The sequence below is a fragment of the Amblyomma maculatum genome, chromosome 9 (assembly GCF_055883805.1).
Source record: "Amblyomma maculatum isolate TAMU_Amacu chromosome 9, ASM5588380v1, whole genome shotgun sequence".
In the NCBI taxonomy this organism is placed as follows: domain Eukaryota; kingdom Metazoa; phylum Arthropoda; class Arachnida; order Ixodida; family Ixodidae; genus Amblyomma; species Amblyomma maculatum.
In genome coordinates this window covers 31,656,552-31,728,640 of record NC_139352.1, presented here as the reverse complement: position 1 = coordinate 31,728,640, position 72,089 = coordinate 31,656,552, and the positions used below count along the sequence as shown (strand labels likewise).

The 72,089-nt window shown below is 46.4% G+C and overlaps 1 protein-coding gene across 1 annotated transcript; it reads left to right on the top strand.

The window, feature by feature from the left end:
- The first annotated feature begins 29,178 nt into the window (after window positions 1–29,178).
- LOC146178771 (lysosomal alpha-mannosidase-like) lies at window positions 29,179–70,449 on the top strand. Its single transcript, XM_084580023.1, has 12 exons — window positions 29,179–29,232; window positions 30,211–30,342; window positions 37,384–37,509; window positions 39,515–39,706; window positions 41,657–41,869; window positions 55,083–55,201; window positions 59,167–59,286; window positions 60,401–60,473; window positions 60,922–61,008; window positions 63,290–63,508; window positions 65,140–65,277; window positions 70,210–70,449. The coding sequence occupies exons 1-12, from the start codon at window positions 29,179–29,181 to the stop codon at window positions 70,447–70,449; spliced, it is 1,713 nt and encodes a 570-aa protein (XP_084436149.1).
- Window positions 70,450–72,089: the final 1,640 nt, after the last annotated feature.

Below are 72,089 nucleotides of genomic sequence, written 5' to 3'. Positions count from 1 at the left end.
GTCTGCGACAAGTTAATGTCATTAACATCCCCTTCGATCTCGGTAAACATATACTCGTAATAAGGTCAAGGTAATTCTGAACCAGAGAGGTATTCAAAGTTGCGCGCTCGGGTAGTGGACCTTAGCCTGTAAAGGAAAAAAGTACCGACCTCGCATGGTTGACGCACTCTACGCGAGGATGCGATTAGAAAACGGTGCAAGCAACAACGAATGCCCCCGAGTTTGGTGGAATGGTATATGGTTTCTGGGGTTTTAAAATTTCGACCATCTGGATTTTTTTAACGTGCACTGACATCGTACAGCATACATTCTCCTCGCTTTTCGCCTTCACCGAAAAGCTGCCACTGTGGCCGCGATTCCATCCCGCGTCCTTGAGTTCAGCGATACAGTACTCTACCCGCTGATCACGAAGCCACCGCGCACTCAGAGCTGTAATCACAAAGCCATCGCGACTAAAGGGCGCACGCGAGTCTTGATTTGACGAGTGATAGACTATTAGAGCAAAGTACACAGGAGACATGAAGTGATTTGGAACCGTTTATGCAATAATAACAGCTTCAGATAGGGAAGAGTATGCATTCGATCGGCCATTACTAACCGCCCACGGAGCATTCTGCTGTCTCCGCTACAAAGAAAATGCCACGTCAATTCGATAAAGTGTTGCAGCTTTTAATGTCACCACTGCAGTTGAGCTTAAGCTGCTTGGAATATTTCTGCGTCAGGTGAAGGAGGCTATTTTAAAGCTAAAAATTTGTAAGCCACATTAGGCGAAAACCCCGTCGTCGGCATCTGGACTCGATGGTACGCCGAACAGTTCAGGCGTTCACAGAAACAGGTGTGAGAGATACTGCGCCTTCCCTTTCCTGTGAACCAATTATTAACGCTAAAGTAATTCTAAGTTCATGCTTTGATGGAGTGAATTAGGGCGCGGAAGAGGTGACACGTATTCTGGCTGGACAATTGTCGCGCCGCCATGTTGCATCGATCCACTCAGTTAGTCGGCGAGTCGCGCCGCACTCTGCCGTTCGTTTGGTGAGATTAGCGATGCGAATTGTGAGCTTCCTATTCTATTTTCCCGGCGCCATCAGCAAACGAGGCTGAGCCGGGCCTCCCAGGGGTGAAGATGTGGTTTTCCATCTCGGAGGTCGCCTTTGTGAGTTATATTTGAGTTTCTGTGGAGCAGGGGGGAATAAATGTCTGGGACCAGGTTTGGTATTTTTACTCCTGAACGCAAGTCAGGTTGGAATTCGGTCCAGTCGGATAATTTTGGCTCTGAAAGATCTTGCCAATGGCTGGGTACGAATGGTTGTATTGAGTATGCAGTGGTCGCTACCAGAGATTTCCTGGGATGGTTTCCTCGGTATTTGCAACTGGCAAATACACAAAGGGCTTGTCACTCCTTGATTTTGCATATGCGATGCAATTCGTGTTTTATACATCGAACTTCGGAAGCATAAATGACTACATTCTGCATTCTGACCCAAGCTCTGTAACAGCCATTTTAAAGGCTAGTGCAGCATACGCAAATAAATAATAATAAAATAAATTCGTGAACAGATCAATTACTAATTAGAAACTATTACGACTACTATTTCCAAAGACGCGGGATTGCATCCCGGCCTCAGCGGCAGCTTTTCGTCGGAAGCGAAACGCAAGGCGCCCGTGTGCTGTGCGATGTCAGTGCACGTTAAAGAACCCCAGGTGGTCGAAATTTCCGGAGTCCTCCACTACGGCGTCTCTCATAGCCTGAGTTGCTTTGGGACGTTAACCCCCACAAACCAAACCAAATCAAATCAAATATTTTGTAAACTCGCTTTCCTTATATGACATTGGCAAGACAATAATAATAATTGGTTTACAGCACAGGACAGGCGCAGTATCTGTCACATTTGTTATGAGGCTGCATAAAGCTTTATTCACAATAAGTATGGAGGAGTAGGGGGAAGTCAGCCAGTGTGCCGATGGCCGTGGAGACTTTAGGCGGCACTAAACCATTCGATGACCTTGAACTGAATGTTAGTCATCGCTTCACCTTAGCTTGTCCCTAGCTTCTTTAGAGGGCTGGGGAAAGAGTTTTGAGGGAGGCTTACAAGCTTTGCACGCCCAAATCATATGAGCGAAGTTGTCTTTATCCCATCCAAAAGTGGCAGGAAGGATCCATACCCTTAATTATGAATTTTGATATGTAGTTTGGGTTGGGGAGGGCCCCGTTTTGTAGCTGGCTCCATATGACTTGCTGCTGTCTGGTCAGTGTTTTACGGGGTGGGGGGGGGGGGGGGGGGTACTTCTTATGGCTTTGCAATGTGCAGTAAATTCGTGTTATGATACGACTAGCTCACTGAAGGATTCCGGGTGCTGATTTTACGCTACCGCTCCTCCGGCTAATTATCGAGCGTATTGGTGGGCAGCCTCTTTTCCCGAATTCTCCGCATGAGCTGGGGTCCATATTAGTTCGATCTCTTTCAACAGAAGAGTTTCTTTTATTTCAGTGAGTATTTGTGAGGCGGGATTGGAGACTCTACCTCTAGCAAAGTTACTGATCGCCAACTTGGAGTCGCCTACTATATGGTCATTATATTAGTGAAGGCGGTGGCCGCGGCGATGGCGGCCTCCTCCGCTAGTGGTGGTCTGGATGTGGAGACCGGCTCCGCCATACCCAATCTCGCTGAGAATGCTGGGATGTGTGACTCCACATATCGAATATTATTAGGGTCTTTTGCATTTTCTGCGACGTCGACGTTGATGACGTCCTGTAGCCGGCTCAGGGTCTTGTGTAGGCCCTTGGCCCGTGCTCTTCTTCGCTCTTGATGTGCGAAGGAGTTCATGTTCCGAGCAAGAGGTTTGATGATGATCCTCTTTAGAATATCACGTGGGGTAGTTTGAGGGAAGTCTTGTAGGGGTTCGTCTTCAATACCTAGTCTCTCAAGCATTCTCCGACCGGTGGGCGTGCTCGACAGGCGCCTTATTTGGGCGGATCGTTGGGCTTCTTTGAGTTCCTCATAGGTGTTGTGGAGCCCGAGTTCTGAGTAGCTCGTCGGTGGGAGTCGAGCGAACCAGGCCCATGGTCGTTTTGTAAGCCGTTCTAATGAGGGTGTCTACTCTCTCTACCTCATCTCTTCGGAGGTTTAAGTGCGGGAAGGGGTATGTGATCCCTCTTATGATGAAGGCGTCTAAGAGTTTGAAGCGGTCGTGTTCTTTCATGCCTCGTTTTCTGTTATTAATTCTTTGTATTAAAATGGCTGTTTATGAACCGTCAATCTGAGTTTGTTGACTATTAGCGCGTTTCCAGAGCTTGTTTGCAGCCTGAGACCCAGGATCATGCTTCAACTGTCACATGACATTATTAACAGATTTACAAAAGATAAATACGCAGGCCATCCTGGCTATCGACCTAAAGAAAGCATTTGACAATGTATCCCATTATGCTACACTACAACACGCATTGTTATGTAGACACCTGACCCATGTCGTAAGGGAAAAGAGCAAGGCGAGAGTGAAAGCAGAAAGAGAAAACAGGGTGCATAGTGGAGGGCTCCGCAGTAATCAACTGAAGTGTGTACTGTGCGGGAAAGGATTTTAACTGGGACGCAGAAGATGCCAGGATGTGTACCGAATGCCCTACGCCGTCACAAAGAGACACTGGGACCAGTTACATGCTCAGCAGTCTCAAACACCAACCCAGCAGGAAAGCCCGCTGGGAACTGTATGCCGCAGTCGCTCCAAGAGCAAGACTAGAACGAAATTTTGTCATCAATCTTGCTCCTTCCCAAGACTGGAGGAACGCGGCCACTTGAAGTCGGGCCCGTGCGTTTTCATTTCCTACTTCCTACAGCCACAACAACAACAACGTTTGCTTCTCCAAGGCTCCTCGAATCTTATAAATGCAAGCAGTGGCCAGCGTCGTCATGATACGATCAGCCTGAGTTCCGAAGGCACCGCGGACTTCGGTGGAGCCCCAGCCTTAGATTCTGACTACCGCTTCTTTCCGCGAACTCCATGCTTGACCTGGACGCCGCGAACTTTAGGCGTGCACGAAGGTTCCGGTGACGATATGGCAGAAGCTGTCTCGATAGCAAAAGCCTCACACGATGATCCGGGGCTACCCTAGCGTCAGCCGTGGTCGCGCAAGCAATCTCAGGCAGGGATGGACGCGCCGTACGCTTGTCAAACGCCAGGTCACCACTGATGGACGTTTCTTCCGTCAGTATACGAGGAATCGAATTCGGCATCGTTTCTGATGTAGTGCCCTCAGCAGAGTCTATTTCTACTTCCTCCTGGCCTTTAGCCGTCTCAGCTGGCGCGGCAAATGGGGCTGGCACTGTAGGCTTCATGGGCGTAAGGTGAGAAAACGCACTTCCTATTGAGTCCGAGTAGGAACGGCGCACCGGGAACGTCACCGTCGGGTGGTCATCGCTGCAGTGTCGGCAGGGCAAAGCGCAGCCTTCGCTTTAGTGACCGTGAAAACAACAGCGTCCACAAAAAGGCGCTGAGCACATCGCCGGCAAACATGATGCATACCATTGCAATACAGCCGCCCATTGGCTATAGCACCAAAGTTATCCAAGGTCTAGACTTAGCCAAGGCATTCGCTAATGTAGCACATGGAGCTATACTTAACAACCTCCACGTAATAAACCTCGGTTCGAGGACCATCAATTGCGTAAGGAATTTTCTCACAGGCCGAACAGCCGAACTAAATTTTGGAACCCTCAAATCTGACACTTTATTTTTTTATACCTCAAAAGCCCCATTTAAGGGATATTACATGATGGAGTGGTTGACGAGTACATGAATCATTCGATGGATGATCTGAAGTTGATGGGTCGGAATGAAGTACGACGGAGTTTGGCAAGTCATACCAGTCCGGTGGAGTGCGAACAAAAAAGATGACAGAAAAAGATCACCTGACAGCCGTGGCACCCCACAGGTGTCTGTGCTGTCCCCTGTCTTCTTTACCTTGTCCCTCTTATCACTCACGGAAGGGCTCAACCGTATACCCAATCTATCCCATACGTTATACGCCGCGGACATAATGCTGTGAGTAACATCAGGAAATGACGCAGAAATAGAAGAATTAAACCCTACAACTAGCAGTGGATATTGTTACCGAATGTGTAGAGAGGGCGGGTCTATCCTGCTCCCCGAAAAAATTAAGAACTTCTGCCCATGCGTGGTAAACCAGGACAGGGGGTCATACCCAAATCCGAGTGCACGTTAAGGGCCAACTTACACCGGAGGTGTCCGTCATACGGGTTCATGGAATTTACTTCCAGAACAACGGCCAAAACACAGGTCCCTCAATCGGCTCAAGGCTATTGTCTCTCAGACAGTGCGCCTCATACGTCGAATCGCTAAACGGTATTCTGGTATGAAGGAAACTATTCTCGTCGGCTTATTCCAGGCTTTTGTCCTTAGTAGAATTACCTATACGATACCATACCTCAAACTTAATGTGATGATTGCCTGATCAGACGGGCGCTCAAGTCCCCACTTGGTCTCCCAATAAATACCTCCACGGAGCGCTTAAGTGCCCTCGGAGTCCACAACTGTTAGCGACTAGTAGAGGCCCACCTCACCTCTCAATATGAACGGCTAACCCACACTCCGACAAGACGCTTTATCCTTGACGCTCTCTCAATCTGTTACCCCGCAACAATACAGGAAAAGGTGTCACTTCTAATCAGCCTGCAAACTCACTTGAATATCCTACCTCTCCCGAAGAAAATGCACCCTGAATTTCATTCAGGCAGGCGAGTAGAAAGAGCCAAAGCCCTACACAAGCAACAAAAGTCCTAACAAGACGTGGTCTATGTCGATGCAGCCGAACACACGGACCGTAATGCATTCACGATTGTGACGGTAAATTATCAGGGCTAACAATTTATAGCCGGTTCGGTGATTACCAACGCCCCGGAGGAAGCGGAGGAGGCTGCGATCGTCGTCGTAATACACTCAACCTCAGCCCTTCGTATAGTTACCGACTCGAAAACAGCAATAATAAATTATAGCAAAGGCAGGATATCCCCTATTGCACTCAAATTACTACTTGTCTCTCATACGACTCACCGTTCAATACATCTAATCTGGACACCAGCACATATTCCTCCTTTCCTGGTAATGAGGCTGCCCATAATTTTCCCGAAGACTCGTCAGCCGGGCGACGGACCCCTCATGAGGTCGGCGAGAGACCGTATGGTTTCCTATCAAGAAATTACATTTCCGTCAAACACTTACCCTATATTCTCCTGGGCACAAATCATCTATAAAGGTACAGGAGGTCACCTGACGAAAATTACAGACGCATTCTTTTCCAAATCCAGTCACCTATGCCCATGCATACCCTGCATTATACACCCCTTACTGTAACTCATGCCACCAGAGGGCCAACTTACACCACATACTATGGACATGCCCACAAGACCCCCCTCCGTGGGATCTGCAGCCCTCCACCTGTGAGCAGTGGGAGGCCGATATGCTCAGCTTCAACCCGCTAATACAACTGCCGACCATCGAGCATGCAGCCCAAGTCGCCAGAGCTCAAGAGCTCCTGCCAATCTAGCGCGGACGCACCTGCCTGCCTGACTTCATCAAACAATAAATGTTTACCCTCCACCTCCTCCTTTGTAGTCGAACGTTACGCGATTACCAGCGACATGTAGGTAGTTGGGGACTGGTGGCTTGGCAGACATCTCTATCTGCATATATCGCTTTGAAGTCAGAACACTTTTACGGGAGCCCATCTGGCCTGCAGTGACGGACAGAACTTGCTATGTTGGCTGAGGACCTAGACGAACGTCTCGTTGGCAACTTAAGACGGCAGGAAAAGGTAGGCCACGGTGGTAACTTGAGGCCCAACCGGGAAAATCGGTATAACTCGCTGGCGATGACAAGGCAGCCGGCGTCAACAATTAGAGACATGGAAGCCGTGCTCTTCACTGTCACTTGAAAAGACTGGGCGCCCATGTGCTGGACGCAGTAAACTTCAGATAAACCTACAATTGAGGCCGCCGCATTGACAACGGTCTCTGGGCTGGTCCCCGCAGCGACGACTATCGAAGACCAGAGAGGGGACAGTACCGGATATCAACAACGCTGCCTCAAAGTCGGATTGTTACCTGTCAAGTGCCCTATGCCATGCTACGAAACGCGATATGATATGAAAAGAGAGCACGCAGTCTCGAACAGTTGAGGTTACCACCAGCTTGATGTAGTCGCCTAGGAAGCTGTTATTGTGTTTCTTCAAACACTTCTTCTAATGTTGTTTTCTGCACTGACACAAGACTTACAAAGTTTTGGAAGAAATTGAAAAACGTTACGTGATTTAAGCATTGATTAATGGATGGAGCGAAATCTGTATGGGAATTATAACGTCTGTAAGGCCGCCTTCTCAATTTGCAGTTTCGCGGTTCGGAGCGAAGACTCTAATATGCTCGGTAAAGAAAACGTCGCGGATGCCTCAGTTTGCACTTTAAGTTACCCTCAAGAATACTGCGCCTCTTTACCGATAAATTAACATACAATCGAAGCCAAATCTTTGCTGCGCTAGGAGAGCCTCTTTTCTCGTATTACTCTTCACGTTATCTTGACGGATACTGCGCCTCTTTTCTCATAAATCGATATACAGCTCAGAAATCTTCACTGCGCTAGGAGAGCCGGTATTCACATGGCAATAAATTTGGGCTTCAAGAGACCTTCACATAATGAAGTGTGTGTGCCCACGATTCCGTGCAGTCCACTCAAAATATACCTAGCCTTCATTTCCCCAAACTCTAACTTAAAAGAAGAGGCATGACCCGCTGGGTTGGTGCCGTGGTTAATAATAATAATAATAATAATAATAATAATAATAATAATAATAATAATAATAATAATAATAATAATAATAATAATACTAATAATTATTATTATTATTATTATTATTATTATTATTATTATTATTATTATTATTATTATTATTATTATTATTATTATTATTATTATTATTATTATTATTATCATTATTATTATTATTATTATTATTAATAATAATAATGGGTTCAGAGGAAGGTCAACTCGCAGTATCTGTCACACTTGTTGCTGTGGACACCTGAACCGCACCGTAAGAGAAGGGAGGAAGGTGGGAATGAAAGTGGAAGGAGAAAGAGGAGCCGTAGGGGAGGGCTGCGGAGTAATTTCGACCACCTGAGGATCATTAACGTGCGCTGACATCGCACACCGCACGGACACCTCTGTTTCGCCTCCGCGGTCGGGATCAAACCGGGGACTCCGGCACAGTAGTCGGGCGTATTACAACTGCACCACCACGGTGGGGTGTGACCACCGGCGGTGCGTTCTCATGGAGGCGAAATAGAGAGGCGTCCTGTATATCAAGTGGACGCCTCCAGCCCTCATCCTGGGGGATGGTATACGGCCGCAGTCGTCCACCAGTCTAAGGCAGTAAACGGGCTGTTGTTCTCGTGGTTGCTGTTCGCGCCCGAGGCATAACACATGCGTAGGAGGTCACCATTGCGCTGGCTGCATTTCATCCCACTTCCAAAGCAATAATTTGATTCTCGAGGGGCCTGTCGGAACCTTGAACAAGGCTGAGTACCGTACCTAGCCTACCGCCTTCTACAAAGCTGGATATATACCGGAGACCCTGTTCACCGGAATATTGTTTGGGCTCCTGCACACATAGGGTTCACAAACCCCCACCTTTACGGTCAAAAGAGGCGTAGGATCCCCTTTATGGTTACCCGTCGTCCCCTTACAAGGTTTGAGAACACATTATAGGCTGGTCGACCCGTGAAGTACATGTGTCGGTGTGTGATTGAGGGATAAGTTCAAATAGGGCGCTTTCTTTTACAACGATTGAATGTTTCTAAATAGTAGTCAAAAATACACTGCATAAAATTGAGTAATATAAAAAATGCGCCACGACAAGATATTGATAAAATACTACTTAAACAACAAGAGGAAAAACCCCACAATGAAAAAAACACTGCGACAAAAAAATATAGAGATAACATAGCAAGTATTCTAGATACAACAAGTATGGGCAAACGTGACATAGAAACACTGCGAAAAATATTACTCAGTCAGGTAAAGGTTAACAAAAGCGAAAATAATGTTCAATTGAACATTAGTCTGTGGCGAAACGGAATTCTCACGGCTTTCTTGCTAGTTGAGGCGTCGAAGGCTGAGTTGATCGGTAGCGGCGGCCGTATAGGTGAGGCAAGCGATGCGTCGATCGCGGGCCCGAGGAAACACAATACGCTTTCCCGGAGCTGCCGCGAGAGTGGCCGGAAATTTGAATCTTCCCAGAGCGCACCTGCGCGTTCTGCGGTCATTCAAGGCACCTGGACATTCAAGGCGCGCTCTCGCTGAATGAAACGTGCATAAAAATGCACTCATGTCACCAAATAAAAATTGATAATGCGGGCAGTTTTTCCACAATGTTTTCACAGGTTTTTCCACAATGGCCTAAAAAAGGTCCGCAAACACTTCCTTGGGCCTTAGCTTTTCTTCAGTTACTCGCTCGATTCCCACCTGCAAGCAGGTCAGGGCACTTGACGCCTGCTGCAGGGCACCAGGCACATATTGCCTCATTTCAGTCAGGATTGGTGCTGGTTGAACATGGCCGGATCCCACAAGATTAGCGAGACAGTCAGTTCAGCTGGAAAATTTTTGATTTTTTTTACAACATATCCAGCAAGGTAATATAGGACAGAATCTCTTGCGACAGGCCGATTTTAGTTGTGCTGGAATTCATTATGAGATGCATGCTTCTTCAGGTGAATCTTTTAGAGAACGTCAGCCAGCCTTTCTTACCGGCGCTACTTCTCAGAAAAAGCTGCCAACTTGCCTGTGTTAAGGCTTTCCTCAACAGAGACAGACACGGGTTCTGCATCATCAGAGCAGTTCCCCTTTGTTGTCATCTTTAGTGGTGTGTACAATCTAAGAAGCCTGAATATTTGACTAAAATGTGTAATTCTTGGGTGGTCGTCATCACCACCAAAGCTCCTCACGACTCCAGAGAAACGCTGAAAAGAGAGTTTAGATTTTTAAAATTTGATGCAAACAGTTTAGGCTACATCAGAAGAATTCAGTAATCTCACTCACCTCCACAGGGTCTTGATTCAGTTTTGCTGTGAGAACGTACACAGCTTCCTTATGCAGAAGAGCAATGATGTCCAGAACAGAAGGTCACACGAAGCGACTCGGGTGTTTGCTGTGATGCGAACAGTTTCGTCTTCTCTCTCATGCTGTTTCTCTCCGTTGTGTTTAGAACGTCAAGCAAGTCTTTAATGATCTGCAAAAGAAGCAAAACATTGGGTAACGCTTATACTGACTCTAATGGCAATCTATTCTAAGGAATTTATATTCCTGTGTCTTGCATATGAGACATTTTGGCAGCAAAAAGACAAAAACATGCAGGAAGATAGCTTCAGAGTCTCCGTGTACCTTTAGTTTTTCTAAAATAGCCATAAAAAAAGTTCTCATTTTTATCTTTGGAGAGTTTCTGCGAATGCCTTCAACAGGACACTTAGCATTCAGGGCATCAAATAGCTCGTTCATCATAAGGATGAACTTCTCAGTGCCCTCCGTCCCTTCAAACCCCGATTCACGTTGTTCTCTGTCCGAATTGTTATCTGTTGTAGGCCGTCATTGCACCCGCCACCGTTTTGGTGGTGGACGACGGCTGTTGTTGCGGCGCGCGTCTTTCTCTCCCTCTTCTTATTCTTTCTTCTCTATTTTTTCTCTCCGCACGAGACAGCGGAGGTGGCTCAGCTACAGAGCCAGTAGCAGGCCCGTGCATTTTCTTTTCCTTCTTCCTACAGCCACAACAACAACTGTAGAACTTTAGCCCAATGATAACACTCCTGCTGAAGAGCTGAAATAAAATTCAACACAGAATTGTACTAAAGCATTTGATGAGTAAATATAATGGAAGATTCTCCTGTAAATTACAGAATTCAAAAAAAGTGCTTAGAGGCAAGACCAGCATACCTGTGTTGCATATCGCACATTCATCTTCTCCAATTTTCCTGGGTTGACATTTGAAAGCTTAGGGACAACTTTCAATTGCATCCTTTTTTCAGTTTCATAAAGCTGCTGATATTGTTTATAATTGATGCAGTCAGAGCCCACCTGGACACAAATAGGGGAAACAACATGAAAAATGCACTGCAAAATAAATATGCAGTTTACAGATTATAGTGATATTACCTTCGCATATGTAAATGACACAAGATGGTTCCTCAAGCACTTCATGATATGCGGTACATCACAAAGAAAGTGAAGAAAACGTCGTCTTCGCGGCTAGGATGGGGAATTTTGTGAACTGGACTATTCAGCTTGCCTAAAACTCCAACATGGATCCACATTGATCTATTGTTCCCGACACCATCACTGATCACAGCTACAATTAATGCACTGTGACGTTCGAGCTGTAGAACACTTTCTATATAACCAGCTTAGCAAGTACAAAGCCAGGAGCTGCATCTCTTGTGGCAAAACTAGCCACTGGCTGCACCCATTTATAAAACAGAGGGGTGAACATAATACCTAAAGTATAGTCGGCAAATATGACTCTGCTTAGCACTGCTGAAGTCGCAAAGTCGACAAACCCATCAAACTTCTAGGTTGACTTGTTTACGTGAGTCTTTTAGTTTACTTTCATCAAGTACAAATGTTCTACACCTCGGCACAGCAGGCTTGTACTTGAAGAAGGTGCGAATCATTTCAAGAGCAACTGCATTGCAGCCGTACTCACAAGGTACGCCTGAAACTATCTGATTGAGCCGGCTGTGGTGGGAAGTGCGAGCAGCTTCATGCTGCACAAAAGTCATACGCTTTGGGGCTTGCAATGCGAAGTAGCAGGCAGTTCATCACCCACCTCCTTGTGTATCGCATCTCTTGTGGGCCTTTTGCTTGCACTTGCTTTAGAGATGTTTCGAAGGCCAGCTGCTGTGGATTGGTGGCAGCGATCCAAGTGTTTCTTTCTACTGCACTGAATCTTTCGCTGACAACAGCCTTTTTAACTTCTTGGCATTGTCTACAAAAGCAATTCTTGCCGCTGCTGCTGCTGCTGCCCTCATTGCCTTCTCGTTGAGATTTTTCAAGTTATTTTGTCTTCGCGCTTGTCGGTTCTTCTTTCTCGATGCATATCCTTGCATGCATTTTTCTGGGTACGGCAGAACGCGCAAGTTGCCTGAAATGAGAGGACTTTGCACTTAAGAGATGTGCAGCAGCTGCTTCCATGTGCACCTTGTCCTAGGCAAACATGAAGTCTATCAAGGATGGTAATCAGTTTTTGCAAGTATTCAGCAGTGGTGATGCTGATACGCTTGTACGCCTTTGCTGCGCGCCCGCGGGCACTTGCTGTAGCCAGCTTTTCGTCATCTACGCAAACGCACTTTTCTATTTGCGGAGCCCTGTTATCTAAGCTGACTGTGAAAAATTCAATGAGAACACCATTGCCGTCTCCGAGGGTAATCCTCCGCCATGAAGATGGCAGCTCAAAACGCTCCATATCATTCAATGTGAGCTCTTCAATAGCAGCAGAACGTGTTTTTGGATCGAGCTCATTCCCTACCTTGTTCAAGCCACCGTCCTTATCTCCGGACCCGCCGGAGTGGCGCAGTGGTTACGGCGCTCGACTGCTGTTGCCAAGGGGCCCGGATCGAATCCCGGCCTCGGCGGCTGCTTTTCGATGGAGGCGAAAAGCAAGGCGTCCGTGCGCTGCACGATGTCAGTGCACGTTAAAGAACTCCAGGTGGTCGAAATTTCCGGAGTCCTGCACTACGGCGTCTCTCATAGCCTGAGTTGCTTTGGGACGTTAAAACCCCACAAACCAAACCAAACCAAACCAAACCTTATCTCCGAGGCCACGCGCAACCCACTGAGAAGTCCTCCGAGTGATTTCTCTTCTTTTCTGTTTCTTCTGAGGGGGCTTGGACAGGTATAAAGGAAGGTTTGGGAACATCGTCGAGACAGCACTTTCAATGAAGCTCCACTTGCCCCGCGGCGTTTCAACGACATTCCCATTGATCACATGTACATAGTTTTTGAGGATGTCTTGGTCTTAGAAATCGATGTCACAAACTTTAGACTTGGCAGAGAGTGCTTTGTCGACGCGTGGGATGGCCCTGTTCCGTGTGGAGCGAAGCGTCTCGTCGCTGGGAGCAAAGAACAAATTCCGGGCTGACTTGTTCGTATTAGTTGCATAGCCTCTGGTGCAGCCAGTCATGAAGCACGTCGGCATCGTTCTTTTGCCGTCCGCTGAATGAACAACGCGGCTCGGCTACGACGGTCGCAGAAAGTACCGAGACAGCAGTAAAACACGCATCCGCACACAACGCCAAGCCAGCCAAAACAACGTGACGTCGCACAAACCGCGCGCTAGCTTGCGTAGGAACAGAAGCCAAGTTCATAATTAGCGACAGCAAAACTGCCATTCAAAATTTTGGGAAGGGGAGGATATCGCCGGAGGCGGCCAAAATCCTCACCCAAAGAACAACAAATAGGAAAATTCAGTTGATTTGGACACCCGCTCACGCTGCCGTCCCTGGTAACGAGGCGGCTCACGAGCTAGCCCGAGCTCTCTACTTCCGGGTAGCCATCGAGCCCCCCGAACACTGAGCATACGACGAGCGTCTGCAAAATTACGGGGAAATCATCGACCATTATAAATTGGGACGTAGACTGGTACCCCCGCCAGATGTTAGACTTAATAATAGAGAAGCTGTCGCGTGGAGGCGGCTACAAACTAATACGTTCATGAACCCGGTCTGGGCGTTTCACGCGCTACCAGACATTAGGGACAATGATCTCTGCAAACACTGTGGGGCGAGAGGGACCCTCGACCACATAATTTGGGAGTGCCCACAATCTCCAGGGATAGGGCAAAATATTACAAGTAGAGAAGCCTGGGATACCCTGCTACGAAGCGCGGACCCTGCGATCCAGCACCGCACCGTCCATCTGGCGGAAGAGGCCGCAAGAAGCCAAGGGCTACCTGCCAGCCTCTAATCCGCGGGCGCACGACTCCCCGTTTCCGATGGAATTAAAAGTTGTACAACCAACCAGCCGCATTGACAGACCAAAGTGCGACGGCAGTGCCACTCAGCGAGGGAATCTGTGGCGGGTCCATGGAAGCACAGAAGTTTGAAAACTGAACCTAGTCTAGTAACATTGCTCCAGCTTAGTTGTCATCGCCGGCGGGTTCGAAATTATACGCGCCGGCCATGACGAATTAAAGTGCACAACGCGATATGAAATATGCGGCGCATGAGTACGTGACGCCATCTGTTGAATGCATAAGGTAGTAGGCCGGGGAATAACGAGATATAACGTGAATTTCGAAAATGCTTGCTGTGCAGCTAACGCTATAAACGGAACACTGTATTTGTTAGCGCTGTCGGCTAGGATGAGGAAGGCCAGTGACCTGCACCATGTGAAGACTATGCAGAGCGGAGAGCGTGACAAAAGAACATCTAGTTCTCTCTGCTTTCTGCTCCTGTGGAGGACGCAATGCTACAGGGGGCGCTCGGTTCCAGAATAACGAGGAGCAGACAAGGAAAACGAAAACCGCGTAAGCATACGCAACCGCGTACACCCAGTAAGAAGCCAATGCTGTGGCTGCTTGCAAGCAGCGACTGACTGAGTGATGTTCCGCTATACTCCCATTTGTACATTAGGCATTGAAACAGGGGCACAAGACTTGATCACTATTACTTTACTTCTTGAGTTAGTTTCCCTCTCCGTTTTCTTGCTTTTATGTACTATATATTTCTTCAGTTCAGGACACATCGTTTTTGTCCACACTGTAATTGAGCCGGCCACTACTATATCATCATTATCATCATGTCGTAGTGGGCCTTGTGAGGAAATAAAGCATTTTTATGAGCAATGGCGCACAACTTCACTTTATGGACTAGAATAGTATGTTATAACATACGTATTGACATCGTATACGCGATAACATATACCTTTGTCCTGAGGACGAGGTGATGCCTTGAAGCAAGAATAAATGCAAGCCAAGCCGCCGTTAGTGGCTTATAACATCTTTAATACCCAGAAAAGCAGTCAAATGTCTTTTTGTGCTTTAACAAAATATTTTCTTTACTGATTTAAGGCCCGCCCCTTAAAATAAAGCTGAGTAGTACTTGCAAGCAGGCTAGTTGGCTATACGTTTACGTTATATGTCTCGTGTTGACGGCAGGCGCTGATCAAATTCTGCCCGCACTTGATGGGCGACAGTGTCAACATACAGATTGAGAGGTTGAAACGAAGCGAATATCCGAGGAGCATGCTGATATCTGCGGATGAAAGCTGTTTGAAGAATATGCGACCCCGAACAAGAGAACATAAAGATAGTGAAAAGAGAAGACAGGTTGTTGTCCTGCCCTACGTACATGGCATATCACACAGTCTTAAGAAGATAGCCAGCTGATTCGAAATTAGGGTCGTGCTGTTCGTACCGAACAAGTTAAAAAGTATGTGCAGGAAGGTGAATGAAACGAGAGAGACTAAGGAAGGATGCGGAGTACTGCACAGGGAACGCTTTGTCAAACGCCGCACAGGTGTCGTGTACAAGATCTCTTTGACCTGTGCGAAGGCCTATGTGGGCAAACAGGCCGATGCCTCAATGAAAGGCTAAGGGAACATAGAAATTCGTGTTCCTCATTGTCGGCTCCAGGAAACCTGGCGACCCATTGCTCTCGTTGTAAAACGGAAGACGATCAGCAGGACTTGAGGGGTACTCATTGTGTACCAAGGTTCACCGAAACCGAAGGGCTGGCAGGCGCAAAAAGCAGTTATAAAAGACAGATTATCGAAACATTCAAGATGATTTCGGAGGAAGAAGGGGAATGCGAGAGTGTTCCGTCGCTGGCGCTGAACAGCAAGGAGTTGATACTGCTTCGTTCGGACAATGTGACAAGGAGTTAGATGCAACTTGTCATTATTTCCGTTTTATTTTCACTTAATTTTTTCCTTCTGAGTTTCTTCGCATTTTTTCTGAATCTTTTGTTTACTTCTTTTTCGTACTGTAACCCTACGGCTTTTTTTTTTTTGTGATGTATTCTGCTTCGTACCACGTACAACAATCTGTTGGTGGCAAGCGCATCATCGGTGTGAACGTCTAGGTTTAATTCTCTAGTGTGTGTGTTGTGTTTGTGTATAACCATGCAGCGCCAGAGGTCGCCGGAGCCCCTCAAAAAACACTGGAAGGATGCCGACCATATATCCCGCCGCTACAACAGTTCTTGCCCATTTCTAGCGGTAGCTGATATTGTAACTTTGCACAAGCTTTTATCTTTGAGCCTGTTTTATGCGAATGGGCACATATGTAATGTATGTATGCAACTGAAGTAAGCGGAGGCACCTTGTGAATAAGGCGGACGTTTGAAATGTTTGACGCACTTCACGGATATTACGTGGCTGTGATCAAAATATATGCTCGCCAGGTGAGAGATGGCTTTCTCTAAAATCAGGAATTATACCCAAGCGCAAAACTCATGTCGTGTTCCCGCATGTTTTTTGCATATATCAGGTTCAATTTAACTTGCACAGCATGGTACTCATATAAAATATAGGGGGTTCCATCAAAAAACCAACGCATAATCGTTTCGCAGAGTACGCATTTGGTATGGCACAATGCACTTTACAAGAAACATTTTTAATATGCATTTGGGCAGATGACTAAATGACGTAATAGACTCCTAGATTTTCAGATCATGGTCAGCAGCATAGAGATTCTTATACCTCATAAGTGTATGTGAGCGGTACATGCACAGCTTTCGCAAATGTATCCTCTCAACTCCATTCTCCGATTTCCAAAGGTAGTATTGTTTACTCTTCCGACTAACTCTTTCTTCAAGGCGCTGCATTCGAAATCGCGCCTGTGGCCTCGCTTCGTTGGAGACTTGGTACCATACACAGACCGCCCAGGCCGAACGTGGACGGGATTTTACACGACGAGGCCGAACTTGAAAATGATGGTGCGATACGCAAACGGGTTTCTCCAGGTATGTGCAGTTCCATAACTCTTTTCTCTTCTAGCAGCTCCTCTCTTGGCAATCTACATCTCTGTTGGGAAAGGGCAAGAGATTCAGGGGGAAATTATCGCAGTGTTAACAGGATCAATGGTGCAGACTGACACGGCGAATTCATGGTTAATCTGGAAGTTCTATACTCATAGTCCTATGGTAACCAAACATGCCATTTTGAATTTTGTTCAATTTTACAGGTTATCTTTTCTTTCTGCATAAGTTAACTTTGCTTTTGTCGGAATGTAAACCAGTAGTGTGTGATTATGCACGATATTGAATTCGTCGTTCGTTTCTGAGACAAAACTGCAATGACCTTCCACGTATAAGAGGTGCATAGGCTTCATGTACTGCCATTTTCTCGCATAAAATTTCCGCGACGCGTTCACTATATCCTTGGGCCACTTAGTAACATCTGAGCACTTAGACAGTTTCATAAATGGTACATAACACTCCTATCCTGATGAACAACCAAAACAGCCACTCTGCCAGCGAATGTAGATCGACAAAATAGGGCGTGTAATTTTGCGTGGCAATCCTAAGTGCATCAACTTAAATTGAAAACGCAGCTTACTAAGCAAAAAAGAAGCGCAATTAACTATATTTATAACTCTAGTATTATTTAGAGAATTCCGGCAAATGGCATAAGGCCCAATTTAACCGGATCTCTAAGCTTAAGCTGCGCTGTCACTCAGCTTGGAAAGAGAATGCCGGCCGCACTTTCGGAGCCACCCTCTGATTCTCACTAAGAATAAAAATGGTATTCACTTACACTCACTGTTCCTTTTAGGTGCACCATTCACATCGGTTTACTATGATCCACACTACAATTTTTTGAAGACCTACGCTAAACGCTTGCTAACAACTACAAGGAAAAAGGGAGCAACGTTCGTTAAAGTTTAAGATGTATAACCAATTATGCACGACTCTCGCAACTCTAACCGGAATATTTCTCAGAGCATACAAATGACCTCAAGGACAACACCGGCAACCTGTTCCAAAAGCTCGAGGAGGAGCCGGTTCTAGACCAAGACACTCTACCGGTGGAAACAGGAAAATAAAACTAAGGTTAGTTTCAATAATGGCACCAAGGCTTCCGGAGAAAAACAGAAAATCACTCCCTGCACCAAATATACAGTCTCGGGTCAAAAAATCTTCAAAGATGGGAACGAACAAAGCAGCATAATACACTCCAGAAGAAGAGAAAGTTTCTTCCACATTTTGTCAGAGCTTTCATAATATTCATCAATAATTAGGACAGAAAGGAGAGAGAAGGCATCAACGTTAGAAAGTTGATTTTATTGTTCCTGACAAACTTTATATATGCCTTTCCTGTAAGTTCGTCCATGTTCTGGGTACGTTTGTCCTCATGCTGCAGAAAAGGAAGCTTCCATTAATCGAAGCAAGATTTTCTTTCTATACCATACCACTGTATTTGGTTTTTCTAACGCTGCATTCATTCTTTTAACCTGCAATTTTCTTGGCACATTCTAAATACTCCGGCTAAGTGTGTATTGTTTATCTTTATTCAACTAAATACTTTCCAATCCTTGTTTCCTCGTTCCAACCAATTTCTGAAATCCGAGCCTCATCACCTTTACCTAGTAATGTATAATCTCACTCTGTACTATGCTCAACAGGCTAGCAAGCAGCTATCCGTTCTTCGAAAGGGAGCAACAACCAGAGAAGTAAGAAACCTAAGTAAGTAAATCCTAAACACTAAATAGCATCAATATTATACACATTTTGGAGATTTCTTCGCTATAAATGGTAGAGAAATACAATAACAGCGCGCTGTAAGGTAATGAGGGAGAAGTGGTCAGCTGGGTATCGCTGTTTGGGTGCAAAAGCGCCATAACGGGTAAACCAAACCAAACTTTGTGTGTCATGCCTCACCTTGAGGTTGACATTGGCCAACCAAGCTAAACAGTCTCTTCCCACCTCAGGACAAAGAAATCGTCCGATTGGGATAGATTCGAGTCCGGTAACATCTGCTATGAAGCGATATGAAACCTCGAAGCTATCACGAGGTTCAATTAGTTCCAAGTCAATCTTTCATGTTTTACAGCCATTTTTTAGCGTTGTCCAATGAGAGTCATCTTCATCAACGTAGAACAGTGCGTAATAGATCCAGACTCAAAGCTGCCACATCGCCCTTTAGCTGAGCGTCAAAGGCGGTAGCCGGTCTGAATAACTGACTTCTGCCCACCAACAATATTGACTTAACGTAATTCGAAAATTGGAATCCTAAAATTGCTTTCAGCCATATTCGAAACAAACTTCTCGCACCCGAAAGACACTTGTCCCCCCAACGAAATTGGCGTGGCTCACCTCTACTATTTTGTTAGTAAGCCTTGACCATATATTAGTACCCATTAGGACTGTTTCGACTGACACTAGATTCGGTAATGATTCAATACATCTCTGTTTTCATGTCGTTATTGTTATGCACCAAATATTTTGCATATGATGAAACTTGTTGATGCACCTGCTAACATTGGGTGAAGGATCTGAGCAACATGCACTTCCACACTTTCTGTCCAAGACTGGCGAAAATACGGCATATTTCCACAACTTCTCGTATTAATAGGATATATTTTAATCTGCTCTCGATGGGGTAGCTTTGCGTTCTCTATCAAGAAGCTCCATGGTTAGCCCCGAGAACTGTGACGTCGACATGGTCACGTTGCATCAAGTAACCGAATGGCATTAATACGCAAGGTGGCCAAGTTTGAAACGGAACATTGTACCCGGAAAAAAGAGCGCGGACGCTCAAAATTTCTAAGTTGTCTACGTTTCAAAACGGTGTTGTGCCCTGAAAATGTCGAAGCTGACCTACCAACCGGGCCCGGTAGAACACAATCCACCGTTGAATGTTCGCCGCCACAGCGCTTGCACGCGGAGCGCCAACTCGCACTATCATGGCCGTAAGCGCTGCAACGACCGCAGCGCACCGCCGAACAAGCAGTGCCAATGTGTCCCTCAACGCCGCACCTGGAACACACGCGTTTCATCCCTCTATACCCCAGCATCACGCGGGTCCCAGTTACCATCAGGAAGTTGGGGGTGACCGCGTGATTTCCAACTTGACGAGCCGCGTCCCGTTCCTGACGTGGATCCTAGACTGGAACGCTACTTCTGACACGGATCGGACTTTTCCGTACGGGCAAAGCGCCGCAGCGAGAGCCTCGTCGCTGACGCACGGGGGAAGACGGTAAACCGTCACATAAACCACCGGAGCTCCCATCTGCTCCAGCGGCACTTCTTTTCCGGCGAGACGCAGGACACCTCTCGCCACCATTTTGGTCGCTTGCGCCATGGAGGACACGGCGGCCAGGAAACGAAGACCTCCAAGGTGCTGCAGGTACTGCAGCCCCCTATTCCGACAACTTCCTCGATAGTGTCAATGAGGCTGTCCGCCGGAACAGGTTCCGGCACCGTGAATGTGAAGCACTGCGCCTTGAACGGGCGCAGTACCGGGGTGGGTCGTGCAATGGCTCTTTCCAGGGCCGGAGCAGCCGCGACAGAAACGCGGCGCCGGACAGGCGGATCCTCCGGGGGGAGGGCAGGAACGATTCGGGGCGCAGCAGCCGAGCAACACTTCGATCTTAGCCAAAAGGCCAGTCCACCTTCGTGATCGTGGAACTGCCGGCACCAGTAGAGACTATCGAAAGAACTAGGCACGGGTCCATTTTTGCATGATACTGATCATCGATATCACGTTTGAAAACACACACAACATCACAGAAAAGTTTATAATTCCCGTCATGGCCCTTCAAAGGCACTTCCTTGCTATCTTTGATGGATAGTCCTCACATTACCTGTCTTATGACCTGCATGCTTATTTCAATAGCTTTGGCATACTTCGCAATATAGGAGTCTGTGGAAGGCACGGGTAAAGAAAGATAAATTTAGGGATGCCCACTGCCTGATGAAGAGCAGTACCCATGTCGCACGCCCATTTTCAAAGGCGATTGAGCCGATAGCCTTCGAGAATTTCAATCGCGATTGAACTCGGAGGCGTTGTGCCTCTGCTACACTATAGTGCCTAGAATATACTGGCATATTTTAGGCACTATAGCTACACGGCAAAATTCGAAGGCTGTTGAAATAGATTTGGTGTTTGGCGAAAAACTTGTGGCGCCACTATCGTTGCTTTCGGTTTTGCTAGAACAACTAAATATTTTCTGTAAATGCAAAATAAAAAGTAACTATTGCCTTTTTTAGTAACTGCAGGTTTTTAGTTGTTATTAAAAGACAACTTTGTGTTTTTTAACTTGACAGTCATACATCTGTGCTTTTTATTGTGTTTGCTTTTCTCATCTATGCTGGTTAGAGTGGTAGAGAGTACAAATATAACGCACCTTAAAAAGGGCGGCTCTATTTTTAAATTATTACACGCACTAATATTTTACCGCGCAAATGAAGGATATGAAATAATAACACTTGTTCATATTTTTGTATCGTAAACGCGCTGTGCGGAAGAGTGCGCGTGGCGCTCCTTTGGTCAGCGCTAGCAACCTTGCGCGATGTTCGAACGCCTTCTAGATCTCAATAGAGTTCTGAGCTGTTCTGTTGACTCTGGAGACTATCGACTCAACGATCATTTAAAACGCCCGTGCGGCAGCGTTCGAAGGCCTTCGAGTCAATAAACAGTTCGTGCGCCTTCGAAGTGCCCGTGTGACAGCGGTATCATCATCATCATAATCAGCCTGATTATACCCACTGCAGGGCGAAGGCCTCTCCCATATTTCTCCACTTAACCCGGTTCTGTGCTAGCTGCATCCACTTGACCCCTGCGAACTTCTTAATCTCATCCGCCCACCTAACTTTCTGCCGCCCCCTGCTACGCTTTCCTTCCCTTGGAATCCAGTTTGTTACCCTCAGCGACCATCGGTTATCCTCTCTTCGCACTACATGTCCTGCCCATGTCCATTTCTTCTTCTTAATTTCTACTAGAATGTCGGTAAATTGAGTTATTTCTCTGACGCACTCTGCACACTTTCTTTCTCCTAATGTTACCCCTACCATTTTTCGTTCCATACCCCTTTGGGTTGTCCTTAACTTAAGTAGAACTCTCTTGGTTAGCCTCCACGTTTCAGCCCCATAGGTGAGTACAGGCAAGATGCAACTGTTGTATACTTTCCTCTTGAGCGATACCGGTAAGCTGCTAGTCATAATCTGCGAGTGCTTGCCAAATGCGCTCCATCCCAATCTTATTCTTCTTGTTATTTCCTTTTCATGGTCCGGATCTGCGGTTACTACCTGTCCTAAGTAGACATATTCGCCTACTACCAGTATTTCCCTACCTAATGTAAACTGCTGTTCCTTCCCGAGGCTGTTGAACATTACCTTTGTCTTCGGCATATTGATTTTCAAGCCTTCCTTTCTACTTTTCCTGTCTAGGTCATCAATCATTATTTGCAGTTCATCCCCCGAGTTGCTTAGCGAGGCAATGTCATCAGCAAATCGCAGATTACTGAGGTATTCTCCCTCTACCCTTATCCCTAACTGCTCCCATTCCAAGTCTCTGAATACTTCCTCTAAACAAGCTGTGAATAGTACTAGGGAGATTGTGTCTCCTTGCCTAACACCTTTCTTTATGGGAATTTTGTTTCTTTATGCAGAACTATGGTTGCTGTGCAGCCACGACGGCTGTTGCGACGCTCGTCTGTCTCCTTCCTTTTTCTTCTTTCTCTATTTTTAAATAATGTTGTTTATTGCCTCAGGGCTAAAAACATTTCAAATGGGTATTAAATGAAAGAAAACGGTTGGGTTTTCTAATAAAGTTCAAGAGTGAGCGTTGATAAGGCCCTTGCGTCTAAGCAATGTGAGAAGATAAGTTGTTCGACGAAAGGCCCACTGCCGTCAGTTGCTGAATTCTCGTCTGCTTCAGTGCCGGGCAAACCCATAAGTGGTGAATATCTGCCTCATGATCTTGTGACTTACAGACAGGACATCCTGGACGTTGATATTGCTACCTGATGTTCCCGAGATTCTTAGGTGGTGCCTGGGAGCAAAAGACGCTGACGTCGGCTCGCGCGCTCTGTGCGGAAATCTGGCTGCTGGTACAGCTTCGCCCGCCCTGTCTTTTAGGCACGTTAGCCCTATTGTCCGTGACATAGCTTGGTGGAGGTGCTGAGAGTCGATCCCAGTACATGTCCCGCACACCTCCTCACACCCAGGACTCAACTCCTGCGCCAGTCGACACCCCTGTACACCGTGCTAGCCGGAGGAATCAAGACCTGCCCCCTGAGCACGGACCGTTGGAGTTCGGCAGCGCAGCCGCCCCACGACCTGCCATGCAAGCTCCAGCTTACTGCACTTTGCAGAACCCATGACTGCATCAGCCCTTACACGGTAGTCAGAGCGAAGTTGTTGAAGACTGGCTCGTCCAGTTTGAACCGGCCGCCTCATTCAATCAGTGGGACGACGCCGCCAAGCTTAGAAACGTCTTCTTCACCATGAAAGATGACAGTCGTACGTGGTACGAGAACCTAGAAGCCGCCCTAAAATCATGGATCGAGTTCTGTCGACGCATCCTGAGACCTGTACCAGCGCTAATCGGCGAGAACGCGCAGATACGGCCTTACCGTCTCGGGTGCAGATGCCGAATGAGACTGTAAGCACGTATGTGAAGGATATGACCCGGCTCTTCCGACGATCTGGCCCGGCCATGCCCCAAGACAAAAAGGTGCGCCACATCATGCGCGGCGTTAAGGAACAGCTGTTTGCTGGTCTCGTGCGTAATTCACCGAGCACAGTTGCCGGGATTCTTGCGGAAGCTGTCACAATGGAGCGGATGCTCCAGCAGCGCTCTACCACCTACAACAGGCCGGTGCTCACCGCTTCAGTTGTGGAGCCGCTTTTGGCCTTCGGAGACACCCAGATTCTTCGCGACATCCGCTCTGTTTTACGCGAAGAGCTCCAGACGCTTTTCGGTGCTCCCCAGCCGATGGTCAGCTCTATAGCTGGCATTGTCCGCGAAGAGCTTCAACCATGAGGTCTTCGGTACCATCTGCTGATCCGTCACCTTTTCCCGCTAAGTACCATCGTCCAGCGTATGCAGATATGTTGCGATGCCCTGCGCCCATTACGACGCCATTACAGCCGCCTGATCAAGGCTCACTCTATTCCGCAGAAACTGAGTAGTACATTGGCAACTGACGACCACCCCAGCGGAAGGCGGACCTGAGGCGTGCCCCAAATCGCCAGCGCCTGTGCTTCCATTGCGGGGAACCAGGTCATCCGTATCGCCAGTGCGCTATCGAGACCTGGGACTGCACGGATTTCTCATCAACATGCATCGCCCTTCATTAGGCCAACGATCTCGTGATATTGAGGACTAACCCAGCAGCGCATGGCGCCAACCTCCCAGCGACAGCCACGCTCTCCGTCTCCACATCGACCATCGTCGCAGCCCAGCTCCTTCTGGATGGCACAGCTACGGTCGTCTAGTCCACGTCGGGAAAACTAAAGACAGCGACGTCCGGGGGCGAGGCCGCTTGCAATCGACGCGACGAAGAGCCCCCGACAACGCGACCTGTGAGCAACCGCGACTTGACGTCACTGGATATACCCATGGTCCTCGGCGGCTATAAGGTTAGCGCATTGGTAGACACAAGCGCTGAGGTTTCGATTTTACGTGGGAAGCTAGCGGCGCATCCTAAAAAAAGTAATGACGCCATGGTCTGGCACGCAGATTCGCACCGCTTGCGGACATGTCGTAACTTCGAGCGGTCAGTGCACGGCGAGAGTCCAAATTTGCAACTCCACGTTTGTTGTCAGCTACCTCGTGACGCCTGACTGCTCCAGTGACTGCATCCTTGGTGTAGATTTTCTCCGTGAGTATGGACATTATCGACCTCCGGAAGCGTACTGTGACATTTTCGGCCGAGAAAGTTGCTGATATTGACACCGAGAATCGCCAACGACGCCGCGCCACCCTTCGAATTGCCGCCGAAAGCGTTGCTATTCCGCCACGTTCCAGTGTTTTTGTGACTGTTACCTGCGACAAACTACGTGACGGGACAGCTGTCGCTGAGGGTAACCAGTCCCGTTTGCTTACCCACGGCATCACCTCGGCGCGGAGCCTCATCCACCTCCGTAACGGCCGATCTAAGCTCCTGGTGACTAACTTCACGAACGAACCCCGTCATCGTTTCCGCGCTACTGCAATCGCATTCGCCGACTCCTTAGCGGACGTTTCTGAATGTTTTACGTTCGCAGCAGTTGAAAATGTGCGTCCATCCCTTGACAGTCTTGATATTAGTACAGATCTCTCGGAAACACAGCAGCGCGAACTGCGTTCTCTCCTCCTAGAATACAGTGCTTGTTTCGCGAACTCATCAAAAATTCAGCAAACACCTCTTGTGAAGCACCGCATAATTAAGCCCGACGATACCCGCCCTATACCCCAGCAGCCGTACCGCATCTCAACAACGAAACGTGAAGCGATTCAGACACAGGTTCAGGAGATGCTTTGGGATGGTGTCATCCAACTGTCCAACAGCCTGTGGTCGTCCCCTGTCGTACTGGCAAAGACAAAAGATGGGCCCCACGCTTCTGTGTTGATTATAGAAAATTGAGCATCACTAAAAAAGACGTCTACACGCTGCCCCGTATCGACGACTCGCTGGACAGACTACGTTGCGCCCAGTACTTCTCCTCAATCTACCTGAAGAGCTGGTACTGGCAGATTGAGGTCGATGAGCGCGACCGTGAAAAAACTGCTTTTGTCACCCCATACGGTCTGTATGAGTTTAAAGTGCTGCCTTTCGGCCTATGTTCAGCACCGGCTACTTATCGGCGCATGATGGACACGGTCATCGCTGGCCTCAAATAGCAAATTTGTTTAGTTTGCCTCGAGCAAGGCATAAAGCGCACAACCTGGGTCAGTGAAGTCAAGTCTCAATGCAAGGCACTCTTAGCAGATTATCAGAGTGAGCCGTCTTCAATGGGATATAAATGAAAATGGTTGGTTTGGTTTGCGGGGTTTAAGTCCCAAAGCGACTCGGGCTGTACGAGACAACGTAGTGGAGGACTCCGGAAATTTCGACCACCTTGGGGCTTTATTGTGCACTGATATCGCACAGCAGACGGGCGCCAAATAATTACTCCCTTTATCCAATTGTCTATTGAAACCCACCACATTCAAAGGAAACGCGAGTAAGCGACGCCGCAAATCCGCTGAGCACCTCCGCAATGGTGCAGGGAAAGCTCCGACGAAGAGGCACGTCCTATTCCCTTATGCCGGAGGAACTATCAAGAGATCGCAGCCACCACTACATTAACACCTTCGTTGAGACTCAAGTTATTCGAAAACGGCCCTGACGATAAGATGTGCCGTCGCTGCGGAGGCCTAGGAACCCCTTTCCATATTGTATGGGAATGTCTAGACTTTATTCGAAGAAGGCCCCTAGCGAAAATTCCCGTTCTCATCCGCCCGGTCGACTATGGGTACTCCCACTGTTCTTCGAATGGCGTGACCGTCACTTTGCTCTGGGCAAAACGCAGTGAGGTTGTGGATGCAGGCCCAAGAGCCGATTTAAAGCAGTCGCCGCGAAATGAATCTGGCCCGAGGCGACTGCGGTGATACCAGATGCCCGCACAGATGCTTACCTCAAAAGTGTATTTTCAGGTATATACCTAAAAGACGTTTCAATCGATCTCCTTCGCCCACAAATAATTACCGCTGGCCTCGTCACAGCAAACGTCATCAGTGCACACCTAGTTTTTTCGCCATCCTAAAATGCATCACAAGACCAGTTGTAATCATGTTTGTGCTTTGATAGTGAGCTGTAAAATGTTATAAATAACGTCAGAACCATTTCGCAGCATAGTGGTGTCAAATCCTAGCCACACCTACAACACGATACTCTGATCATTGGTTACTAAGAGCGGTGCCGCCAGATTCAGTCACAGTGACCCCATTCGAAAGCAAGCGATGAATAATGACGTCATCGTTTTTTAGGGTGTGAAGGCAGGGTAAAGTATCCCGGAAGTTCTAAACTGATAGACACTGCTATTAAGTGACTCTTCCCGTCTCATTTAAAATACCCCTACCTCTGTCCCTAATACGACCACATAGGTTTAGGAGAAAGCAGTTAGAGGAAGTGCCATGACTCACTTGCTTTGAACAACTCTTTTCATTTTACAGACGACCGAATTCTAAACAATCAATAATAGTGGCTCATGTGCAGTATTTTGTTCACTGTGAGTATAGGAGTAGTACTACCAACGTAAACATTCAAAATCTGTTTTGCGAAGAATGTTAGCTAATCCATTATTAAGTATTTAGATTTTCCTACTTGTCCGCTACCATTGCCACCCTCCCATCCGACCTTGGTGCCAGTTCACCTTTAACACTTAAGCCACGCCTCTTTTCGCCGGGAACGTCCAGTAAGTATGAACTCGCCCAAATCATCAAGGCTGCAACGTCCTTCTAATTCAAAGTATTGCATACCTTCCTGCTTGAACACAAGGGCCGCATCATCAAAATTTTTTCGAGCCCCTGATTTACATCAGAAAGGTATTTTATTCACAAGACGTTCAAATGGGCTTCCTTCATTGTGCACATGCAATCTTTCACCACAAAAAATGGCCAACATACCAGCGTTAGAAAGTTTATCACACTTATTCGCGTGCAAGCTCTCATCAGATTTGAATAAAACGCACGCGTTTTTTTTTTTCCTTTTTTTTCAAGATGTGCATTGCTTAGCATTAGCTACCTGCAGTGACCCCCTTAACATCCTGTGCCCGAAACACTCCGACACTTGTGGGCATAGAGGTCAAATAAGGAACGAGGCTTCACTGATCATAACACTCTCCAAAGTACCAAAGTAACAAGTTTGAGGGGAATACATTGTTGTAGTGGCGAAAGCTGATCCATAGATAAGTTATGTTTCTGCGAATGAGGCATAAATATAGAAACAAGTAATTTAGACACAATTGGTCTTGGCGCTTGCTCAAAGGCGTTCACCGAATACTCCTTCCCAACATGAGCAAAATAATACGCGAAGTTTTCCACAAAAATAAAAGATAACAGGAGCCCAATTTACAGTGGTATTGACTGCACTGCATATGCACTGTAAACGGCATCCTGACAGCATAGCAAGACTGCGGGAATCGGCGGCAAAGGAGCGTGCGCAATAATTGTGGCTGGCTGCTCTTTCCTCGCTTGCGCCTGGTGCCACCCGTTTTGTCTGGGTCACAGCAGAATAGGTTTAGAAAACCCGGTGCTCACGTACTCGCAGTTTCCGTCCATTGTTAAGGGGTCTCTACATAGGTACTTCACTGTGAGGGGAATATTTATTCAACAGGCTGTTCAAGCAGTGCACGTTTTGGGCTCAAGCTGGGAAAAAACAAACAAACATGGTTTCAATAGAAAGCGCCTCACAGCTATCATTTGCTACATTTTAAGGAAACTTCGTAGTAGCTTGTATTGTATTTTGCTGCAAAAACGAGTATAGAGCTTGTTTTGAAGCATGAGAGATATATAGACATAAAAAAAACGACTTCATTCAATGCTAACTTTCAGCGAAAATCAGTGTTATGACCTTTTTGACTATTTTTATCTCGGCGTCACAATATGCACCTTATACGGAGAATATAGAACTTAATAATTTTTTGTCCACTTTTAAACTCGTGCCATAAAAGCCGTGTAGAATTTTGTAACCATTGTTCGAAAGTAAATAGCCGTGTAGCTCAATCTTGGCATTCCGAGGCCATAATAATGTCTTCAGGAAGGTAACTTTGCTAGCGAAAGCTGCCACTGTTAGGCCTCAGCTTTATTCGTTTCTCCCCATAGTTCATGACTGCCTCTGTTATAAGTAAATGCAGTACATTTGTATAGGCACACGGTAACCGGTTGCTAAAATAAACTTGAACTTGTCCTCACTGCCACGTTCAGCTTTATTTCCTGCTCACGAAATGGTGGTAGCGTTTATCAAGGCTGGGTGACATTTTCATTTGACCCAATTTGCGGAATCCTGTCCCACCACACCATCACTTTCTCTTTTTGCAGGCGAAGCCGTCGCTACATTGATGCACCACGATGGGATCACGTGAGTGACGGCCGACGTAGACTGCATCATAAATGCCTTGATACTATCTAAAATTCCATTTCAGGGGAACGTCTACACACATGGTCACCGGCGACTACGCCTACATGCTGTACAAGGGCATAGAGAAGTGCGAGGCAAGGAGACACTCTGTTTCTCGATCGAGCAAACGAACGTTAAAATGAGTCGACAGAAAAACTTAAGATACGAATACGTAAGATAGATACTGAGTGCTTCCGGAGTAAAAAAGACTGGCCCTTGGAAAGGCCACTGTGACACTAAAACGTGTATTTTCTGAAGAAAAAAGTATACGTGAAGAAGTGAAGTGAATAGAGGCAGACCAGTTCTACCTCTAAACCAGCTCCAAAGCGTTTGGTAAATTTATACTCAGCCCACCTAATTTAGGCAAAATACATTTCCGTTTTTCGAAAACTGAGGCTGTTAGCTTCAAAACATTTATGCATGCACCATTCTCACTGTTTTCCTTTAGACCTGGCATCGCTATGAAAAGCTGGAAGCAAAATTCGGCAGCAGGTGAAATGATAGGCTTACATGCTGACAGTCACAATGATAATGGCGAGCAGCGAAAAATTTCCGAATTTCGCAAGTTACGCATCATATTATCAAGAAAGGTTCGCAAAGCTTCTTAAATTCATTGCAGGTAGGAGAAATGAGTGTCTTTTCGAGCTCAAATCTTTAAAAGGAATGTCATGTACACGGGAGTCCTTTGGGCTTTTAATGATAAGATCGCAATGACTTTCATTAAGCTACAGCATGTCCCAGGCACTACGTGCGTAAAGTGTCGGCTGTTCAACGTCACAGGAAATGTAGCCGTTGTCCATGCATCATAATGGTTTACGTTAGCACTAGAGGTGGTCTCCATCCCAAAGACAGACCATAACTAGCCTCAGAATTTCTTCATTGTGTATTCATGCTCTCGAAAGGTGAGCTCAGCGAAGAGAGAAGTCACTTTTATAGTGAACACCACATGAGCGCAGGCATCACAAATTGTCGTCCCAATATTGGCAGTATGTTGGCATTACTCAGCCCTTCATAAGACTAGTGCATTTTGGGAGGCTGTCTGTAATTGGTAGACACCAATCTGCGAACTGCAGGCACTGATCAGCGCCACCCTGGCAGCGCTGCTGAACCCGAATGCTTCGAATGTGGATGAAGCAGCGAAGGAGATGCGATTCTGCCACCTTCTCAACCAGAGTGACTGCCTGCATTCTACGGCGGAAAACCAGGTATGCTGCAGCAAATGAATCACTGCTTACCTAAAACGTTTTTCGATCTTTCTAAAGACTTTTAAAGGTCCCTAGACGCACCTTTTATTAAAATTGCTTTCTAAACTCTCCTTCTCGAAATTTTAGGAAGCCTAAATTGGTACTTAGGCTACTTAAGCGTTCTGAGACTTCTTCACTGACTGTTCAAATACCTCTGATAGAGATATATCCACTCATAATAACGAAGACTATATAGGGCAGCTAGGCAGCTAGGATATCAACATTCATTCGCTCGCATGCAGTAATGAGGAAATGGCCGGAGGGGACAAGCTTAGGACTTGCAACCATTCATTTCTGGCTCACGCTTGAGGAAACTTCCTACATCCCAGCAGCGGTCAGGTTTTGTTTGCTTGCGTGCGAAAGCCTTTTTGAAACGGCCTATGGATGGCAGCTTCCTCCAGCATCAAAAACGTTCTCATGGTCGCACGATGAAGACATTAGGGTATTCGTGTCCAGTGAGGTAAACCTGTTTACAGCTGCAGTGGAAATCTCTCCGCTTTATTTCGATAGCTGTTTTCTTTTTCTTCTTGTTTTTGGAGGGAGGGAGTGAAACGGACAATAAGGCGGTAAACCGTTTCTTAACGGAATTCTAAAACGCGCGTGAGGCGGAGCCTAGAGTATTAGAAATGCGCCTAATAGATTTTTATACGCCCGTTCCTGGACAAATTCCAATGAAGCTAGACTAGCATAATGTGTATCAATCGTACCTGAATAGAGTAGATAATATTGGTATAAAACCTCCGTGAGGTGTTACGGAATGGGGAAAAATATTTCAGCCAGGGACATAATCCAATCATTTGAACTTCCTGAAGCTTATTTGGATCCCCATGCATTGGCATTAATTTTGGACGAGTACGCCACCGCAACTGTTTTACGATAGCCCGCGTGTATTAAAATTATCCTTTCTATAGTAGCTTAAATATATATGCATATATCAATGGCAAAATTTGAAGGAACAATCAGTTTTACCTTATTGGCGGTTGCTTGTTTGCAACCACAGATATGTGGTGATGGCGGTTATGCCGTGACGACATTAGATAATGCTGAAATAAATGACTCCGATCATAACGAGTACCAGGACGCGATTCAAAACCCTTTATATTAAAAGCGAGAAAATTAAGCGATCAGCAAAATACGATACACTTCTCGCAATCGTGTAAGTATATACCAGTCATTCGATGCCATCTGTTACACTGTTGCTGGATTCAAACGACTGACAAAAGTGAAGGACACGGTTAAATTGAATGATAAAATAAAGAGTCGCCTGAAGAGTTAGTATAGCAACTACTCAAAGTGAAAAACCAGTATTTCCATCCTAGTCTTCAGAACATCGCTTCGCTAAAGTTAGGCTTAACTCGGCCTATATCCCTCTATATAGTCGGAACGCATTCCAAGGTTACTAAAAACGGAATATACTCGCGAAAATACAAGCATCCGGCTCCGGTGAGACTGCCGCAGTAAAACAAAACAGTAGTTGCGGCCGGGGTGGTACAGTGGTAAGACACCCGACCACTGTCCGGAGTGCCCGGGTTCGAACCCGACTTCGGCGGCTGCGTTTCGATGGAGGCGAAACGAAGAGGCGTCCGTGTGCTGTGTGATGTCAGCGCACGTTAAAGATCCCCAGGTGGTCGAAATTACTCCGTAGCCCTCCACTACGGCTCCTCTTTCTCTCTATCCATTATTAATTGCGGCCATATGCAGCTACAAACGGATTTCTAACAATCTCTTTAGTGTGTTGACTTCAGCCCACTGGGGCACGTGCAGAATCCACGTCCCGTCTGTAATCAAAAACAGGATGCTTCCCGTTCTTTGTGACGCTGAGGTTAAGGTGGTGCAGGACGTTCGACAAAACAACCGAAAATTACAAAAACAATCCAGAAAAAAATTCGAGGGTCTCTTACCCCTCTCCTACCCATCCTCTATCATTTGCCTCTCATTTTTTGCCTTTTATCGGCGTTCTTTGAGTGCTGCATATAATTATAATTGGTTTACAGGAAAGGAAAGGCGCAATATCTGTCACACACTCTCCGACAAGTGTGCGTCTGGACAGTACACAATCACTCCTGTCGCGTGGCGTTCCTTGGCGCGCGTTCAAGTGTGTGATTGCAGATGGCAGGAACGCTACACAAGATGAGACTTCTGGTTGGTCAATTCGAATTTGGTGGCTGGTGGCGTCACTTCGTTGTCGACCAATGAGATGCACCGCTCGCGTGGATAGCTTTGTCGATGACAGTATGAGCCATTAAAGGCTTTCGCCTTAGCAGTTTGAAAGCCGCCGCTTATCACTTGGGTTGTACGAAATAAATTTTAATGCACCTCCCAATACATTAAAGAGATAAAAGGGGCATTATTTTAACCTACACCAGCTACACCAGTGTAGAAAATCTCCTATACCTCCAATGGGTTCTAGCTACACTAGTGTAGCTGGTGTAGGATACAAAAAATGGCCCGAAAGAGAGATTTAAGAGCCGTTTTGAGCATGAAGGAACAGAAGGGGCATTATTTTAACCTACACCAGCTACACCAGTGTAGCAAATCCCCTATACCTCCAATGGGTTCTAGCTACACTAGTGTAGCTGGTGTAGGATACAAAAAATGGCCCGAAAGCGAGATTTAAGAGCCGTTTTGAACATGAAGGAACAGAACGATGCATCGTAGCTTTAGATTACACATAAAAAGATAATGCCCAAGTAATATCTCACAGCGTTTGACTCAAGGTACGGTCAGTGCATGCTTTCATCCATATAGCACGGCACTGTTGAAACGGCTTATAGCTTGGCTCCGTGTTCACCTCGGTAAGTTTATTGAGAAGGTATTTGGCCCATCTAAGAAACAAATTAAGTGGTACAACCCTGCTGAACCGAATGTGCATCAAAAACACTGGCTGCAGGCATCCGAACGTTGCATTCAATACAAAAAGCATTCCGTTGAAGTATGGACGCATCAAGGTTCACCGGCGTTTGAGGCAGAGTCCAGTTTCTTCTCCTGCGCATGCGATGCTCGCAGGCGCTTTCCTTGCTCCGCTCGGTCAGCTCACCGCTGTGGCGCGTGCTTCCGCAGTGCAGAAACTATCCACCTCCTCCTCCTCCTCTCTGCAGCGAACGCAGCGGCGGAACATTTCTGGAATTCCCCAGGTGGTCGAAATTACTGCGTAGCCCTCCACTACGGCCCCCCTTTATCTCTATCCACTTTCACCCCCACCTTCATCCCTTCCCTTCCGGCGCGGTTCAGGTGTCCACAGAGCAAGTGTGACAGATACTGCGCCTTTCCCTTCCTATGAACCAACCAACCAACCAACCAACCAACTTGCTGCCATTGTAACGGCGCATGCGCAAAGTGGCTTCTGCCCAGCTTCGCGAAATACGCTTCTACTAGCCAAATGTAGCTCCACTACGAAAGGATGGCAAGAAAGTACCACGCTAAGAAAAACACGCACATATTGTGTCTGGAAAGCAACGCACATGTGTCACTAACACGTGGAGCTAAAATACATTGCTGAATTACGAAGTGTATTATATACCAGACATACTGTTTTGTGCGTCGCCGACACGAGTGCTGATGAACGATGTAGCCCCTGCAAAGTTCCCTAGCTTACACATGTATATGTAAGTTTCGCAGCTATCAAAAACGACATAGTGCCGTCGAATTGTCGTGCGCGTCAGCCAGCTTCCGGCTCTGCGGACGCAGTCGCCACTGAGGGCACAATCTTAAGAATCTCCCACTGCTCGATCGCTCTCTGTTCAAATGAGATCACAAACGTTTTGATAAATATGGCCGCCGCCCTGCCTCTAATACGCAGGCTTCACATAAAATTAACCACGACACCCTACAAACAGTTCCATGACAGTTTTGCGTCTCATTACACATTCAATGGGTGGAAAGGCTTCACCGCTCCAACAAACTACACCGTGTTGCAGAATTACATAATAATAATAATAATAATAATAATAATAATAATAATAATAATAATAATAATAATAATAATAATAATAATAATTGGTTAATAGGAAGGGAAAGGCGCAGTATCTGTCACACTTGTTTCTGTGGACACCTGAACCGCGCTGTAGGAGAAGGGAGGAAGGTGGGGGTTAAAGTGGAAAGAGAGCAAGAGGAGCCGTTGTGAAGGGCTACGCAGTAGTTTCGACCACCTGGGGATCTTTAACGTGCGCTAACATCGCACAGCACACGGACGCCTCTTGGTTTCGCCTTCATCGAAACGCAGCCACCGAGGTCGGGTTCGAACCCGGGTACTCCGGCACAGTAGTCGGGCGTCTTACCACTGCACCACCCCGGCGGGGCGAATTACATAAGCGCTGTGAATGATTCCCTCTGCTAAACTGCTGAACCCTCGCAGCTCACATTTCGCTCTGAACTGGTATTTTATTGGCAGCGTTTTGTAGCGGGAGCTACACTACCCTACCCAGCCGAGCATTTCGCCATGTTTAGGAGAGGTCACTAGTGCGCATGCGTGAAAACGGGAGAGGAGCAACAGGTGCGCTACGGATGATGTCAGAGAGCGCGGCAGCCGCGGCCGTCGCTGCCGTTTGACGACTCCGTTGCCGACGCAGATGGCACTCCTGAACAAAGCGAAGACCCTCCTGCCGGCGGAGACGACAAGATGCAGAGTAAAATCCGGCGCATAGCAGCAGCAAACAATGAATAAGAGTAAGAAGGCGAACAGATCAGAGGAGACGGCCGAACAGAGAGAGGAGCGGCAGGTCAAACGATGACTCAAGATGCCGAGCGTGCTGCCGAGCATCATATATGGCGCATAGCCGCCGAGAATGGGCCTATGGAAAAGTTCAGTAAACGGGAACCAACAGAAAAGATTGTCAAGTCGTGTGACTGGTCACTCCATTCGTGCTTTCTAAAGTGCATCTGCGACACGGACATTTGAAGCAGACTTCGTGAACAATCCATATGGACACATGTGTAGTGTGTGCAAGAGACTGTGGCACCAAACGGACTTGACACCGCGGAGTAATCCAACGTATGAGACTTTGAATTCGGAAACTATACCAAATCGAAATACTGTATAGACAATATTGGGACCACTGCATGCTACTTCGCAGATCAAGTCTTCGTCTCTGTCAAGCAAAATGAAAAAAGATGTGTATACCCAATTATTCTCATTACTAAACACACATGACCACAACATGCCCAGCCAGAGAAACGGACATACCTCTCGTTACGTACATCTCGGCATAGCCGAGGTAAGCCACTATATGGTGCCAAATTTGTTTGGGGTAGTCACATAAATCAATTAGAATGAGCTAGATGTTCTCATTGTATGCGGCTCCGGTGGCGCAAGAGAAGCCGCTTCCCCCGCGCTGGCACCAGTGCCGCCATTTTCTGCTCTTTGCAAACAACCTTCCGAAGCCTCTTCTTTTTCTGTGTCATAGTTCCTGAAAACAGCACAAGATGGCGCCTCCGGCGCGAGCCATAGGGCAGCGTCTTGTCTTGTTTCGCAGTTACCGCATACGATAGAAACATCCGACTTCTTCTGACTAAATCAGTGAAGTATTCCAAACAATTTTGGTGATAAATATACTGCCCAACAAATGCCATTTCTGTGCGATATTTGAGCTGCGAGGATTCAGGGGTCTAGTTGAGAAAGCATTTTGCAGCGCACCTGTGATTCTGCAACGCGCTGTATGTTGTTATAAAAATATTGCTCAGCTCAAAAACGACGCGAAAAAGCTGTTGCTCTGGCAGGTAAAGAACAACCTCGCTCGTATCTGTTTCTTTGCATGGTAAGCGGTTTGCTCGATTACAAGTCCGTGATAGCTCGTCTCCACTATAGACATGCGCATAATCGATATATCTGAATAATGTATTGATTAGTTCATCCTGTCACTTATTCGTATTTGCTTGTTGCTGAAAATTCCCAAGTACGTAGTTGTCGTGAGCCAATGAAATACTTGAAACACAAATTACAAATGTATTTCGTTCTAAATACGCCTGCTCGAAGGAACTGCGCAGCCTATGCCGGTACGCAGGGCGCTGCGCATCGATGAAATCGCAGTTATGTCCGAGAGTTAAGGCAAAGTGTACATCAGAAGTACAGTTCAGAAGAGTTAACACGGTGGAACTTCCACGCTTTCCCGCTTGCGTGCTGCCGGGCTGACCTAGAGGCAAACTGTTTCGAAAAATATCTAGAAGCTTTCCTCACATCTTGTCACGCAGGTCCGTTTATTTGCCTAATTGCGCAATAGAAATCTAATTCCGCTATTTGTACGTTTAGGCTCCAAGCAAGTTTCCAAGCGATACGGGTATAAAATTTAGTAACTCTACTGTCTTTGTAACTGAGGCTCGTCAATCATTCCACGCAATTGCAGTATGGTATAGCTGCTTATCGACCATGAGAAAAAACTTTTTTTTCCATCTGAGTTTCTACTTATCTTGCTTTCATTATTTTAGTTTTAAAGCTTCGCCACCTGTAAACAGTTTATAGCCATCTGGAACTTTCCTAAGATGCTTACATTATGGCCCGTTTAAAATGCACTGGGAACAAAAATGCAGCAGCGTAAGATATGAAACCTTTGGTAGACACAGTCAGCCGAGGTAGTGGTGTAGCTTTCCAACTTGCTTTCTTACCAGCACAAGAACATCGGAAGAATGGTTTCCGGCTCCTAACATGTGGCATGCAATAAGTTAAACTCCAGCTGTCTGGTTTTCTTGATGATTTCATAGGAGGTAACTTATTTATTACAAATGTGCCAAGTAAGTGTGAAAAGCCGCATTACATGATTTCGCTCCTGAGCCACGAGGTACGAACGTACGCGCGTGGCATAGGGTTAGCGACTTAGCCTGGCTACTCGAGAGCCATGAATTACGGGCTCGATTTCCATCTCGTCTTCGTGTACTTTCTTTTCGGCCAAATTAATTTCCTTTTTCGGTCTATACATGAAATGAAACCTTTTCAATCCTCATTGACCGAATAACTTTTTTACTGCGTTCTTGGAACATAACCTGCGATGCGACACTGATTTCGATGCGCAGTTCGGAGTCATAGTGTACAACCCTGCAAGTGTGCCGACCTCACCGTACGTGCGGCTGCCTCTGGCGACAGATGAACAGAGCGTGGTGGTCGTCAGGGGACCGGGCGGTGCTGAGGTCGAGTGGCAGGTGAGTGAAGAGGCACAAAACTTCTCTTCGTAATATGGAACCTCACGAACCGAAATTACATCTGTCTGTATTAGAATACGTAGGGAATATGACTTAATTGCTTAGAGTTTTTTATCGTGCCTCAAATCTAATTTATCAAATTTCGATTCTTTGCAGGTAACCACATTAAAATACCATTTGAAGCTTTCAGAGAAACCATTCAGTTCAAACGCATTTGTTTTGGGGGTGGCTCGAGGCCGCAGAAAATTAGAGCTGGGAATTAAGTGATCAATATTTGTTTGCAATTTTCGTCTTGTACATGAAGCTGCCCAGTGCATTCAGCTATATTGCGATAAACTGGCCAAAATATTGAAGCAATGAATGAGTTAAGAGGGAAAAGGGACAAACGCACAACCAACGACTAGCTGTTCTGTTTATAAGGTGAACCACAACCGCCTTACATTGAGCAGCTGGCGCTCATCATAAGGAGTTTCCTAACAGCATCAAAGATCTCAGATATATACCTCTCAGAGTGAGGGATTCTTATTCCAATCCTAGTGATCGCAGCGGAACATTTTTCTTGAACTTTTCACAGACCGAGGTGCTCCTCTTTGATATCCATTTCTCCTCTGCTCGCAAAACAAAAGAGTGTCAATGCGATCGATAGACAGGAACACGAGATGACAGTGTATGCGGTACCTGTTAGTCGTGTTTTATCCAGAGTTTATCTCAACATTTCTTGGTTTTACCGGCGTGCAATAAGGATGTAATATATTAGCGAGAATCGTTTGCAAATGATCCTACCTTACTCTGCAATGTATCGAGAAAACATATCCCCATACTGCCAGAGTGCTAACAACTCCTTCTGTTCGCTTCTCTCATTCGTTTTTATTTTTACGTCTCCACTCTTTATAATCGAAAGTGTGAACACCTATGTCTAAAAACATCTAGTCACAAAATGGCTAAATTCAGGATGTTTACTGGATATGCAAGATATTATTTATTTTCCGTGTTTTTACACTCCCACTAAATTATGAAACATTATATTAAATAAGTAGTAACTAAACCAGTCCATAAACCCTGACTGCTCACTGAAGGGTCAAATTCTAAAATTAAAGCTCAGCTACTTTGGTCATCTGATGAGAAGAGAGGAGTCGCTGGAGAAAGATTTGATGTTGAGAAAGGTTGAGGGTCACCGGAGAAGGGATAGGCAGCGAACGCGATGGTTAGATGGCATCCTCGAGGCGCTGCAGACGAAGTTATATGATGTTAGGAAGATAGTGAGAGACCGGAAAGCGAGGCATGATATGGTCCATAGGGTCACGAAGAGTCGGACACTACTGAACGACTGAACTTAACTGAACTGAGCTGAACTTAACCAGGATGAGACCAAGGAGGCGGTGCCTGCTTTAACGCTTTAATAGGTCTTATGCTTGCATTCAGCGCCCGAAAATTTTGAGCATGTAGGTTGAGGTTTCTATAACCTAAACAATGGTGCGGACGTACCCACGGCTTTAACCGAGCGAAAGTTCCGATGAGCATGATGTTTCATGGTTTAGCATTGTTGTACAAGGCTTGACGTTTGAATTAGGCGGACGACCAAGATCCTCCTTAAAGGTAGATGCAATAGCGCCTTTCACACCGCACTTTCGTTCAGCAATGTTTGATATTATTTTGTTTAAGTTTGTTGTTGGCAAAAGAAAAAGCAGTAGCTGCTCCTCGTTTCAGAGGAAGCCAAAATTTAATTAGATCAAAGAAACGCTGCGTTTTCACACTTCAAGATTTTTTTTTTTTACTTTTGTTTAACCTTTTGTTTGGGGGGGGTGGGGGGAGGAGGGAAAAGAAGTATCTGTCTTCACTGAAGGTCAATTGTACCCAGATAAAAGTCAGTTTTAGACAACGAAAGGTCATTCAGCCATAGCGAGGCGAGATGCTAAGTTGCACATCGAGTCGTAGAACTCTCACTCTGAAAGCGTACTGACGCAAAAGCTTACCGAGCGCCCCGATTCCGGCGTTTGCTTTCCAGGCTGTGCCTCTGGCTCCCCATCGGCTCGGAATCCCCGAGAGTCACGGTCTTGCCCAGTCGTCGCTGGTATTCCAAGCTAATGTGGACGCCCTGGGCGCCAGCCTCTACCACGTGTGGACCACGCAGCGCAAGTCCTCAAAGTCAGGGGATTTCCTCGAGATACATCCTGAGGTCGATTTCATCGAGAACGAGGTAGTTTCTCCCGTGCACAGTGGTGCTGAACATAAGCGTAATTGTGACGATGATCACTTCAATCTTAAGCAAATTTGGTTGCGTTCTACTGACTCTTATGGCTGCAAGCAGATCCATTATATTTATAGTAGAAGAGCTGGTTGTTCTTATTTTGTTTCTTGTCCTGGTTAATTTTTTTTTCCTACCAACGAAAAAGAAAGACTGTCAAAGCAGAAAGCTTATTCTTTTTGGAGGGCGGAAGAAATGGCGATTGCCTTCATACACTTCTTGCATATGACTGCACACAAACGGCGGGTGGAGAGCGAACGAATGTAGTAGCAAATATATAATCAATATAGAGGGCACCACTGTTTCCAAAAACACAGGGCGGAGAGGAATTTGGGACAACACGTTACAACAAATTGACAACAAAAGGAAGTGTATGATAAATAAAATAATCAAACGTAATCTGCTCAACAAAATATGCATGGATGCAGGACGACAGGCACGTGGTTTAACACTGCTGTCCAACCCTTATAACAATATTTGTTTTGTAAAAAGAAAATTTTCGGCAAAGCACTACACGCTGCTCACATTCCTCAGAAGTTGCCAGAAATAGGTATAAGTGCATAATTACAAGCAGAGTGAGCGCTTGAAGAGTGGCCGCTGTCCATAGATGTTATGAACAATCGCTGAGGCGCTGTACGAAACAAATCAATAGCAGCCGAGCTGCTCAGCTGCTCGTGAAGCTGAGTTGCAATAAACTTCTCTTCATTGAAGCTGAGACCGCAAAACAATGTTCAACATGCTTATATATAAGCATTATCTACTAATAATAACGAAGCATTATTCACTAGGTATTTTTGTCTGGTGTATTTATAGCAATGAAGGATGCAGAATGAAGGGCAGAGCGCAATCTAAAAATAAGTGGCACAACATCTCGGTGCACCGGTGGGGTTTGGCACGCCCCCTGCCCAAAGTTTTAAGGCTAATCTTCTGCGTCAAACACACGCCTTATGTGTGGCAGCTATCTTAGCCATACCGAAAGCTGCATGGCAGGGAATGATATCAGCTGTATAAAGGAGCACCGAACTGTTCCCAAGTGTACGCGTTTCTCTCTAGTCTTTGGCGGGTGACGGCAGGTCAAAGGAGACGGCAATGTGGTGACAATGCCACGGTCTCTGTTCAGGGCACCTATGGTCAAGACGCAAAATTGCTGTCAGCGTTTGTACTCATAGCCACAGCCGACTCTTTGCACACGCTCTAAGGCTGCTAGTAAAGACTACACACTTTTACTCAACCTATTATGAACACGTCCTGGACGTAACGTTATTTTAGCCGCTCCTGCATTACAGTGAATTCATATGCCCGTATCTGCAGCGGTTGTCTTGCTACGTTGTCAATGTTGCCCTATAACTACACGGTTTGCTAAAAAACGATTGAAAACGGCTTTTTTGCTCAATCCATCACCAAACATTAGTGGGAACATTGGGCATACATTAGAGAGATTTAGCTTACCGTGTTCCGCGATCCGCCACCGTGACCCTGTACCGCGCGTGGGCTTGGCGCGCAAGCTGATTGGTCCCGACGCGGCAGGTCTATGTGCCGGCATCAAGTATGCGGCGCCATCTATCGGCATCAAAGTGATCTGGGCATGCGCAACGGAACGCGCGCTGGCAGATCACGGTAGCAGATCAAGGATCACGGTGTGCTAAATCTCTCTATTATTTTCAAAGTGGATCTCAAGCATGTCTAAACGCGTGTTTACTTGAAATAAAATATTTTTATGAACTTTGATGTACAAACGCAATGTAGAAAAATTTTCCTTTTATAAAAACTGCATAATAGTTGAACATCGCAAAATAACAGTCGCCTGACATACTTCCTTCTGTGTGCGGAAATCAAAGCTTTGATTCCATACACTTTCGGGCGCATAAGGAGGAATTGCTCAATGTGCGGATGCCGTTGCAGAAATATCGCGTCGAGATCGACGTCGGCTCAGGCTTGATCTCCAAGGTTATGCTACGACAGACTCAAACAGTTGTGGAGCTCCGCCAGACATTCGCCGCATACTCGTTCGATCGTTCTCCGCCAGGCAACATGAGCCCTCCGGGCCACTACACATTCAGCGCCTACACCGTGGCGCGGGAGATGGGAGATCAAGTCACCTACCGCGTCGTCAAGGTAAGCGCCGGATAAGTTTCCTCGTGAAACAAACCAGCCACATTGCCTATTTCCTGCGAGTTGTCCTCAAACCTCCATATCCACCGCTGCTTTGAGGTGGCATTCAGTAAGTTATACAACTTCTTTCTAATATATCAATACAGATATTTTCACATATGTACGCCGACTTTCTATTCAGTTGCTAAACCTTCATGAGACTATTCCCTTCATAACTTCATATAAGTACGCAAAGGACTGCTCGAACCACAGCGCTTTCGTACATTGTACTATATGTTCAGCCAAGTTAAACCTCCGCCATTAATGGAGCCTTAACTCTACTGCTCCCGTTCATCAAGGTCACGTTATTCCGCAATGTGTAAACAATAGCATCCGACATGAAAATGGTGTGAATCTATCGCATAGGAGCAGTGCGTGCCGATCGTGACCTCCATTTTAACGAAATTATAAAAGAAACAGCGCGTTTTCTATAACAATGCCTAAACGAACATATCGGCTTCCCTGGCCCAGGCAGGACTCTACTATGCTATCGAAGCAGCCGATTCACCACTTGTTGAACTGCGACACATTCTCGCACTGTGGAGTGGACACCATCGCCCTCGTAATTTTTATCTGCACGACTTTTTTAACGTAAATAAATATACATTGTGCAGATGTGCCATCTCGCTAAGACACAGACCACAAATGTGCCAGACAAACTGTCGAGACATCGAACGACGTGAAGCTAGACTAGCTGGTTGCGATAGAGAAGCCTAACTGAGCACAGAAACGAGCCAAGGTAGAACAGACAGCAGCGCCTCCGGTGCCGGACGATGGGTGATGCTCTTGAATTGGTTCCAGGATAGATGAACCTCTTCAAGTTTTGTGTACAGAACTACGACCACCAAGAAAGCATTCACTGACGCGAACACTTGTATTATTTGTACTATTAAAAAGAACTCGTACGCGCGTTCTACATGCTCCAGTTTTTTCCGTGAACACACCAGCGTCGACTGCCCGGTCTATAAGCACCGTATGACGGAGAACAGCGCGGAACTAAATACGCGCATGCGCAGACAACCGCTGAGCTTGAGGTGCAGAGCAACAGACGCGTTTATTGTGCGCTTTCGCTTTCATATCAACAATGCTGCTGGCCAGTTTGCTCAGCATGGTTGCCAATCTTGAGGACCCTGGTTGCCAGATCTGTCACATCTTTCTCTCTCTAAAAACAGAAAAACAAACCAGCAGAATACAACAGCACTAATCGATTTAGGCTATGTGCTGCCACGGCCGGTCTCGAGGGAGAGGGCGCGCGCTCTTTCTTACGGCCTTCTCAATCGCTCCGGGAACAATGGGAACTTTTCTCCTTGAGCTACGCTCTCCGCCACCGCAAGGGGCGCGACCTGCTCACTGTTCGCTCCGCGTCTGCTTCAGCGGCGGCGAGTGGTTTTTGCCTGGTTTCGTGTTGTCGCTCGCGAGTTTCGTGGTGAGTGCAGCCCCGAAATTAAAGAGCACAGAAGGTAGATGCTGCAGCGGTCTGTCGTCAACGTACCACACGTGAACGGATATAAAAAACACTGTCGTTCAGCAAACGTTCGACAAGCATGGCATTCATTGCGGCACGGCTACTTTTGTTCATTTTAATCCGAATTTTTCCCAAGCCTGTACACGAATGGGAACAAAAAGAAAACTGAATGAGCAGTGATCTCATCGAAGCTTCTTCAAGGCTAACATGACAGCAACTCGTCTGCAACAGCAAAACCGTCTTTCAGCGCTAGATGCGAAACCATTCATATAGCACCGAAGATGAAAATAATTTCATAAAAATGTAATGTAAATTGCAAAATGCTTGCATGATATAAAGTATTAGTATAACAGTCAAAGTAAACGTTGTAGGGTTGAGTTTTAAGTGTTATTACAATTCATATACTTGGCAATGTGTGGTATTAATTATAAACAATATTTTAATTTTGCAAATTTTAATGAACTTTTTACATGATATTATGCTTAATATGAAAACAAAAAATGGTTGATATTCATGACACCACTTGTGCTCGAAGTGGTAAAAAAAGGCCAATAAATGATGAAGGTGGTACTCGATGCAGTGACTTACAAATGAGTCCACCTGCTATATCGAAAGTATGCAAGAAACTTCTAAAGCGTTAAAGAAGGACACTCTCACTGAAGACTCATTTCAAGCCTATATATAGCGACCCATTGAGGCTCTCTTCGGGAAAGTAAGGTTAATGTGCAGAAGGGAATGACATATGCCAGATGCGAGGGCCGTAACAGCTAGCGGCACATGACTACATTGTCAAGACGGACGTTTCATCTGAGAGCAAGATCAAGGCACGGAAGGAAGTGATGGCATCTCCTACCATCCCATTTTCCACTGTCACAAATTCCGGTTCACCTTACGTCGCTGGATATATCGTTTAGTTAATCAACTTCGGGTCTTACGCTTGCGCTATTCTTCTTGAAACTAACGAAAGAAGCAGCCCCATGTAGTACGCTCTTCTACGAGGACAATGTTCTAGTGGACTGCATTATCCGAAACCAGAGCTTGCTGCCCTATTGGACAAACCTTTTTTTTTTTTGAAAAAGCTGCCGTGCACCTACAACACACAAATGTTCTCGAAGTACTCAAGATCCTGATTCTGTCAGCATTTCAGAACTCAACACTGAGTTGCCAGAAAGGAATTGACAACAGCTATGTTATTAGGTCCGTTTCTTTGATATTTGAAAAATTTCTCAGAATTCTTCTTCTCAATTAATTATACCAGGAAAGTGACAGAGAAGACCGAGAGCCCAACTCCTTATGTGCACAAGCCATGCAGGAAGATTTTGAGCCTGAATTTTCTAGACGCAGGTCGCATTTTGATGAATTGATGAATATATACTGCAATGTGTAACTTTGAAGGAAATTTTTTTATTGTTTGCTGCTCTTTTCGATTCTGCTTAACTGTTTATGCCCATTTCATTGATTAAAAGTAGTCGCGAGACTACATATACATCTTCGGTCTTTCAACCGACTGATACGTTTTGAACGAAGCTAGAACAGCCCAGTCCACTAGACAAGTGAAATTTTTACTATATGAGTAAATTTTTGTTATTTACTCTGAATCTGAGACGCGCCATGAATTTTTGCCGGTGCCTCTTCTGATCTAAACGAAAACGGTAGCGGTTGACAGAATCTCCACCCAACAGTTCACCATGCACTCACGTCAGGTTGCGCTACACCTGCTTAAAACATTCAAAGAGCAGATTGCATAGCCTGGTAAATTTATTTTTGTACAAAACTTAGAGGTAAAAAATGTTGAAGTGTACCAGAAGCTTCATTCGACCGTGCACGGCCGCACTGACGAAGGAGCGCGCGCGTGAGCGGATTGTTGACTGTATTTTATTCCGCGTACACGATAAATGTTCGATGTTGATGACGGACTTTGTATAAACCATGAGGGGCGAAATGTCAGGACCTGCCAGTTGCAACTGACGCGGGCGAAGCTAAAAGCGAGCGCGCGTTTCCCTTGCGCGTGAACGGCTGTAGCGGAGGAGCAGCAGTGGGGCGGTGGCGACCCCACCGAGGCGCGGCGGGCGGTTGAAACAGACCCCATTGGAGAGGCCGTAAGAGAACAGAAACGCGCTCTCCCTCGAGACCGGCCGTGGTGCTGCAAGTCCTTCTGATATGCTGGGCGGGTGGGCTGTTTCCTTAGCCAGGTCCTCCGGCGAAGCCCAGCGTCGTACGGCTCGGAAATCGTGATTTCCAGAGGACTTTGTTGCCCTGGTGCAGGGTACCCTTGAGGTGTGTGGGCAGCCGGAGCTTTATCGTCACGCGTGGGGTTCCAGTTGCCCTAGAACTCCTGTTGTGTTGCGTGCCCTGGAATAGAAGCACAGTTGTTAGCACTGCCTTACATATAGTTAAGGATTGTTTGTAGTGATGGGTTGAACTCTTGTTCGCAGCAAATGCTGACGGTTGCGAAGAAGCTGACTCCCGCCTTCCGTATGGATCATGTATGAGCGAGGAACGACGGCTTTTTCTACGCGGATCTTTGTGATCCACCCTCTCTTGTTGAGCAGCCTAACGGTGTCATGCTCGCCGAGCTCCTCTAGTTGACACCTCTGAGGGTGGGCTTAGGTGGGCTTGGGTGTGCTTTCTGACATTTGGTGCCCTATGGTCTTCGAAGTCGGGCAGTCTTCTTTTTAGCTTCCTGCGCATGAGTAGCTCGCACGGGGCTTTTAAGTCTTCGAGTGGTGCCGTCCTGTAATTTAGAAGCCCAATCCAAAAGCCTTCATTTGCATATAACGCCTTCTTGAGGAGACGTTTCCCAATATTCAACCCTTTCTCTGCCAGACCATGGGAGCGTGGGAAACCACTACTAGAAACACCATGGGCAAATTCGCACTGTCTTGCAAAAGCACGAAATTCCTGCGATGAAAACTGTGGTCCGCCGTCCGTTCTGGTCCAGGAATATGGGCGTGGGCTCCTATTCCACTTCTGACACCGTGAGTCATTCAAGATAGCATGCGACGCAGACAACCGCTGAGCTCGAGGTGGAGATTAACATTCGCGTTTATTGGGCGCTTCCGCTTTTATATGAACAAGCCGGCTGGCCGGCTTGCACATGGTTGCCAGTCTTGAAGGCCCTTGTTGCCAGATTCATTACACATGCAATGAACAGTCCGAAACAGCTTTGTTTGGCTAGGCTGTTACAAGAACACGACCCATCCCCGCCTGGGGCTTTTATATGAGCAACCCGGTTGGCCGGCTTGCACATGGTTGCCAATCTTGAGGGCCCTTGTTGCCAGATTCATTACACATGCAATGAACAGTCCGAAACAGCTTTGTTTGGCTAGGCTGTTACAAGAACACGACCCATCCCCACCTGGGTTTTGTCCGGTATCACTTTTACTTCGACTTTCTGCATGCTGTGGAGAAACTATTAGGAGAAGAAACATGAGGCCACCTGCTTTCTTGTAATAGAAGAAGGCGTGACTTGGTAAGTGAAATTATCCGGTAAGATGTCGTTGCCATGGCGCTTCACGTAATGCAATGCCATTCATCTGCTTTCTTGCCACTGCGAGTAAAGAAATATTTATAGAGGCTTTGCTTTTCTTTCGTTTTTGCTATCGAGGAGAGCAGAAAATTTATTTCTGATGAGACACTGAATTGCCGTTTGCGCTATTCTTTGCCAGTGGAAATTTCTAGAACATTAAGCGACAAATGTCTCTCTTTCTGGGCAGAAATTGCGCTGCGTGACCGCTAAGGGCCAAAATTCTGATACCCAAGTATTATAATTGTAAGTATGTCGCATTCCAACCCGCCGAAGTACTATCGCTTGACCATTAATATATACCTTGCAAAGATTTCGCCGCTGGGCTCATGACGTTTATCGACATATTGGTGGAAGGTCGCGCGTTCACCTAAAGAAAAGCGTGGGAAGATATATGCGTGTAAATTTTGGCCGACTCAAGTCAAAGGAAGAGGAGTGGCAGCTAAAAGATAAATAAAGTTTCTACTTTAGTTTAATCAAGCAGGCAGAAGTGAGATTAAGTGGACAGAGTAAGCAATTCTGGCAGACACTTAACACTGCTTTGATGCTGTAAGGCGACACACTTATTTCTTTTGTTATTGATATTTCAGTTTCTGTATAGCTTCACTATTTTTTTATTCCTGTATTGTTGTTACATTTTCATTTTCAATATGTTTTGATCTTATAATTTTATATTTTAGTGTAAACATTAGATTTACCAACTGCTCGTTCTGTGTCTACTGGATAGGAATCTGGGCTTATGGATTGACCTACGACCTTTCTAGATTTTGCTCCAATTTAGTTTTTATTTGTTTATTGGTTTGGTTTGGCATACTGCAGCCTCGGTGAGGCTATTTCAGGCTTCATATGCTGCTACTGTATTGGATTCTGTACTTCTGGATTGATTTACGACCTTTCTAGAGTGACATGCCTTTTGGCTATCGATTACCCAATGTATGGATACTTTAGACAATTTAGCCAATATTGGCTTCTTATGTGGCTACCACTAGGTTAGTTGGTCTGTCTTGTTTGACATGGTCCTGCGCACGCCACTTGATTGGGCCTAGAAAGGCTTTCACCCCAAAAGTGAGGAGGGTGCCAGGCTGTATCGAAGAGCGGCACCATGTTGTCGGCATTTTTCTCACAGGGGGACCTTAGAGAAGCCAAGCTCCATGCCATGCAGCCGCTACATAAACACACCTATACAAAAGCCCTATTCCAGACAATCAGCCATTTAGTTCAAATTTTGACGTACGCGTGACGTGTGCAGTAGGACGGTGCCAGGTTACGTATGCACACAATTGGGTTACGCCATCGGAAGAAAAAGAGAAGAAAAGTTGTAGAAAAAAGCGCCGTCGTCTACTAAAGTATATTGGGGCCAAATTTGAAAAACGACGATGCCCCAGGAGCCGAGCCGCTGTGGTGCATTTCGCGATTTGGGCGCCTCGGGTTGGGCAGTGAGGGCGAGTGAAATGTATTGCGGCGTGGCGGTCTCAGTGTCTCATGACATACTTGCGATCGGATATTCGGTAGCAGCAACTCACGAAGAGGCTGAGCGAGTTCAGGAGACGCGATGAGCGTTACAGTTGAAGAGGAAGAGCGGCAACGGAATATTCGCAGTGTCTTGGCGCAGAATGGGAGCGCATACGCCATTGCTCCTCATAAGCTCCGATGACTTCTCACGATCACTTGTCAGCGGCATTTGAATGCAGGAACTGAAACATTAAGGACCTCGAACAAGGCGTTCTTTTCCTGCAATGTTTAAGGACCTCGTCGTAAACAGAAGTAATCGATAAATTTATGAAGTAGCTCCAGCAGTTGCGAAGAGGCGCCTGTGCGGTCGGCATCGGTCCATGTCCGAGTACAACACTCGCAGTCTCAAAGTCTTAATTAGTGCTAGCGACTAGCTATGCTGCCCACCTTTTTTAAACAGCCGGGGTATGACAGGCTACCGGCAGGTCAGTAAGCCTGCTTTTGTCACCTTGAGTTGTATAGAGCGCGGACGCAGCGCAAAGAAAGAGAACGAGCGCGTGTGCGTGTGCAGCTCGTTGTGAAGGCTCACTTTAATAACATTGAAGTGAACCCATAATTCGTAGTACTAGACCAAAAAAAAAGGCAGACTAGAAAAAAGGCAGTGTTTAGGGCCGACGTGTACGGCACTGCATGGTGATTCCTCGCTGCTTGCATGTCGACACGAAGTTCCTTGCAAAGCCACATCAGGTTGTCGCACTCACGAACCGTCCAGATAGATAAATCGGAAACATCGCTGTGCTCTCTCAGTTGCCTCTTGTCCCGCAGATAAACCGCTTGGGTTAGCAGATTACCATGGCTGCGCTTGGCAACAACCACGTGGATACATGGTTTCTCTGTAAGGGCAAAGCGTTTGCAACGGGAGAGCAGCTGGGGCCCTCGAGCGGCTGTAAATTTGCGCCTTCATTAGAATTCCTATAATAGGTTGCGCAGCTGAAAAGTATCCTCATGACGTTGTTCTCGCGCTTTCTCCAATTACAATATGATTTCTCAGCTTACTTATTCACCGGAAGAAATTGTCTAGCAAAATGCGGCGAAGAACTAACGGCCGCATATATCCCACGCCAAATCCGCCATGTTTTTGCCCTCGCCTCAATGCAGTCTCCAACGTGGCAACCAACTTCTGTGATGTATGGAAATAGCAGAACATCCTTTACGTCATGAAACGTCATTTTGACATCCCCGTATTACGTGCATGCATGACATATTTTCCTATATACGTCAGCCAATCAGATTTCAGGAAGCGCTCCAGGACAGCAAGCTGTACCTTTCACTCCATTTATAATACAAGCACAAGTGATTTCCTCCTTGCCTCATATACCTTCGTTTTACCCCCCACAATTACTTATATTTGCCATTCAGGCACCGTCAATACCTGTGCTAAAACTTCGTTTGCAAGGCCACGTCATTTTGACACCACCGCCAAAAGCCATTTTGACGCCTCAAAATTCCACGCTACAAATTTGAAACGCGGGACTATTCTGAGAACCAATCAGAAAACAATATGTCGCCGAAAAGCCGCCATGCGTATCAATAATAAGGCCCCAGGTGCTCTAAAAGTAAAATGAAGTAAAGCGGAGCGCCGCAGTGGTGGCAAAACTGAAAACAAAAACTGCATTAAAGCGCTCCTTGTCGGCAGGTGCTTAGCAGCGAACGAGGATGCGTCCTCACATCCGGCTGAACTGTCTCGATTACCTGATTCTCGCATCATTTTCGACACGAGGCATGCTTTTTTTTCTATACGTTACCATGGCAAAAACAAAATTTTCACCGCACTTGTCAAAGCGATGCATGAGCGTTTGGACTCCTTTGCGCACAGTCTCGCCGCCAAGTTAATTACGAACCACGGCGCTCACCCAGACGCAGAATCTGAGCGCAGCTGCAGGTAAACAACAAACCTTGCATGTAGCACTGAAAGCGTGTTTGGACAATACTGGTGGTAGCAGGGTCTATTCGCTCGCGCCGGCAATATGGCGAGCATCAGGTAACCGAATGTGATCAGCCGGATGGGCTCTCGGTCTCTGGCTCTCGGCCACCGCTTCATCGAATCGTTTTATTTCGGTGCACCTCTACATCAAGTGGCCTATGGTTTGCAGACCTGTGAGATTTATGGCGATGTGACTGAAAATAACAGCTCGCGCTGCATTCACGCCCTTGCCGTTGTTACCTGTGGCTCCATCACTGGGAAAAGGGAAAATAAATGCGGAACTCCTGCACTTACGGCTAATCACCGACTAACGGACGCCGTTTTTTTGACGGTCACGAGCCACTTCGCTCGGGTCTCCACAGGACTAAATTCATAATTTGTCCGCTAAAGTAATAACGTATCAAGTGCGGGTTATTTTGCAAGACGTCCGCATAATGGCCGCATCAGGTGAAGGTGGGGAGTATCGAAAGACATCCATAGACAGCGTGTTCCTCCGTCGAGTCTATTCCTGTCGCTGCTCTCGAATGCTTGAAAGACGTAGCTTCGTTACGCGACGAGAGTGACCGCCACACTAAGAATAAATGGATCCAAAACAAATTAAAAATGGAGAATCGATGCTTATATAAGTTTGCGTCTAAGCTCCGTTTGCAATAAAATATTTTTTCTGTGGTAACCGATGAGCGCAAACACTAGACAATCCACTGAGAAATAACAAGGACAGGCGCTACAGCGGGTGCCCTGTCTATTCTCTGTATAACGCCTTAGCCTTTGGGCTCATCCGTTAGCTTAGTAAAGTCATTCGCCAACTAGCCCCAACCAAATTTTTGTCAAAAACATTTGCAGTTGCTTAGCTCAACTAAGCCAGGTTATACGTAGCGGAAGCTAGGGTTTGCGTTTGGTTATCCTATATGTTAGTCTGCACCGGTTAGGAAATTGAGACACTGTCGCGGTTTTCGATGTGTCTAAAGCACATGTTTATTCAATGTTACGCTTTGATGACACGAAGAACAACTGATGGTCTGTAAAGTTTTTTGACCCCGCCTCAATTCTAAATACACCGTATCTAGACGTGATGGTCTGCCTTTGATACAGACGATTAATTACGGTTCCCCATTCGTCTGCGCATGAGGGTCTGATGCCAAATCAAATTTGAACTTCACCTCCATACAGTCGCCGAGCTTCGACTTCTTGCTGTAGCGTTGAATGGCCCTTTTGAAGTTCGACAGTTACTTGGCGTCTTTGCCGATCTGAGACTTGGCGGCGCCGCTTAGCGAGCCGGTTTTCCCGCTCTTCAGGCGTCTCCCACTACCGCTTAGCTTTCCATGCTTTATTTGCGCGTCGTCGCGTGGCGTCGCGCTATGTGTTGACATCTGGATCCGTCACCGCTTCTTCACGTCGCCTCGGCTGATACCTTTCATAGTAGATGTGGTCATAGTTCGCCTCTTCATCCATTGCACGTCTATCTTACGAGCGCATGCGTCGAGGCCTACATTCTCAGCTGCGTGGTAGGCAGATTAAAGAGGTTATAAAAAAAATTGCCGACAATTACGTTACTTCCTAATTGGAAATTTGAGCGCAGCTCATGAGCTGTTTTACCTTTTTCGATATATTGAGGCAAATATTTCGAGCAACACATGCATGTACTATTACAGACCTTTTTTTTATTTTTCACGCATATTCCTTAGGACCACTCCACTAACAGTTCTTGACTGTCATGAAGGATGCTTTGTGCTCGGAAAAATAAAGAGAGCAATTAAATTATCAGGAGGCTGCGGGAGGCAGCGCGTGGGCCCATAGGAACGTCGCGCCGTGAGGAAATAGCATGAGACTCACTGATGCCGCTGAGGCCGCTAGCGAATCAAGACAGCGTGGCTCTGCGTTTCGGCTTGAGATGCATGCACCGTGATCCGGTGATAGCGAGCCGGCGCTTCGGCAACCGGAGAACAACGTCGCCGACACGCAAAAAGGGGGGGGGGGGGGGTATACGCAGCGACGAACTGTGGCGGCAGGATCTCGCAAAGCAATCGGAGAACATGCACGTCGTCAAAACGGAGGCAGAGGGGGGGGGGGGGTAAAAGAGCGCGCGGCCCCGTTTGGGGAGCTGGTTACAAGGGACAATATCGACGGCGACGAAAACGCGAAACGCAGGAACGGGCGCCAAAGAGCTGCGCTCTAAAACACCTTGAGGCAGATCATCGCGAACATGATAATCCCGACTGATTATCATGATGAAGACGATGAACATGGCGGGCCATGACGTCGCGTGGGGGCGCTCGCGGAGACCGGCGCTTCTCGGCGCAACCGTTTGTCATGGTAACGACCCATGCACAGTTGCGAGTCTGGCTGGTCACCGCGACATGCGCCTCTCCTAGCTTAGTGTAGTTTTCGCTACAATAAAATAATATAAAGGCAGCCTATGCATTCAACAATCTTTTCGCGCCGTATGTGAAAGGCGTGCGGCCACGCCGCCAGACGCACCACCGCAAGTTTAGGAACGGTGCGATAAATGGCCTGAATATAGACTTTTAGTTTAGCGCTACCGCTTACCGCGACCGCTGTCGCGCGAGTGTCAGTACGCATGCGCAGATCACCTCGATGGCAACAGATGGCGCCACGTTCTCGTCAAATTTCGGTGGACGCCGCACGCCGGGACCAATCAGCGCGTGCTGTGCTGACGGTGCGCGGGAACGGTAGACGGCCGCGATAAGCGGCAGCGCTAAACTAAATGTATCTAAAGTGTGGAGGCGCAGCTGCGTCATTATAATTTGAGGACCAAAGCAGCATGCGAAAACGTAGTGCACAGTCCACGCTTAACAATCGAGTTTGTAAACACGGTGTGATTATTCAATGGAATTCTGCTGAGCGCGGCCATACGACTGCCAGTGAGCAATCATTTCTTTATTACAAAAGCTAGTCCATTTTGGAGGAAGTTTGTCTACACGTTTAGCTACACCTTTCCAGATGGGGCGCATAAATTACAGCAATCGTAAAGATCGGAGAAAGAGCTGACGATTAATAAAATCAGTTCAAAGAAAACTGTTAGCTATTCTATTGATGAGCAAAATGATCAGGCCACGTTTCATCCCCATTGAGGAAACCATAAGCAAACAATTATTGCAAAGCCACATTGCAACTATTTAAAGTAATATATATTACGACTTTGGAATTTACAAAGAGTAATGGCATATCAGAAAAGGTATGAGGGAAGCGATATCAGCCGCCCCCTGAGGACTATAAACTGAAAACTCCGATTTTAATACAAGTGACGAGGTTTAAAGCAACATAATGCCGTTTTCTCCATACAAACTAATACCGGTTTCCATTGGGCGAGCAGGAGCAAGAGCAACGAGCAGCCAGAGCAGCGCACGAAAGCACTGGGGACGCGCGTTGTCGTCTCTCCAACGTAACATTCACGCTGCTCGGAGAGCAGCGTAGCGATGGGGAGCGCGTGACATCAGGCGTCATGTGATCAAACTTTTCCCGCGCTCGCATTCGCGCTGCTCAGCGTGGCGAGGGGGAGCGCGTGACGTCAGGCGTGACCTTCCTCCGGGCGAATAACCAGAAGAGACGTCAAAAAGGTCACGTGACTTCCTCCGTTCTCCAAGGTATATGTACGTTCTCTCTGTACTCCGCCAGTGGCGATGGAGCACCGAGGACTGCTCTCCGCTGCTCTCGGGACCCCAAAAGTGCACCTCCTCTGCCAACAGAACATAACGCTACTGCTCCTGTTCGACCACTGATAGGCGCCGAAACTCGCGAGAGCACTTTTAGTGCAGCTAAAACTGCTCCTGTTCGCCCAATGGAAGCCGGTATAAATCATACAGAGCAACAGTGGGCAAGGCACGCAAAGGCTAGACAAACGCATCGTTACGAAATGTATATGCGGCTTTGTAGCGAGAGTACGGAGCAATGCTAAACGTGGATGATGCTGATTGACCTTTCTATCTTCTGGCCCTCACTACAGTTTATCCAGCGAAGATTAGGAAGCTAGAAAAAAGAACGCTTGGAAGTTGTAGGAGTCACAAGTGCATGAATTTTCATATTTTGATACTCTGTGCCACTTAGCCACTCCTACTGAGTTGGTAATAAAACATAACACGACAAAATTGTGCACTTATGTCAGCTCACGTTAAAGATCCCCAGGTGGTCGAAATTACTCCGTAGCCCTCCACTACGGCTCTCCTTTCTCTCTATCCACTTTCACTCCCACCTTCATCCCTTCCCTTACGGCGCGGTTCAGGTGTCCACAGAGCAAGTGTGACAGATACTGCGCCTTTCCCTTCCTATGAACTAACCAACCAACTAATGTGCCACATATTTAATTCCACAATATCAAAATGCAAATATGCAATTTAATAAAATGTTTCTTACCTGTTTTCAAGAGCAGTTGGAAAGCGACCAAATAATTTATCATGAGAATTGTTTTTCACTCTCAGCAGCTTTTAACGACGAAGAATACTTAAACTTTTCTACACTATCCAGTATGATGCCACCATATTAGAGGGGCCGGTCCGGAGAAAAATATTCAATGGTGGTGTAATTTTTAAATGCTATTTTTTTTTTCATGTTTGTCAGTGGTGTTAAACAATGTTAGTCTAGCCATAATCTCTACACGACCGTTACAGCGACATATTTCACTCGGCGCCTCTGCTACATATTTGCTATTTATCTTGCCATCAATTGTGTATGTCTACAATTGAAGGTGTAGGAAATTTCAGAACGCCTGTGCCAAAACACATCGCCTCTGCAGGGCCCCGTAGTGCAAGAGATCCACCAAATATTCAACGGCCACATCTCTCAAGTGATAGCCCTGCACAAACACAGCCCCTTCATCGAGTTCACCTGGACTGTTGGAAAACTGAACGGCCTGTAAGTGTCTATTACACATGCGTTTTCAGTTCCTGCCTCTATTCTTTCTCCGGCACTTCAATTACTGTTCTCTTCCGCTAATCCGTGCAAGATGTCTGTGAATATAAAAACGACAAAAATGTTCGATGATTGTAAATAATTGCTGCCTGTATAATAATGCTATAAATCAAAACTGCGTCTGATGGGACGTTGTTAATACATCGTTTTAGCAAAAAAAAAAAATAAATAAATGGAGTTAGCACGAGCGAACATTGAGAATCATTCCTCTGGCAGGTTGCAGTCGGCATGTGTCATAGCCCAACATTGATTGATCGGCGGTGTACGGGACGCGTCGAGACTGCATCACACTACATAGTTGAAACGTTGCCGACTGGGATGAGGAATCGAACCCGTTCGCGCGGCGGACGCTTTTCGATGGAGGCGACAAGAAAAGCGCCAGTGTTCGATGCGATGTTAGTGCACGTTAAAGAACCCGAGGTGGTCAAAATCCAGAAGCCCCCACTATGGCGTCTCTTATAGCCTGAGCCACTTTTGTACCTTAACTTCAATACACCCAACGAAACTAACGAACTTGTTTAGCTCCTCTAAGATGGAAGTCAAACCCGCGAAACGTGGATCGCGAGTCTTACATGTTGCCCTTATGCAAGGCAGGCTCAGTCATACAGCTTGACAGACTGGTAACTTATATCTATACGGGGTAAACTCGCACCTAATAAGAGAGGTTAGAACCATCTGCTAATTAGCATGTATCAAATAACATGAGCGCCAACAAAGAGAGTATTAACTAAACGAGTACTTACATGCCTCACAAAGATTAGGGGTTGGACGCGAGCCTTTTAAGCTGTTGCGTCGCACTCTTAAAATCATAGCTAAGTGCCCTTCGAATATTCAGTAGACAGTTTAATGGCCTTGAATAGTAGCTGAAGAACGAGTTTAACGGCCTACGTCGTAGCAAGGAAATGATAGTTTTGTTTGGGGTATGGGGTTTAACGTCGTCGAGCAGTGAAGGGATCAATAAATTTCGGCCACCTGGGGTTTTTTCATGTGCACTAATATCGCACAGCACCCGGGCGGCTTGTTTTTAGGCAATGTAAAAGCGTTTAAAAACTAACCAGAGGCTGGCACGTTTTCCTGTTTTGTGGGCTTTCCAAAATTGACAAGTTCCTGTCGAACACGCTGTACTCTCGTTGTAGAGTGGCCACTTTCGAGGTAAAAGCAAAACTTGAACGAGCATTAGGATGCGCGCGGTCTTAATGGTATGACGACCCAGAGTTAATGGCACCCGTACGTGGCTTCCCTTTCAGATCTTCTTTCATGTTCCTGCATTTCCTACCTAACAATTATATCCCGCGTACTTTGCGCCTGAATTGTCTTCCGCATACGCTACTCCATGCTGTTCTGAGCTCCCACATTATAACCAAAACTAGTACACGTAGATACAAAGCCACATTTTACCAAGCAGTACAAGCGTGTCTCCGTAGCTATATGGGCAGCGTCCTTGAATCAAGGATTCAGGGGTACTAGTGGGTCTCACTCCTGTCTCACCTTTCCATCTCAAGTACGTTACCCGAGCTGGTAGTTGCTGCGACTCTGTCGTGTCCTGTGGGGGTCGAGAAACTGCCAAACGTATCCCCATGATTAATTGCCCTACATTACAAAAACTCCGATACTGCTGGAGAAGGGCGCCTTAGCATTGTCGCGTTAGAAGGTTCATTGAATTGGTCGCCCGAGTTGGTGCTTGGAGATCGTTTAACTGCACAGTGTTAAATGTACTGCTTTCCACAACGTTGGACGTCGACGTTATAAGGAAATGATCAAGGATATGGATTTGCCAGGCGGTACCAGGCAGCTGACATCTGCGGTCACGTATTGGCTGTAGGCTAAGTGACATCATACAGCCGCCTGCTAATGGTAACTGGTCAGCTGCGACCAACTTGGGCGTCCACAGTTAGATGGAATGATGATGGGAATTAAACCCAGTAGGACCTTTTAATTCGTAGATATGGTAAGCGACGCAGACACGTTCATATGGCTTGGTTAAAGGGGCTTCCTATATATGTGTAAACAAACCAAATAACATTATATGTATCATCAAAAACGAAGAGAGGAGGCAATGAAAAAAAGCTGCAAGAAGGAAGCATGACAAAGCCTGGCCCCCTAGGGTACAGTTCAACAGCAAAAAAGAGATAAAAGCACTGAAATTGAGTTTGTACGCAATCAACACTTTAAATACAGAGTACGATGCCAACGTTTACACAAGGGACACATTTGGTGGGCAACAATATACGGTGTACACGAGGTAACACGTAATCACATCAAAATATATATAGAAGAAATAAAAATGCATGAAAAGCATAAAAATGGAGAATGACACGGTCCGGTGACTGCGTCCAGCACAGCGAAAGATAAGGAACGAAAAACGGCATTCATTCGGAAACTTCGGAAGTGCCAGATGGTCGTCCACATAACATGGTAGCTTATGGCTGTATTCTAAACAACTTTTGTGAAATCAAAGAGGCACAAACGTGTATCTTACTCTATTTTCTGATCTATAATGAGCGCTTTGTATAAGGTATACCTCTCATTTAAAGGCTCGCAACGAAAAACACTTGTAATTTACACGGGGCAAAGACTGTTGAGTAGACATGTTTGAGCGACCACCGCGAATGTTTCGTGCCTGTAAAAGGACCCTTTACGTGGTATTAAATGATGTAATAAAAGGCACTACCCCCACCCAAACCGATTCTCCCACAAGCAGAGTAGCAACAATTTAGTTTTAGTCCAAACGTCTTCAGCATTCGACGTTTTCTGGCACGAGTGGCATCCTCTTCGCACTCACGATCGCTGATTTGATTTTCTCTGTGCTTGGCTCTCAGTCATCGGGCGCAGCACATGCAGGGAGGGCAAGAACAGAGAGGCTTCTGCATCTGTGTTTTTCCAAAAGTTGCAAATGACAACAGCAAAACTGAGTAAACTTGTATGTTCTTGTCTGGCCAGTATGGGCGTTTAAGGTGCGCTGTTTTTGCCATACTTTTGACATTTAGACTTAGCAACGTTGAGAGCTTTTGGAAAAATGATAAGTTTTGTAATGGCGAAAGGTGTAAGCTCTGCCATTTATACAAAGCATTATCAAACGTTTGTACAAAAAAAAAAACTGCGAGCTATACGCCGGAAAAATCGGTCGTGGTTATACGAGCGCCAAACAGCATCCATATGAAAAAGTATGCTCAAAAGAAAGCTACGGACCGAACCCGTTAGTATTTTAAAGATGATATTACGGTCCAAAGTTTATTGCCTGCTTTTGTGTACAACATCGGGCACTGGGTGCGCCCTTAATAAAACCCAAGAACACGCGCCCAAAAGATGTTCTGATTTATTAATGCATTCGCTTTAAGGCGCGATCAAAAATAAAAGCTGGTATCTGCGCATTATATGTTGTAAATTGCAGACTCACCTCTGGCATGCGGAAGGGATAACAGCCATGAACCTGTCACCTACTACGGCAGGTACATGAAGGTCCCAACGCTCGCAAGAGCAGAAACTTCCACAAATAAAAATTACTGCGAAAGACAGCACAAAATATAAAACTACTGTGCATAAATCGGCAAAATTAACAGTAGTAAAGAATTACTGAGCAGAAAGCAGCAAAATTCTGCTGAGAAGTTTTGTGAGCAAACGGGGTGGGGGGGGGGGGGGGGGGGATCCTTAGTAAAGCGTTTCTTATAAGGTCACAGTATTTGGCTGTGAGACCGTTTCTGATTTTCTGTATGCATTCTAACGTAGGTCACAAAATAAAGGAAGCTAAAATTTCTTCTTGAAGAAAGAAATGTATGGAAATTATGTAAGCGAATGCAAGCAGAAGTACGCCGTCATAGAAAAACGTATAAAAGTAAGGAGAACAAGTTGTTTCATCGGATTAACATCAAACGAAGATAATTAGGCAACCCCTGAATTTGTGCTTTAAGGTTGTCAAGTTCGGGGTGGCAAACCGCTACTGGCTGCGACGTGGTCTCCCGATTCGAAAGCAACCTCAACACTGACAACTTTTACACAGATAGCAACGGCTGGAGGACAGCGCGCCGGACGTAAGTGCACAGAGTTCATGGTTTAATTTCTTAAAGGCTGCGTTTATTAACAACTGTTTTTGAAATGTAACAACTACGTTACATCTATGGTTCCAGAGTAAGTTCATATAACAGACATACTAATCGATTTGACGAAATGGTGTGCTCACGCATGGAGGACCTTCGAGGGCGACGGCATTAGACTAATTTTATTAAAGTAGAAATTCGACCAGTTTCTTGAATCAATCAATCGCGCAGAGTTTAATAATTTATTCGTCAACAGGTAGGACATTCGTTTTTACAGGTTTTTACAATCAGCCAATTTAGCAGATTACTGTTCCTCTCTCTGCGAAATAATGACGTTTAAGTTTACAAGCTTCAGCGCGGGGAGAAGGAAAATGTGCTGATTCTTCCGTCAGATACTTGGAACCTAAATAGTAGCAAAGGCTTAACCTTTGGTCATTGAATAGGTTTATATTTATTCCGCTCGTAGGGAAGAGGGTGGGAGAGGAGGAACTATATTTTAACAAAGCAATAGGCGATAGGACGAAGCTGCATTGGGACCGAAGAGAATAACCGGTCCGAAGTTAGGCTACGCATTATTCTGAAGATGGGAAAAAAATTGCAGAGAATTAGAGCGAAAAATTTTAATATCGTGGGAAAGCAAAGTTTTACAGGTCTTGCTTTTTTGTCTCCTAGACTTCTTTAATCAGTTGGAAGTTCTCACGGATTTGACACCAATCAAATTATTGATCTCATTCATTAGCTAGCCGCCACAGCGTTATACCATGGAAATTGCCGTTGTCTTGGCGTCGGTGCTAGCATCGCAGGGGATTCGCTCTTTGTCGAGATCAATTTCAAGGGTCAATAACGAAACAATTGTTTAAAATGGCATGTCATGGCGCACCCTTGTCATGGCTATCATGTAAATGCACCTTGAAGAGACTATGCTTTACTAAATCTTATAGCATTGCTATACAGGGGCTTCGCAAGGAAGAAAAGATTTTGCTCGGGGTAGTAGCCTCAGGATCGGTGCTCCTGCACCGATGGTGCCGGGCACGGACTTACAACTTGCTTGGTATAATGCTTTTTGGTATCACGTGCGAGAACCGAATGTCTTTGCTCTCGCTCACAGAAGAAAATATCACAAAGACAAGCTGCCTATCCCATCCAACTACTATCCAGTCACTTCGTGGATCTATATAAAGGTACGTCCTATTTTTTGACACAGTATCGAACTTTCGAGTGGCGGTTTTCGATTCGTCTCCATGCATATAGACACCATCTCTCGTACTTAATTAGGCAACAAAAAAGTATTTCGCGTTTCAAAGCCGTAATTTCTTAAGCCATAGAGCTCAGGTGGAATCCTCATCGAACGTAAAGTAGGGTGCAGGTATTAATGACAGTGAAGATGCCTTAACTATAAGAGAAGCGCAAAAGGAGCTTCATGGAAGGGCGACAGACAAACCGTCCTGGTCATTTATAAGAAAATTACGATTTCAAAAAGAGTTGACATTCATCTATACCGGTTGTAAATATATTGCCATTTCACAGCGCCTTCTGTATTGCCGTTGTAGGAATCCAGTTTTTCCAAGAGCATCAAGAATCGGGTATTCCTGTAGGCGCGTAAATAAATGCACGATGCGCATATTGCAGGACAGACATAGGGATCTGCAAATGATGGTGCTTCCCGATCGGCCTCAAGGCGGATCAAGCATTGAAGCGGGACAACTGGAGATCATGGTGAGGAAGCTGCACACTCTGATCATGCCTTGTTACACCACGCAGAGGACTCATCTCACCCAGACTCTGTTTTCACAGCGTTATCTCTTACATCGAAATATGTGCCTTAATGTGGTAGATACTTTGAATATTCAAACTTCCAAAAATACTCTGTCAACACTTAGTGCATAATTCATAACCCAGCATAGCCCAGACATTGTGTAAACAGCAGTTTGTACTAGACGTTTGCGGAAAGACGAAATGAATTTGTTATGCAAGGCAGCCTAAAGAATAAATTGGCAAGCGTTAGCTTTTTCACCGATTTTTCAGGCTCTATGTAAAAACGTTGGCACAAAATATTTTTTCTTGAATTTTGAGTTTTAATCATTTTCAGTCATTACACACAAAATCTGCTGAGGCCAACAATCGATAACGCTAGTGAATGGGTCGAAATATTGAACATATATATTAATAATGGCTGACGTTTTTCGTATCCAACACAAACCAAGGACATTCGAGTCAAGCAAATATTACAAAGTTCACCCAAAAGACTGTCTGGCACAGTACAGCTATTTACGAGTAAATGTATCCACTTAAGCGTACACACAAAGTCGTTCGCACATTTAAAGAGGTGCACGACAGATACATTTTAATGTTGCTGAGAATTTACGTGCTTGCTTTCTATCATTCGGCGAAACGAATATGCGTCCGTGTGTTAATAAGGTTTTTTCCTCCTCCTCCTGCGATGTCAGCGCACGTTAAAGATCCCTAGGTGATCGAAATTACTCCGTAGTCCTCCACTACGGCTCCTCCTTCTCTTTCCACTTTCACTCCCACCTCCCTCCCTTCCCTTACGGTGCGGTTCAGGTGTCCACAGAAAGAAGTGTGGCAGATGCTGCCCCTTTCCCTTCCTGTGAACCAATTATTATTATTATTATTGAATGTTTCCATACGCAATATTTATACTTCGTCTCAAAACATGTTTGCAGCACTGCGAAAGGCAGAGGCGCCCCGGTCCAATCAAGATCACGCGCACTACTTTAGGCAATTGTACACCTACACGCCTCTCGCCCCCCAAATTGGCAGAGGGGACAGCAGGAGCACAATTCTTTATTATAGTGCGCAGGGCGAGGGACACCTAGGAGCCCAACTGCAAGGGCTCCTCTGCCTTTCGCAGTGCTGCAGATATCTTGTGAAACGAAGTATAGGCGTGTTGCTTACAAGGTTCTAGCATTTTGAGACAGACAATACTTATAATTAGTTAGACGAGCCACAGCCAGATGCCACCTGGCAATACTAGTCATTCCGAATTTCTGCGATTTTAATCAGTCACGTGACCAAAAATTTGTACACATTTCCATAAGTGCTGAACCTGGCGTTTTTGCTATGTCACTGTCTCCAGAGGCCCATAATAATAATAATAATAATAATAATAATAATAATAATAATAATAATAATAATAATAATAATATTAATATAATAATAATTGGTTTACATGAAGGGAAAGGCGCGGTATCTACCACACTTGCTCTGTGGACACCCGAACCACGCCGCAAGGGAAGGGAGGAAGGTGGGAGTTAAAGTGTAGAGTGAGAAAGAAGAGCCGTAGTGAAGGGCTACAGGGTAATTTCGACCACCTGGAGATCTTCAACGTGCGCTGACATCGCAAAGCACACGGATGCCACTCCGTTTCGCCTCCATCGAAACGCATCCGCCGTGGTCGAGTTCGAACCAGGGGACTCCAGCACAGTAGTCGGGCACCTTACCACTGCACCACCCTGGCGGGGCCTTAGAGGCCCATCACGTCGTCTTTTTTTTTTTTTCAGATAGATAGATGGATTTACTGAAGGAAAAGGCAGAGAGGTTGGCCCGAATAATTCAAATCTGGCCTGCTGCTCTGCACTGGGGAAGGGGAAGGAGAGAAGAAAGAAGGTCAGTGCACAGTGTGCGCTTTCCTTAACATATCTCTCCGGCCTACAGAAAGTGTTGTTGTTGTTGTTGTTGTGGCTGTAGAAAGAAGGGAAAGAAAATGCACGGGCCTGCTACTGGCTCTGTAGCTGAGCCACCTTCGCTGCCTCGTGCAGACAGAAGACAAAATAGAGAAGAAAGAAAAGGAAGAGGGAGAGAAAGATGCGCGCCGCAACAACAGCCATCGTCCACCACCGAAAGGGTGGCGGGTGCAATGACGGCCTACGACAGAAAAAAATTCTGTGGAAGGCTAGCCCCTGCCGCAAGCGGCGGTGACCCACCTAGCTGTCCCTGCCCCAACTGGGGAGTACGTGACGAGATAACACTTGCCCAGGTGCATCGTCGACACGACAGTAATGACCAGCTGGGAATTCCCACTCCGCTGCTCGAAGATGGCATCGACAGAGAAGGTCTCGTGGCAAAGGGAACGCACCGACTGTTCCTAGGCTCCACTCTGGAGGCAAGGGGACTCATTCGTTTGCAGGCTTTGCAACTGGTCTATCGGCCGGTGCCAGTCTTTACACCCGTCGACTGGAAGCCAAGCCTGGACAAGGTGCGTGTTCGCAATTCAAATTGATTAAAAACGCTATTAAAACAGGCCTTAAACAAATCTGTAACAGCGGTAGCTACATAACTGGAAAGAATACAACAATCGACTACATCGTGGACCTATATCGCGCTAAAGTGACATTTAAGAAGAAATGTTTACACATCACACTCTTGTCTAATTTCTTTCCTACGCGCATCTTTAAACCTATTTCCTTTACCCTTTTTAAGAGCTCTGCCGTACGATTTCTACGATATCATGTCTTCCACGTAGCCGGAACATGGGAAGTCTACATTGAAAGCAAGTAGAAATTCAAAATTACGTCTTAATTCCGCCCAAACCCACATATGTATTAAATAAAATGTGAGAAAGCCCACTCCAATTAGCTTCCAGCAGCCCCTTGCTGCACTTCATTCCTCTTGGAAACCAGTCCTTAACTCTAGAAAGGGTTAGCGAAAAAGTGGGCACTCCTATAGTGCCCTGCGGCACAATTGATGAGCACGCCATGTTGGCTTGCCCTTCATACGCGACTTTGTGAAGCGCACACCGCCGTGCTGAGCTAAACTCCCGAAATTCCTCGCAGTTTGACAAGAATAAAACATTTCTCACCTTGCGGTTGCCCTGTTAAACGCGACACCACGCAAAACTAGTCGTTCGCAAAACCACCTCACGTCATGTCACGTCACCGCAGCCAGCACGCCTTGTCACGTCTGTTAGCTTGCCCTTCACGCGTGACTTTGTGGAGCGCAGTCGCCGCCGTACTTAGCTAAACTGCCTGAAATACTGCGCAGTTTGACAAGAAAGTCAAGAATGCAACATTTCTCACCTTACCGTCGCCCTGTTAAACGCGACACTTAGAAAAACTAGCCATTCGGCAAACGGCGTCAGGACTGGCCGCACCGGCCGGCTAATACGCCATGTTGGCGCAACGGCGTGCCTTGGTGCCTTCGCATGCCACTTAGTCCAGCGTGCTGAGATAAACTGTTCGAAATTCAGCTCAGTTTCGCAGGAACACAAAATATTAAACCTCGCCGCGGTTGAAAACTGCCGGAGCGTCACGAACTGCGCCTGAACTTCTCTAAGCCTGAGCAGAGGCGCGCCTGTTCACGAGCTGCGAAACTTAACTGGCACCGGCCGGCGTGGTCATGGTAAACTGCCTCAAATGAAGCGTAGTTCAGCGTTGCTCACCTCGACGTTGTTCCAAACCGCAGTGGTTCCGCGTAGCAGCCCACGAGAGATAAGAATATGCGGTCTGTGCCGCACAGGCGAGCAGACAACCGCTCGCTCCCTTCGACAACTTTCTGTCGTCTGCTCCGGCGAGCTACCGCTGCAGCGAGTGCCGTCGCGCGCGCGTCCGCGCATGTCCGCGTGTACGCGCGGACATTGGCGGCCTAACTTATTGGCCTGACTATTTTTTTGGACACAAAATTACGCCACCCTCTATCGGTTGACGCCACTCATTAACCTGTACCACTTCTCAATTGCTCACAACTGCTGCGGACACGATTTTGGTGACGCGGCCTGCGGACGCGGTCTGCGGAGAGAAATCTGTGAACATAGCGAAGTAATGCTTTCGCATTAAACACAACTCAACCCGGCTCCCTAAGGGACACAATACAATGTTCTCTACGTTTTAGTTTTCAGCTCTGCGGTCGCCGTTGCCCCGGACTGTGCACATTTTGACACTGGAGAGGCTGCCTGACTCCAACAACAAAGTGCTTCTTCGTTTGGAGCACCTTGCGCTCAAAAGAACAGCAGTTATGGTCAACATTTCTGTGAGTATTGTTGTTCGTTTTTTGCGCTCTGCTGTTCTGATCCGAGCGTGCTGAACTGATATCCAATCAGTGCTCTGCGTATGCCCAATTATTGAGCGTGTCCCCTTAGCAGCGATAACATGCAGTAAAACGGCAAGTTGATCGAGTTGGTACATAATTAAGCAAAAAACAACGCAACAACGGAGACAAGAGAATAGAAAGAAGATGTCTTCTTTCTACTCTCTTGTATCCGTTGTTGCCCTTCTTTTGCTTAATTAGCGATAATATTATAATGCAAGAAACCGAGGAGTGGTTGTAATGAGTATTTCAGCGATATATAAAAGCTCTGAGTGGAGCCCATAATTTGCAAATCATAAAGTGCTCCAGGCCAGTGCTGGATGGACGGATGGAATATAAGAGCGTCCCTTTTGAAACGGGGTGGTAGCATTTGCTATCATGCTCATCCTCCCCCCCCCCCCCCCACCCATATCTTAATTATTGTGTTTTTTTGTCGTCGGCCGATAGCGCTCGTGGAGAGTTTTTTGTGCACTCCTGCACAGCCTCCGAGACTCCTATCGGTCTCGGAGGCTATCCTACGTTACTGTAAATGGTATGTAGAGCTAGTGTTAACTAGAGACGCCACCCCATGTTGCTAAATGTTGCGATTGTGGCGGTGTTGGTTTGTCAGCCACTACAACAGTGCTCCACGAGTGCCGTCAGTCGAAGACACTATTAGATTAATTAACTACACCATCATTCTATTTATTGAATGCTAGCAACCAATTAGGGCGACGCGTCTCAGCCAGTTCTTGTCCCAGTGATGTCAACTTGGCTTTTTGGGAGCGCCCATTCAACCGACGCTCCCACGTTACGTGTACTGGACGGGGCGCGGCGAGATGCTGTCGCGGCCCTACTCTTTCTTGCTCGCCGATGTTCGCTGACTTTAGGAAGCAGTGGAGGGAACCTTTTAGATCACTGGTGTTTTCGAGGTTATAGGTACTTATTTAAAAATGTTTCTTGCGGAGATGGGTGATAAAAACTTTTTGCTCATGAGCACTTTCTTTAGATTTTTGGAATGTCATTTCATGCACCCTATAAGACTGTGGCCACTGCAGAGTTGTCCAAATCTTCTGACATAATGTATGCAGAATGTTACCAGCGTCACGGTTGAGGTTTTGAAGCAACTCAGCTGGAATGCCATCAATTCCGCTAGCTTTGTTCTTAGCAAGGCTGGCTAAGGCCCATTCAACTTCACTCTTCAGGATGCCCGGCTCGAGATCAGTAATCACAACCGTATTATGTTGGGTTTGCACATTCGGGTCCTTCTTGTACAGTTCTTCTGTGTATTCCTGCCACCTCTTCTTTATCTCTGAGGTCAGTTTATATCCCCATTCCAAAGAAAGGCAGTGCCAAAGATTGTTCCAACTACCGCACGATCGCGCTTATTTCGCATGCTAGCAAGGTGATGTTGAAAATCCTCGAAGGTAGGCTGCAGCAGTATGTGGATCGGGAGCTTCCGGACGTGCAAGCTGGGTTTCGCAAGGGCAGAAGAACTAGAGACCAAATTGCTAACCTTCGCTGGATCATGGAAAAAGCAAGAGAGTTACAGAAACCCATCTACTTCTGCTTTATTGATTATGCGAAAGCGTTTGACTGCGTAGATCACAGCAAACTGTGGGAAGCTCTCCAATAGATGGGAGTTCCAATTCACCTTATCTGTCTCCTCAGGAACCTGTAGGAAGGGCAGGAGGCCACAGTCAGAACTGGGCATGGTCTTACTGATTGGTTTCCGATTGAGAAAGGAGTGAGGCAAGGCTGCATACTGTCGCCCTGCCTATTTAACCTATATGCAGAGTGCATCATGAGAAAGGCCGGTCTGAATGAGTCTTCAGCCGGAGCGAAGATTGCTGGAAAACGTATCAACAACCTTAGATATGCGGATGATACCACTTTAATGGCAGAAAGTGAAGTGGAACTCAAGAGACTTCTCATCCGCGTACAAGAAGAGAGTGAGAAGTTTGGGCTTAAACTGAACATTAAAAAGACAAAGATCATGGCGTCTTGCCCTATCAAGTCCTGGAGCATCAATGGACAAGAAGTGGAAGCTGTGACAGATTTTCTCTTCTTGGGCTCCAAGATTACCTCGGAAGGAGACTGCAGCCATGAAATTAGGAGACGCCTGCTTCTGGGAAAGAGAGCAATGGTTAGCCTTGACCGCCTTGTAAAGAGCAGAGACATTAGTCTGCCAACCAAGATCCGTATGACTCGTGCTATGGTCATTCCAGTTGTGATGTATGGATGCGAGAGTCGGACTGTGAAAAAGGCTGACCGCCGAAGAATTGACGCGTTTGAATTGTGGTGTTGGCGAAGACTCTTGAGAGTTCCTTGGACTGCCAGAAGATCAAATCAGTCGATATTGTCGACCATAAACCCTGACTGCTCATTGGAGGGTCAAATTTTAAAGTTAAAGCTCAGCTACTTTGGTTGGTTGGTTTGTGGGGTTTAACGTCCCAAAGCAACTCAGGCTATGAGAGACGCCGTAGTGGAGGACTCCGGAAATTTCGACCACCTGGGGTTCTTTAACGTGCACTGACATCGCACAGCCCACGGACGCCTTGCTTTTCGCCTCCATCGAAAAGCTGCCGCCGAGGCCGGGATTCGATCCCGCGTCCTTGGGAACAGTAGTCGAGCGTCGTAACCCCGGCGTTTGGTCATCTGATGAGAAGAGAGGAGTCGCTGGAGAAAGATTTGATGTTGGGAAAGGTTGAGGGTCGCCGGAGAAGGGGTAGGCAGCGAACGCGTTGGTTAGATGGCATCCTCGAGGCACTGCAGGTGAAGTTATGTGATGTTAGGAAGATAGTGAGAGACCGGAAAGCGTGGCGTGACATGGTCCATAGGGACACGAAGAGTCGGACACGACTGAACGACTAAACTGAACTGAACTGATAAGACTGTAATTAATTATTGCCATTCACATGCTAGGAGGCATATTACTCAAGGGGTAATCTGGTTTGGTTTGTTGCGTTTAAATGCCCAAACAACTCAGGCTATGAGAGACTCCGTAGTGGTAGAATGCATAAATTTCGACAGTCTATAGGTTCTTTGATGTGCACTGACATCACACAGCACACGGACGCCTTGCTTTTTGACTCCATCGAAAAGCAGCAGCGGAGGCCGGGATTCAGTTCCGCATCCTTTGGCACAGTAGTCGAGCGCCGTAGCCACTGCGGCACCCAAGCGGGGCTTAAGGGGCAATCTATACAGCTGTTTAGTGATTATGATATAATGTTTCTAGATATATGCTTGATTCCTTCGCTGGAACTTAGCGTGCCCTTACTTTGAAAAGCAGATTACTTGGGTGGTCGAAAGCAACGAAATATGTTTCTTCAATGAAACAAACATTTTCCGGAGAAAATGAAAAAGAGGAAAAGATTCACGTACGTGCGAGCACGAGCAAAGTGGAGTAGTGCGGAGCACGCAGTTGCATTGACAAGCGGTGGCCGTTCAGACGAAGCAAGTATATGTGATTAAACTTGAACTCAGAAAAAAAAACCATAATAAGTGCTTGGGTTCAAGAAGTGTTTGCTAAGTTTGCATGCCCGCTTCATATTTTTGAACAGGATGGAACTAAAAATGTGGAAGTAAAGGCTGCGATAGAAGAAGTGATTTGTGTTTCCTGCTGACTTACCTCGGCTAAGGTGCATTGAACGTTCCATCCCTTAATGTTGCAAGGCAGCAAATAATATTACACGTGTTTTATTTATAATTAACATGACATTGAACCACTTGAACCAGAATTAAGGGGCTTAATTTACTTAAAAGACAATTAAAGCTCTGGCATATAAAGTGATGATATCGACTGCGGAAGCGGTTTTCGCTGTCTATGTGGTAAGGTAATCGATCAAGGTGGGGTTTAAACTATGCACGCAGATACTAAAGCGCACGCTTGTACAGTATGTTTGTTTATCCCTTATCGCAGCGGTTTTATTGCTACTCCCTTGGTTATATCGTTCACAAAACACTTCGCCTCTGAGTCAGCCGAATTTAATGAGATTTCATCCGAGCTGTAAGCAGGCTATGCAAAAAGACTTGCTTGACACGCATACAATTTCGCTAAGACATATGCACATGCGTACATCAGCATCAAGCAGGCTACCTTGAAAGTATAACATTATTCTTCTGCTATACTGGCCTTCACTGACCTACTGGCCTTCAGCTATTGTACACTGGGAATTCGCTTCCAGTGATAATACATTTGTGGCAGGCAGTTCTTCGAAATACTGCTTCATCTCTTTCTTAAGTAGGATGCTGAGTTGGGCGAGTTGGTAGTAATTAATTTTGGATGAAAAACAGCGCAAAGGGACAAAAGACAAAGGAAACAAGAAGAAAAGAACAGGAAGCACCCTGACTCCTTCCTGTTCCTTTGTAATTTGTCCCTTGCGCTGTTTTCCTGTTTTTTTTTAAGATGTGCTCCCTCAAAATGTAAAGAAGAAATTGGGCATATGCTAAAGCCAGATGTATACGCTAAAGGACAAGGCGGGCAACGTGATCACGAATATGGACAAGATAGACAAAGTAGCCGAGGAGTTCTATACTGATCTCTACGGTAGCCGAAGTAGTCAGAACAATAGTAACAGATACTGCGCCTGAGTGCACTAGCAATTTCCTCCTTAGTATAAAACCTTCGCTCACTTGAATGATAGTTTGCATCACTCCCCAAAGTACTCACTGAAAACGCTATCTGGGGCATTTCATTCTCACCTTAAAACTTACTAACTGTCCATTGCGTTTTCTGTCAATGTGATTGAAAAAGGGCTCTACTGGAAGAATCGCTTTTCGAAGTTTCCAAGCCCGACGAACAGCATTTGTTTTTTGAACTGTTGACGATATATTAGTGATGAGTGAGGGATTTGAAATGTGAGCTATTTAATATTGATTTCTTGATATTCACAGCGCCTCCTCAAAGGCTACTTGCTGAAAGAAGTGCAGCCGGTCACTCTGGCGGCCAACCAGTTCCTTCCGCAAGCCACCAGAGAAAGCTGGCCGACGCACCGCAGCCAACTTCCACGGCGAACAAAGAAGATGCGTATGACCACTCCCGAGATCCGCTCTGCACAAGGCACCGGCGACACTATGGTTAAGCTCGTTCCTGGACAGATCGCTACATTCATAGCAGTACTGGTCGACGAGTGACCTTCCAGCAGGATATACACTGTTTCGACGTCCAACCAGGGTTAAGCGATAAAACAACTTCAAATGTTGCACAAAAATGGACAGCAAAATATTCAGTGAAAGGTGTTCGTGTTTTCGAATCCGCCCCGTCGGGCCAGACGCAAATGCACCATCCCTCCAATGTGAACACAATTCAGCCAGGTCTGGTGCTTCGTTTCTCTGCGTTTAAAGGAGCGAGAATATTAGTCTACCTCTCTGTACTAGCATGCCTGCAAACAATGCCGATGACGAAAGTGTTGCCGCACAAAATCTGCAGACCTGCCATGCTCTGTTACTGAGACCGACCTCTCGTTGTTCAGTGCACTTGCGAGCACTTGCTTCTCTGGAAATGTGGGAATGCTTGGGCAGGACAATGACAGGAGAAGTGGAAAAAAATGTGTTTTAGGTGTGCTTCCCATGTCGCCTCTCGGAATGAATTGTACACAATGTTTTGACTCAACGGACATATCATGACTTGGGACGTCACCGGGTCAGTTGTTTGTAAATAAACTCGCATCGGCATTCTACCGGTGCACCAAACCCCGCCTCACCTTGGTTCTCTTCTCAACCTTGAAAGTTGCGTGTGTGTGTGGTGGGGGGGTCTAGCCGTCCTGTGAGCAAAGTATAAGGCAGCACGCAGTACGCATGCTTTCTTTTTTTCTCACTATCAGCGCGGAAAGGATGAAAGCAGGGCCGGGCAGGCTGGCCAACGCCGACGGCCCTGCTTTAAACGAGAGTTTGGAGCTGCCCTCTGCAAAGCACAGCTCAAGCAGTGTACACAATTGTTTTTTTTTTCTCGCAGCAGTGAGGTATGGGCTGCGATGGAATGAGCAGCAGCGTAGGGAGCGCTAAGAATCTGACTGCTTTTGTGTGCGCGCAGGGCTCAATCTGCCGCTTTTGTATCTTAAATCAAGCCCCTTATGTGACACATTTTGTACAATTTCACAGCTTAATTCTAAACATCAATGTTTACGCGCCCTTCAGAAGATTATCTAAGTCTTGACTGTTTTTTTTTTTTCTTCGCCTTTACAAACCTGCATACGTGTGGGCGCGGGAGTGCAGGCAAATAACTCATGCGCAGGTACTCAATATATTTGCAGCACCGCATAAGGTCAGTACTCCAATTGCACGTTTTTATCACAATGACGAACCCAAACGCACAATCCGTGCAGCGCGCTGCGAAGAAACAGACTCACGACTCCAATTGAATGGCTCAAATTCAGGAAACATTAGAGAATGGATCGTATGCTTTTAGATACGAATTGCCACCGTACTCTAATAGATCAGCAGCTACCCTTGCACACGGCAGTTGTGGATCTTCCCGCATGATCAGGGGTTTCTTTGGCTGCTGGTAGAGACATTGTTGGCAAATATGACAACCACGAATCAACGTTGCAATGTCAGTAGATAGAACTGGCCAAAATACCAGTCCTATAGCCCTTGCATTTGTTAATGCCGAGGTGACCATCATGGATTCTGTCTAGCATTCTGTTTCGCATGGTACGGCAATAACTAGTTTTGTTCCTTTGAACAGTACGCCAGCGACTTCCGTCATCTCACCATGAAATGGCTTCTAAGGTCCAGGCATTAGGAGGTCTTCTTGGAGGTAACTTATCACTTCT

Bases quoted from the DNA above. Each gene is read 5' to 3' on its own strand.
- LOC146178771 (XM_084580023.1), top strand. From the start codon at position 29,179: ATGGTCACCGGCGACTACGCCTACATGCTGTACAAGGGCATAGAGAAG. The intron at 39,707-41,656 runs GTAGTTTCTCCC...ATGCCGTTGCAG, and splicing joins TCGATTTCATCGAGAACGAG to AAATATCGCGTCGAGATCGA. The intron at 65,278-70,209 runs GTGAGTATTGTT...TGATATTCACAG, and splicing joins CAGTTATGGTCAACATTTCT to CGCCTCCTCAAAGGCTACTT.